Here is a 72,089-nt window from a genome sequence, read left to right as displayed (position 1 = left end):
TGCTGGGAACTTAATTCAGCAGGGAGGAGGCAGTCCAGAAGATTCCTGGAGCGAATGGAGGACTGCTTCCTGACACAGCTGTTAAGCGAGCCTACCAGGGGACAGGCTCTGCTTGACCTGCTGTTCTGCAATAGGGAAGGGCTGGTGGGAGATGTGATCGTGGGAGGCTGCCTAGGGTGCAGTGACCACGAGATAGTGAAGTTTTCAATATGCAGGGAGATTGGGAGGAGCACCAACAGAACCTCCACCTTGGACTTCCGAAGGGCGAACTTCAGCCTATTTAAAAAACTTGTCTGCAAAGTCCCCTGGGTACCAGCCCTCATGAACCGAGGGGTTCAGGAGGGTTGGACCTACTTCAAACAGGAGCTCTTGAAGGCACAGGAATTGGCGGTTCCCACGTGCCGGAAGGCAAGCCGGCGGGGAAGGCGACCGGCCTGGATGAGCAAGCAGCTCCTGGAGGATTTAAGGGGGAAGAGGAGGCTGTATCACCTTTGGAAGGAGGGGAAGGCTTCTCGAGGTATGTTCAAGGAAGCTGTTAGATTATGTAGGAATAAAATTAGGGAGGCTAAGGCCCAGCTGGAACTGAAGCTGGCCACCTCAGTCAAAGATAATAAAAAGCATTTTTATAAATATATTAACAATAAGAAGAAGGGCAGGAAGAACCTGAACTCCCTGGTGGACCTGGAGGGGAACACAGTTACTGAGGATGAGGATAAAGCTGAGGTCCTGAACACCTTCTTTGCCTCAGTGTTTAACAGCAAGGCAGGAGTTCAGGACGAGTGGTCTCCGGAGCTGGGCGTTGGGGTCGGGGAGCAGAGTAATACCCTGGAAATCCATGAGGAGTTAGTTCGGGACCTGCTGAGCCACTTGGATATCCACAAGTCCATGGGACCAGATGGGATCCATCCTAGGGTGCTGAGAGAGCTGGCGGATGTGCTAGCTAGGCCACTCTCCATCATTTTCCTCCAGTCCTGGCTCACCGGTGAGGTCCCAGATGACTGGAAACTGGCCAACGTGGTCCCCATCCACAAGAAGGGTCGGATGGAGGAACCTGGAAACTACAGGCCGGTCAGCCTGACCTCAGTGCCAGGGAAAGTGATGGAGCAGATTATCCTGGCAGCAATAACTGCGCACCTGAAGGATGGCCAAGGGCTCAGGTCCAGCCAACATGGATTCAGGAAGGGCAGATCCTGCCTCTCCAACCTGATCTCTTTCTATGATCAGGTGACCCGCCTGGTGGATGTGGGGAGGCCTGTGGATGTGGTCTACCTAGACTTCAGCAAGGCCTTTGACACCGTCCCCCACAGCAAACTGCTGACTAAGCTGTCAGCCTGTGGATTGGACCACTACACTCTGTGCTGGGTTAGGAACTGGCTGGAGGGCCGGGCCCAGAGAGTGGTCGTGAACGGTGCCGCATCCAGCTGGAGACCAGTCACCAGTGGTGTCCCCCAGGGATCAGTGCTGGGCCCTGTCCTCTTCAACATATTCGTTGATGATCTGGATGAAGGGGTAGAGTCAGTCATCAGCAAGTTTGCAGATGACACAAAGTTAGGGGCAGATGTTAGTCAATTAGAGGGTAGAAAGGCTCTGCAGAGGGACCTCGACCGACTGGACAGATGGCCAGAGTCCAATGGGATGGCTTTCAACAAGTCCAAGTGCCGAGTGCTGCACTTTGGCTATGGCAATCCCATGCAGAGCTATAGGCTGGGGTCGGAGTGGCTGGAGAGCTCCCAGGCAGAGAGGGACCTGGGTGTGCTGATCGACAGCCACCTGAATATGAGCCAGCAGTGTGCTCAGGTGGCCAGGAGGGCCAATAGCATTCTGGCCTGCATTAGGAATAGTGTGGCCAGCAGGAGCAGGGAAGTCATAGTGCCCCTGTACTCTGCTCTGGTTAGGCCGCACCTTGAGTACTGTGTCCAGTTCTGGGCTCCTCAGTTTAAGAAGGACATTGAGACACTTGAGCGTGTCCAGAGAAGGGCAACAAGGCTGGTGAGAGGCCTTGAACACAAGCCCTATGAGGAGAGGCTGAGGGAGCTGGGATTGTTTAGCCTGGAGAAGAGGAGGCTCAGGGGTGACCTTATTGCCCTCTACAACTACCTGAAGGGTGGTTGTAGCCAGGAGGGAGTTGGCCTCTTCTCCCAAACAACCAGCACCAGAACAAGGGGACACAGTCTCAAGCTGCGCCAGGGGAGGTTCAGACTCGAGGTGAGGAGGAAGTTCTTCACCGAGCGAGTCATTCGGCATTGGAATGGGTTGCCCAGGGAGGTGGTTGAGTCATCGACCCTGGAGGCGTTCAAGGGGAGATTGGACGTGGCACTTGGTGCCATGGTCTAGTCATGGGGTCTGCGGTGTCAGGTTGGACTCGATGATCCTCGAGGTCCTTTCCAACCTAAGTGATACTGTGATACTGTGATACTGCTTCTGGGTTCTTGGGTATTGGTCTTTTCCACAAGGATGGTGGTAGGACAAGGAGGGATGGGGGAGTAGTTTTCTGGATTGGGCTTTTGACTTGCTTGCTTCTGCTTGCTGCTGCTTTGAGCTGTGTTTTTTCTGCAAATAGGCTAGGGTAACTGCAATTTTTGCTATGTTTATCTAATTGTGCTAAATAAATCTATTCTTACCTCACTTTTTTTTCTTTGTCTCAATCTAGAGTTTTTGTGTGCTACTTTTCCCTGACTTCTGTGTTGGGAAGATAGAAAGAGACAGGTTAACCTACAGGTTCAGTTTGACATGTTGTCAAGGTCCGGAGACATTAAATGCCTCGGTCCGGAGACACAGTTCTTTTAAATATTCCCGTGTTGTGAAATTAAAGGCACAAACGAGGCCAAAGTATCAACAGCTAGACTATTTATTAGATAAATAAAGTGGACATAAGAAGGGAGAGGGAGAGAAGAGAGAGAGAGGGACGAGAGATAGAAGAGGAAAGGAATTATACAGTGGACATAAGAAGGGAGAGGGAGAAAAGAGAGAGGGAGAGAGGGACGAGAGATAGAAGAGGAAAGGAATTATATTACCACACCCCTCATCCCCCCCAAGACAGTTAAAGTCTGTGGAGGAAAGGTGCTGCCGGAGATGTTGGGTTTGTAGAGAAACCGTGGTGAGGCTTTTGCTGGAGAACAGCTGTGGTCCTCTGGGGAGATGTTGGGTTGATACAGAAACAGTGCTGAGGCTCCTCTGGGCAGCCTGGGTCTGTAGAGAAGGGGTGCTGAGGATTTGGCTGGAGCTGTGGTCCTCTGGGCAGCTTCTTTTCTCCGGAGCAGCATCGTCCCGGCTTCTCAGCGGCCTGGCCCGTCTCCTGTGTTTTCCTTCATCTCCGTTTTTCTCCCCGTTTTTCTCCTCTGTTTCTCTCCTCTGTTTCTCTCTACAAACCAGTAGTTGCTCAAGTCTTTTATACAGTTTTTTAGTCCTCAGGCAGGTGTTGGTATGTCAGGTATTCCAGAGGCAAGGAAATAATCCAGGTATCTGTTCCCCCGGAAATCTGTGTATTGCTGTGTATGTGGGCAAGATTTTTGGATGGAGGCGAGGGGGGGGAATCTCCGTCTACCCCATCTCCATCCAGACAAGTCCTCCCACATTCCTTTACACAGGTGGTGGAAACCATCGTATCACCCTGCCCAAGGTACTTGATGGGCTGAAACCACCCTGCCCAGAAAGCGTGATGGCTGGGTCCTTGGGTCCATTGTTGTAGTCCCGTGTTATCACGATTCAATCACAAGCTGATTTGCATCCAGGATTGGTGGACAGGATTCTTTCCACCTTCTTTCCAGTGGCTCTGCTATCACTTTATCTTTGTTGACTCACACAGAGAGAGGCAAACTTATTAGACTCTCACACATGTTTTGTCCTGATTTAAACCATTACAGTCCCTTGGAAACATTGCAGATTGGTTGTGGCTACAAGAGGACTGGACACTGAACAGCTCTGATCTAGCATTTTATTAAATCAAAGATGAGTTACAGTCACTCTTATACACATAAGGATGGCTTGAGGTTAACACATTCTTCCTTTGTGCTTTGCATGAAAGAAACAAAGCTTTATGAGAAAATGTTTCAGAAATTAAATTGCCAGAAAAAAAATCCCTCAATATAGTAAGATATTTTATTGAAAAACACTTAAAAGTAAACAAGATATGCCTACAAGCTCAGAATCATAAGCTTCATTCCTTTTGAAGAAAAATTATGCTTATGTGTAAATTAATATTGTGGGGACACTATCGCTGGCCTCTGCGAAATCGTTTGGATATAGACTCTTTTGCTTTCTGGCTAATCAAGATAACAGTTTTGATTACAGAGTTGGGATTTATGCATCTAAACACAATCAGCTAACATCATAGTACTCAAATGTCTGCCCAAACCTGGCAGATATCACACAGGTCTTATGGCAGGGACATACTCTGCTGACACAGATGCTAAAAATGTGAATTAATTCACTGATTACATCTAAACCAGATAGACATCATCTGCCATAGACAGCTATGACTGGAGGCTGATCAAATGCATATGTTCTTATGTTCTTCAGGTTACAGTGGGCAGGAAGTTCTGCTTTTCAGTGTCTTAGAGGTGCATAATACAGAAATAAAATCCTGCTATTATTATATGCAAGACCCAGAAATACAATACAAGAATAAGTTTACCACATCCTCATCACTCAAAAGCTTGGGAGCTTTGATCTAATTATTCTAAGCGTTACTACTTATTTAGACAATAATTACCAGACTTTGTTATATATATTGAAAAAACAAAAATAGACAATTATGCTGTCTGTAGGATGGAGTGCAATTTTATATTTATGAAACAAAATCTACTTTGTTTCTCTGGTCATGTACGCTACAATTTTTCTAAAGATTTATGGTTTTTTTTTCCTGTTCACATCTTGTAAATTCATGTGTCATGGCTTGTAGGCACTCTTGTATTTGCTGATGTGCATGAGGGTGTGTATATCTATTTTAAATTTCATGAGAAAAGAAGTATAAATATGAGTCTATATTTGTTTGGACAACTTAACAGTCCTGCAAGGATGTATACCTCAAGTCCAGAAACAAAGAATACACAAGGATAACGACTGAATATGGCTGAAAATGTGTGTGTACTCATGTAACAGGCAATTGCATATCAGTATTAACTCTGTGTGCTATGGACAGAAAGTAGTTCTCAACTTTCAAAATGATTAAAATCCTAGTTCCATATGGCCTGCCTACAGCTGGGATTGGTGCCAGATTCTACTAGCCTCAGACAAAGAACAGAACTGTTTGTAGTTTATTTGTAGTGTGTATTGTAGTGTGTACCATGTGTCCACTAGAATCTGAATCACATTTACAGTATGTTGGTTTTAAGTATAGTATGACAAATAGCAGCTTTTGTATAGGTATAAGTAACTGCATTGAAGCAGATAGGTAGTACTGTGACTTCCTCTTACCTGTGCTTCATTCATTGTTGTCAAAACAAAATTTGATTTCATAATAGCTCTGCAATTATTTCAAACTTTACTGATACCTACTTGATTTTCTAATTCAGGAAGTGTAAGGCTTATGTATGTAGAATAGTACCATACTGTGACTTGAGGGTTTGCATAACGCTGAACAGAAAGGATTTTTTTAATGGAGTATCCCCACAATGCACATCATTTAGATGAATACAAGCTATGAAATTTACACCACTGCCATTTGCCAGACACCTACTTGACCTTTAGGGTACACGTGCATATGCTACATTCAAAAGTATGAATTTTTCTAAGCATGTACCAGAGGCAAGAGTAATAGGCAATGCTTTGCTGGGCTTATTCATGGGCACTGGAGAAATTTTCTGGCTCAGTTCCATGATTTCTACATTAACAAATGTAGATCTCACCATACATATTTGCCCAAGAAGTGAAAGGGCCCATCTTCCTCCTCTGTTTATGGATGAGGAACCTAACAGCATAAGGTAGGTTCAATGTGCACCATCTGATGGAACTGACTGAGCATGCAGTCTTACTACAGGCAGGCTTTAGAAGTGATACGAGTATGATTTGGAAATAAAACTGCCTTAAAGCAATGATTTTGTCTCCCTAGTAACACCTGTCTCTGAAAATTAAGGGATAAATAGCTACAGATAATGAAATCTTAAATCTAATTTTTCTGCATCCAATTTATTGTGACACAAATGTTTCAGGTATTGCATCCTATATTTTAATATAAACTAAATTATGCCTATTGATTTGTCAAGGTTAATTTTTAATTATAAGTCTCCTTCTTAAGAATAAGTGCATGGTAAGGAATCAGAATTTTTCTCTTTGCTTAATTTATTAAAGACACATAAAGTTGAATGCCTTGTACATTAGTTTTTGTTTTTTTTTTTTCTGGGTAATAATTCACTAAATCAAATATTCAGTCCTACTGAATCATGTGATCTATTCTCCAAGTTCTTCCTTTTAGCCTGTATTCATACAATAACAGTTAGAAATCACACTACCTACTTGCCTCTTCAGACCATGCTATCTAAATAGAGAATATAATACCTGCAAAAGTGAGGATAATTATTTCTGAAACAGTTATGCATATACTCCAGTAGTGTTGTAGCAAAACTTTAAGCTAGCTTTTCCAAGTGGTTAATAAAAGCAGATAGGTAATCTGCAGATTCTTTCAGGTAAAGAGCTGTAACAGTAACCAAGAAAATTCAACTGTTGAGAAAGCGGGAGGAGCGAATAGTAAAAAGAAGAACTAAGTAAGTTAAAGCAGAAATGAATGGCATGATAAATAATAAATGGAAGAAAAAATATTTCTGCTGTTAGCATTTTATAATTAAAATACAGAGTTCTGTGTGACTTGATAGTTCTCATTTTACTGTAAGGCCAAAGGCAGCTGAAGTCTGCTTTGGAAAATTCCATATAAGGCCAGGAGGTTGAAGCCAAAACATTTGATTTGGAAAATGCATCTACATGAAAAAGGACAAATAGAGATGCATAGCTTATTTTTTTGAGCTAGTGCTTGCTGTAGTCTCTTTGGCACCTTCTGTAAAATTTTAGTTGTGAATAAAATTAATCCAAGAGTGGGTTTGGTTGCCTAAGAATAGGTTTTGAAGACATTTTAAATGCTCTGGAGAGTCCACATGGCATCCAGATGTGTCTCCAGATAAACATAATAGGAAGGTTCATAGTCACCACATGGGAACATTAAAATGAAAACTGCCTGTTTTCAAGCTTATATAACATTATATAATGCTTTAAAAAGAAAGCAAACACCAGGAGTTTCTCAAATACATACAGACATCTACCATGCTTAAATGGTGGAACATGTACTTTCTACACATTTTACTTGGATTTACATAAAATATTAGAATCTTCATGCCAAAATTAAAGATTTGCCCAATAACTTGAAGCCATCTCCTGTTCAGGATTGTCATAGTCATCATAGCTGTAGTGACAGTAGAGACATCTTTTTGAAACACAGTATAAAACAATTCCTTGAATTTTAGCTTCTTAGTTGTGACAATTGAATTAGCTGGTAGTGTAAATATGGCCATGCTTCCCTTGTGGCAGAACAGGAGATATTACAAAAACTAGCTGTATGTGATGGTTCCTGCAAAGTTAAATTTATTTTTTGTAGTATCATTATGTTGTTTTTTACATTATTCATAGAATCATAACATTGTAAAATCATAGAATCATAGAATAGTTTAGGTTGGAAGGAATCCTAAAGATCACCTATTTCCAACCCCCCCACAATGGGCAGGAACACCTTCCACTGGACCAGGTTGCTCAAGACCCTATCCAACCTGACCTTTAACACTTCCAGGGAGGGAACATCCACAACCTTCCTAGGCAACTTGCTCTAGTGTCTAACTACCCTCACTGTAAACAATTTCTTGCTAATATTCTGTGCAAATCTACCCTTAAAGCCATTCCCCCTTGTCCTATCACTACAAGCCCTTATAAAAAGGTCCCTCCCCAGCTTTCTTCTAGGCTCCCTTCAGGTACTGGATATATTTACATATATCTTGAGAACACTTTAAAAGAGCCAGAAAAACACATGCAAATACTCTTCCTTACAGCCAATAGGGAAAGACAGTTCTGGAGCTTCAGAATACAAATTTATTATAAAACATCTGATCTCCTTCTTTAATCAAAGGAGGAGCCTGGAGAACTAACTGCTTCAGATTAGCCCTAGACCCTTTAGTAATGCCTGTAATTACACATAAATAAGAAGGAGAAATCTCAAGCAGGGATTTCCCATATTGACTGCCTGTCAGAATTCTTGACCTAGTCCTGGCCCTTCAGGTCAGTATGCTTTTGGGCAATGCTTAGTCACAGTGAAAGGAAACGTCTTTGAAGAAGTTAGTACCTATGGGCAATTTTGGTCAAAACACGCATCTGTCACCCTTGCCAGTCTCCCAACATGGTTATAGCAGGCCCAGCATATCTCACAACACATCCTGCATATATATACCCTCAATTTCATGCCCTGAAAAATCTCACTGTGGTGAGCTACATGACAGTCTGAGAAACAAAAATACACTCAAAAGATAATTGTTGTTTTTCAGAGTCAGTGGAGGTTCAAGGCTAGATTCTATGAAGGGAGAACATGGTAAGTCTGTTTTCCCTCTGACCTCAAGGCCAGAAAAAACTTCATGAACCTTTTTTATTAGCAGTGTGTTTAATTGCTATTCACTCTCTTCTTTAGATCAATTCTATTCTTGACAAAGCAGCACCAGTTACATCGCACTTATGTCTATTCTGTTTATGCTGCAAATTAAAATATTGCACTGATTTCAGACCTTGTGAAGGTGTTTGTAGGGACATGTCCAAAAATATTTCTGTAAGATTTTTCTGAATAATTCAGTTGAAGCTACGTTCTTTTGATTGTTTGATCTGGTTGCCAAACTATTTCTGATATGAATATGTATTGTCGAGGGTTGAAGGGGAAGGCCGCAAAGCCTTCTTCCCCCCCCGTAGGTAAAGGGAAGAAAATTGAAAGGAAAAAAAAATGCAGCCGGATTAGCAAAGGGATTGTGTGCTATATTTACTAAACAGTTTAGGGAATGCAGGTTTATATACAGAATTTACAGTGTTTACAATATATACAGAAATATACAACAAAGTAACACAGAAATAAGATTCCCTCCTCTGCTGAGGAGGGTTCCCCACCCCTGTACCACCCCTTCTCTCCCCTTTTCCCCAGAGAGGGTTAGAAAGAGAGAAAAAGGAAAAATTGTTAATTAAAAGCAGTTAGTCAGGCCTTGCGGTTATCAGTTCCAAGGTCAGTCTGGCTGAAAGCCCAGAAGCTGCGAGCTGCAAAGGGGAAGAAAGAAGTGTAGGACTGCCCACAAGTTTCATAGTTTCATTCAGGGTTGGAAGGGACCACAAGGATCATCTAGTTCCAACTCCCTGCCATGGGCAGGGACACCCCACACTAGATCAGGCTGGACAGAGCCTCATCCAGCCTGCTCTTAAACACCTCCAGGGACGGGGCCTCGACCACCTCCCCGGACAACCCATTCCAGGGCTTCACCACTCTCATGGTGAAGAACCTCCTCCTCACATCTAGCCTGAATCTCCCCACCTCCAGCTTCATTCCATTCCCCCTAGTCCTATCACTACCTGAGAGCCTGAGAAGTCCTTCCCCAGCCTTCCTGTAGGCCCCCTTCAGATACTGGAAGGCCACAATTAGGTCACCTCGGAGCCTTCTCTTCTGCAGACTGAACAGCCCCAACTCCTTCAGTCTGTCCTCATAGGAGAGGTGCTCCAGCCCTCTGATCATCCTTGTGGCCCTTCTCTGGACACGCTCCAGCACCTCCACATCCCTCTTGTAATAGGGGCTCCAGAACTGGACACAGTACTCCAGGTGGGGTCTCACCAGGGCTGAGTAGAGGGGGAGGATCACCTCCCTCGACCTGCTAGCCACACTTCTCCTGATGCAGCCCAGGATCTGATTGGCTTTGCGGGCTGCAAGTGCACACTGAGAGCTCATGTTGAGCTTTTTGTCCACCAGCACCCCCAAGTCTCTCTCCTCAGGGCTACCTTCCAGCCAGTCACTGCCCAGCCTGGATTTGTGCCTGGGATTGCCTCGACCCAGATGCAGGACCCTGCACTTGCTCTTATTGAACTTCATGAGGTTGGCTTGTGCCCACCTCTCCAGCCTGTCAAGGTCCCTCTGGATGGCCTCCCTTCCCTCCAGCGTGTCTGCTGCACCACACAGCTTGGTGTCATCAGCAAACTTGCTGAGGGTGCACTCAATGCCACTGTCCATGTCACCCACAAAGATGTTGAATAAGACAGGTCCCAGGACTGATCCCTGAGGGACTCCGCTTGTCACTGGCCTCCACTGGGACATGGACCCATTGACAGCCACTCTTTGGGTGCGGCCATCAAGCCAGTTCCTTATCCATCTAGTGGTCCACCCATCAAACCCATGTGTCACCAATTTGGAGACCAGGATGTGGTGCGGGACAGTGTCGAAAGCTTTGCTCACGTCCAGGTAAACGACATCAGTTGCTCGCCCCTCATCTATTAATTTTGTCACCTGCTCATAGAAGGCCACCAGGTTGGTCAGGCAGGATTTGCCCTTGGCAAAGCCATGCTGACTGTTCCCAATCACCTCTTCACTATTCTTTTGAGCCAGCAGTGACTCCAGGAGGATCTGCTCCATGATCTTTCCAGGCACAGAGGTGAGACTGACTGGCCTGTAGTTCCCTGGTTCCTCCTTCTTGCCCTTTTTGAAGATGGGGGCAATGTTTCCCCTTTTCCAGTCTGTGGGGACTTCACCAGATTGCCATGACTTTTGAAATATAATAGAGAGGGGTTTAGCAACCTCATCTGCCAGTTCTCTCAGTACCCGTGGGTGTAACCCGTCGGGTCCCATGGACTTGAACACTTTCAGGTTCTTCAGGTGATCACGAACCTGATCTGCACTTACAATGGGCAGTTCTTCGTCCCTGTCCCTGGCTTTGACTTCCATAACATCAGGAGTGTGGCTAGAGGCCCTTGCAGTGAAGACTGAGGTAAAGAAGTTATTAAGTACCTCAGCCTTTTCCTCGTCACATGTGACCATGTCACCATTTTCCTTTCTGAGGGGGCCCACACCTTCCCTAGTCTTCTTCTTCCCATTAATATACCTGTAAAAGTTCTTAGTATTCCCTTTAATCTCCCTGGCTAGATTCAACTCAAACTCTGATTTGGCTTTCCTAACCAGGACTCTTGCTGCTCGGGCAGCTTCCTTGTATTCCCCCTGTTCTACCTGTCCTTCCCTCCACTTCCTGTAGAGTTTCCTTTTAAATAATAGTGTGTCCAGTAGCTCCTTGCCCATCCAGGCAGGCCTCCTAGCATTCTTACCTGCTTTTCTCTTTGTTGGTATACAGAGCTCCTGGACACAGAGGAGGTGGTCCTTGAATACTGACCAGCTGTCCTGGGTCCCTCTTCCCTCCAGGGCTTTGTCCCACGACACTTTGGCTAGCAGATCCCTGAAGTGATCAAAATCCGCACGCCTAAAGTCTAGGGTCGTGAGCTTGGAATACTTCCTCCTGATTGCCCTGAGGATGTTAAATTCAACTGCTTCATGGTCACTGCATCCAAGGCCGTCTATGAGCCTCACATTGCTTACCAGCCCTTCCCTGTTGGTGAGAACAAGGTCCGGCATAGCACCATTTCTTGTTGGTTCCTCTACCATTTGGAGGAGGAAGTTGTCTTCTATGCAGACCAGGAACATCCTGGATTGCTGGTGCCTTGCTGTGTTGTCCCTCCAGCAGATGTCCAGCTCAGGAGGCCTGTTGTCCTGAAGACAACCTATCTTGCTATTAAAATTTGAGGCAAAGAAGGTTTTGAGTATCTCTGCCTTTTCCTCATCTTTTGTCACTATGTTCCCCTCTATGTCCACCAATGGTTGGAGGTTGTGCTTGCCCCTCCTCGTGCTATTAATATATTTGTAAAAGGATTTTTTTATGGTCTTTCACAGCAGCAGCCAGTCTAAGCTCTAAATGGGCTTTTGCCTCTCTAAGTTTTTTCCTGCACGACCTAGCAACATCCTTAAACATTTAATCTCCTTCCTTCCAAAGATGATACACCCTCTTTTTTCCCCTTAATTCCTTTAGTAGTTCATTGTCCATCCAGGCTGGCCATCTACCCTGGCAGCTCCTCTTCCAGCACATTGGCACAGCCTGTTCCTGAGCCTTTAAGATTTCTTTCTTGAAGTAGGTTCAGCTGTCCTGGACCCCTTTGTTTTTAAGGGATGTTTCCCAAGGAACCTTCTGAGTTAGTTCCTTGAATAACCTGGAGTCTGCCCTCCAGAAGTCCAGGGTGGGGGTTTTGTTGATGTTCCTCTTAGCTTGACTGCATATTGAAAACTCAATTATGTCATGGTCACTGGACCCCAGACAGCCTCCAGGCACCACATCTCCCACCAGCCCTTCTGTATTGGTAAAAAGAATGTCCAGCAAAGCCTTACCCCTGGTAGGCTCACACAACAACTGGGATAAGAAGCTATCCTCCATACACTCTAAAAACCTTCTAGGCAGCCTCCTTTCTGATATGTTAAGTTCCCAGCACATATCAGATAGGTTAAAATTGCCCATAACAAGAAGGTCTGGTGATCTTGAGACAGCCTCTAGCTGCCTATAGAATAATTCATCAAACTCCTCATCCTGGTTGGGTGATCTATAACAGACTCCAAACAGGATGTCTGCCTTGTTGAACTTCCCTCTAATTTTCACCCACAGGCACTCAACCTGGTCATCCTTGATCTCGAGTTCCATGGCACCTAGTGATCCCCTGATGTACAGGGCCACCCCTCCACCCCTTCTCCCTTTCCTGTCTCTACTGAAAAGCCTGTAGCCATGAATTACAGTGCTCCAGTCATGTGAGTCGTCCCACCACGTCTCTGTGATGGCAACTACATCATAACTTTCCAGGTGTAACAAGGTTTCCACCTTCTCTTGTTTGTAACCCATGCCGCATGCATTAGAATAGAATAGAATAGAATAAACCAGGTTGGAAGAGACCTTCAAGATCATCATGTCCAACCTATCATCCAACACCACCTAATCAACTAACCCATGTAACCAAGCACCCTGTCAAGTCTCCTCCTGAACACCTCCCGTGACGGCGACTCCACCACCTCCCCGGGCAGTCCATTCCAATGGGCAATCACTCTCTCTGTGTAAAACTTCCTCCTGACCTCCAGCATTAGTGTACATGCAGTTCAGCTGGGCTGCTGGTTTCACCCCTGACTCCAGCTTACCACCCCCAGTCTCCTGTCTGGGGGGACTGGTTTCAGCCCCTTCCCCCTTCAAATCTAGTTTAAAGCCCTGTCAATTAGACCTGCCAACTCCCTTCCTAGAACCATTTTCCCTTTGTGGGCTAGGCCATTCTCATACACTAAGTTCTTTCTTCTCCTCTGGGATGGATGTATTCCATCTGTTGCTAGATGACCTGGTGCCATAGAAAATTCACCAAGATCAAAAACCCCAAAATTCTTTTGGTAGCACCAGCCTCTAAGCCACTTGTTGACCACAGCTGCTGACCTGTTCCTTTTGGTATTCTTTCCTGCAACTGAGTGTATTGATGAAAGAAATTACCTGTACCCCTGACCCCTTATCCACTTCTCTCAGAGCCTTGAAGTCCTTTTTGATTACCTTGGGACCTCTGGTTGCAACCTCATAGCTCCTTAACTCCATAACTATTAAGGGATAGTAATCAGAGGACTGTACCAGACTAGGCAGCCTTCTGGTAACATCTCTGACCTTGGCCCCAGGGAGGCAGCAGACTTCCGTGTGTGAAGGATCCGGACAACATATGGGGCCGTCTGTTCCCCTCAGTTCCCCTCAGGAGGGGATCACCAATAACAATTACCCTCATCATTTTTTTTAAGGGAACAAGTCCTGATGCGGGGGGCAGGCTGTTTTGCCTTAGGCAACACCTCAGATGGTGTCTTCTGCTATTAGAATAACCTCACCCTCAATTTCCAGTGTCCAATATTGGTTTTGCAAGGACAGCAGGGAAGGTGACAGGAGGCATGAAGGTTTTACTGTACATTTCCTATTTAGAATAAATCAAAACAGGTTGGAGGAGACCTTCAAGATCATCGTGTCCAACCCATCAACCAATCCAACCCACCTAAACAACTAACCCATAGCACCAAGCACCCCATCAAGTCTCCTCCTGAACACCTCCAATGATGGTGACTCCACCACCTCCTTGGGCAGCCCATTCCAGTGGGCAATCACTCTTTCTGTATAGAACTTCTTCCTAACATCCAACCTGAACCTCCCCTGAAACAGCCTGAGACTGTGTAGTCATGTTCTGGTACTGGCTGCCTGGGAGAAGAGACCATCATCCACCTGTCTACAACCTCCCTTCAGGTAGTTGTAGAGAGTGATAAGGTCACCCCTGAGTCTCCTCTTCTCCAGGCTGAGCAACCCCAGCTCCCTCAGTCTTTCCTCATAGGGCTTGTGTTCCAAACCCCTCACCAACTTCGTTGCCCTTCTCTGGACTCGTTCCAGCAAGTCAACGTCCTTCCTAAACTGAAGGGCCCAGAACTGGACACAGTGCTCGAGGTGCGGCCTAACCAGTGCAGTGTACAGGGGCAGAATGACCTCCCTGTTCCTGCTGGCCACACTGTTCTTGATGCATGCCAGGATGCCATTGGCCCTCTTGGCTGCCTGGGCACACTCCTGGCTCATGGTCAGCCTACCATCAACCAGCACCCCCAGGTCCCTCTCTACCTGGCCACTCTCCAGCCACTCTGACCCCAGCCTGTATCTCTTCATGGGGTTGTTGTGGCCAATGTGCAGAACCCGACACTTGGATGTGTTAAATCTCATGCCGTTGGATTCTGCCCATCTGTCCAGCCTGTTGAGGTCCCTCTGCAGAGCCTCTCTACCCTCCAGCAGATCAACTCCTGCCCCCAGCTTGGTGTCGTCCGCAAATTTACTGATGATGGACTCAATGCCCTCATCCAGATCATCAATAAAGATGATCTATGAGATAAAGATGATATGAGATAAAGATGATCTATGAGGGACCTGTATCCATTCCCCACTGCTTTCTGGATTACCTGCCTCTGCTATGGGAGTCTGCAGAGCCTGGTACTCAAGTTTTTACATTCCCTTACAGTCCTAAGTCTAGTAAGTTCCTCCTTCAATTCAGCCACTAGGTTAAGCAGATAGTCGATCTGCTCACACCTAATGCAGGTGTTGTCTCCACTACCCTCCATTTCAGATGCCAGGCTCCAGCAGTCTCTGCAGCCAGTTGCCTGGACACCTACCTGCTTATGTTCAACCTCAGTCTGGGTTGACACTGATCTTTTGAAAACAGCTTTGCTGGGAGTCGCAACCATCCCTATCCCTGGCCACGTGACCTACTGGAAGAAAATAAAATAAAATAAGTGCAGCGGCACGTGCCGCAGCCTGCAGTCGAGTGAGCAGACAGCAGCTTCGTAGCGCAACGCTAGACCACGCCAGCCTTGGGTGTGTTTTAAATTTCATGTGGCTGACGTCACGATCTGTAGCAGGCATGTGAGAAGACATCTATGCCAGACCTCGCTCTCTGCCTCAGTGACTGCCGGGGTCCTCCTGCCCCGAAAAGCCTGAAAAGGAATGTATGATGAAGTGCCTTTTGTCTCAAGCACATTGGTCCCGAGTGTTGGTCCTGAGTCAGCTTTCTAGTGAAATGCTATTGTCTGGGCAAGCAGTACAGGTGATTTTATCTTTGTTAAGTCACATCAAGAGAGACAAGATTTAGTCTCTCACAGTTATCCATTAAAAATCAGGGACAGAAATAGTACAGTTTATTAAGATAAAATTTAAAAGCCAATAGACATCTTCTCCTCACCTTCATATTATATTTTTCTTGTCTGTTAGCATATTTATTTCTGTAAAACGTGGAACTTTTTTGAAGTTTCACATATTTACTGTCACAATGGATCTATCAGGAGATGCCATTTTCATCTTTCTTTATTAGATCTGTATGAAAGATTAAATATATTACACTGGAAAGACATGAGATACACATTGCACTATGTAATTCTACCAACACCCTCATGATTCCCTTGATTTCCTCTGAAATCTCATCACAGCTTGAGCATATAATTATTTTTAATTCTGTTAAAGTCAGTATACTTTGTGTATGACAATCTCTACAGTGTCCCACTTCGATCTGGGATTTCTTAATCTAGATTTACCTGGAACTCAATTTAATTTTTTTATCTTTAAAGCATGTTTCATCTTTAATGGTCTTGACATACGAGAAAAATTACTTTTCTCCTTATTTTTCTCTTTTGTTCAAATAAACTTTGAACAACAACAAATTTAAAGTGGAATGCATTGTCTTTACTTACTTTCAAAAAGAGAATTGTAAGTGCTTTATGCATATACAGGTAGATTTGACTGGCAAAGTCTTATTTGCAACAAGCTCCTCACAGAGTGAAATTACGCTTATCCTTATTGGAGCTGAAAGTGAAAATGGGATGAAGAGAAATGCTAGACACTTTTATTTGTTGATCAAAATCTAGATGACATATATAATTTCTTCTTTGGAATTTACATGCATTTTGAAGAGTTGGAGTTGTTGCTATGTTTCTTTATTGTCATAATGGTGCGGTTTTACAAAACTTTACAGTTAGCATATATCCATCTGCTCATTTGTTTTGCAAGCCTTTCTGATAAGAAAATAGTTCTGCAGGAAAAGCAACAGAAGGAATTGTATTTTCACTATTTGTGAAGTACCATTGCCTTGCCAGGACAGAATGAACTTCAAAGCTTGTTGAAAAACACCATACATAGTTTATTTGTTTGGAAGATACAAAAATAAAAGCCAGAGCTGGGGCTGCTACAGTGGTATTTCAAATAAACTATTGTGACAGCCAAGCATTTGTCAAGGGCTGAATAAGCTTTTCATCAGTCAAACTATTTCTCTGTTCCTGAAGTTAGCAATTGATCTCTAACTTATCTGCTTCATTGCTGCTCAAACTGACATAATGTATCCAGAGCACAGAAAAAAAGAAATAATTCATATTTATGGATCTATTCCATATTTTTATTTTCTCTAATAAGCAGTGCTTTTAATGGTTGCCTAATCATAAATTCTAGTCAGACTGTTTTAATTGGTTTTTGACCTACATACTATTATGGGCCTGATTAACAATTCCCTAATCAAAGTTGCAAAACATTCTGCCTTGTGTTCAATAATTTAGAGATCCATATGGGAGATGTATTGTTGCTCCTAGTCTCAATGTGAATTTAGTTCATTCTTTGCTTATAGTCTCGAGATTCACTTGAGCAAAAATAATTTCAAATAAAAATACCCCACAACATAATACAGCCAAGAATATGAGTCTGTAAACTGTATTTTTTATTCATAAATATATGCAAAAATTCAGCTGCCAAGGATTTTGATAATTAGCAAAATGACATATTTGTTCTACCAGAGGCTCCTAGGGCCAAGTTTTAGCATGATTACTTTGTACCACATGGTGATAATGCTTTTAGCCTCTAGAGTTGTAGCAGGCAGGTTCAGGAAGAGCATTCCAAATCACGAATGAAGTACACAAGCTGACATGTAACTGCCTTTACTATCCTCTTTTCCTAGTGCCAGGAAAACAGGAACAGGATGTGGAAATTTATCCTAGCTACAAAATACCAAAGCATTTTGATTAAAGGTTTTTAAGGCTAAAGGTCTGCCTGAGCCCCATTGGCCTGTAAATCACGTTTCTGTATCCTCTAGAAAGCAAGAGAGTGATGTGCACAGCTTAAAGGCCACTCAGCCTTTTCCCAGAGGAGCAAGTGCCCTTTTAGAGAGAGTATAGCTTAGAGTACAGGTAAGAAGCAAGCCTGGAAAGCAATTAATTGGTGTTATGGGCCTCAGTGACTTCTGCCCAGCTGTGTATTTTTTTGTCATCTTAAAGCCCTTCCTAAATCAAGGATCCTACTATGGCAAGAACTTTCTGCTTTCCCTCCAGCCTTTTTCCTTTCCCTTAATCTACACAGAAATTTTCTGGACTGGCTTCACAAGTGTTTTAAATTTAGATAATTCTTTCAAATTACACCTTATTTGTGTTGTGGTTTATGCCCTGCTCAGTATAAACAGAGAAGTAGTACATATTTGATGCCTCTACTCATACATGCTTTCACATAGAATGGAGTAGAGTAGAGTAGAGTAGAGTAGAATAGAATAGAATAGAATTAACCAGGTTGGAAATGACCTTCAAGATCATCGAGTCCAACCCATCACCCAACGCCATCTAATCAACTAAACCATGGAACCAAGTGCCTCATCCAGTGTCCTCTTACATACCTCCCCTGGCACAGCCTGAGACTGTGTCCACTTGTTATGGTGCTGGTTGCCTGGGAGAAGAGACCAAGCCCCACTTGGCTACAACCTCCCTTCAGGTAGTTGTAGACAGCAATAAGGTCTTCTGAGCCTCCTCTTCTCCAGGCTAAGCAACCCCCACTCCTTCAGCCTCTCTTTGCAGGGCTTGTGCTCCAAACCCCTCCCCATCTTTGTTGCCCTTCTCTGGACATGTTCCAGCAACTCAACATCTTTCTTGAATTGGGGGGCCCAGAACTGGACAGATTATTCAAGGTGTGGCTTAACCAGAGCTGAGTACAGGGGCACAATCACTTCCCTGTTCCTGCTGGCCACACTATTCATGATACAGGCCAGGATGACACTGGCCTTCTTGGCCACCTGGGCACACAGCTGGCTCATCTTCAGCCTCCTATCAAGCAGTATCCCCAGGTCCCTTTCTGCCTGGCTGCTCTCCAGCCACCCTGTCCCCAGCCTGTAACACTGCATGGGGTTGTTGTGGCCAGTGTTGCTTCCAGTGATTCATTCAAACAATTGGACAAGGACTTTCTCAACTTACTGGAAAATAACACTTCAATATTGTAGCTCAAAATGCCTCTAAGTGCATTGGCAAATAGAATATTTGGAGGAAAACATAGTACTGTGGACAAAGGTTTCCTCAAAAGATGTATACACAAGTCTAAAGCCAAGGTATTTTTAGCTTTTTGGTGAATTAAAATAGTTTTCAAAACTTCAAATTAGTTAATGAGCACCCTAATACTGAAGATGAGGGAACAAGAAAAATTGTTGGTAAACATGTGATATATTCTGCACTGCCAGGGCATTTTATGTATCAGAACAGTCTTTTTTAAGGAATAGAAAATATACCTTGCACGTATACTCAGCCTGATGCTTTGCAAGGCAGTTCTTCCTTAAGGAACTATGTTGAAATCCATTATAAATATTTAGTTTATGAAATGTATGCAGATAAATTCATAAAATCCAGTTATTAATCACTTTTTGCAAGAATAAGATAGATTATTTTCACCAGAAATACACAAAAGTATTTTTAAAATATATGGCTCCTGAATAAGCACATAAGCAGCAACACAGTATAATTGAATATCTTTTAAATAGTTACTAGTCCAGGACATAAAATCTGAAGTAGTTTAGTTTCCTACATTGTTTTATAGTCTTAATTTTCTTCCAAGTCTAAAAGTGCAATGATTTTTTTTATGAGATATATACATCTACTATCATGAAAATGCATTTGATCATTACTGTTATTTCCCTACACTGTGACGAAAGTAAACTTTGTCACTTACTTAACAAAAACATAACTCAAATCTTGCATGGCTGTAGGGATTTTAATGTCATTTATAGAATCAACAGGGATGCAAAATTTAGATCAATCTTAACCTCTACAGAAAGATTATACTAATAAAATTTAGATCCTATCAGATAGAACTTATCCACACAAAGGGTATCAGGATTCTATTTGAATGCCTATATTAAAACCTGCAAATGATAGAAACTGTTAGAGAACTCAAGTGAAAAACCCATCAGAAAATACACATTTATGTTGTCAAGGTTATGAAATCTACCCATCTATGTACAATATTCATTATGTATTTGCAATAAATTATATGCCATATAATTTAATCTAAATCACACTTTATATATTTCTGAATATAATGGAAGATATGGAAAAAAAGCTTCAGACAGCACAAACAAAAATTGCCAAGGAATCACCAGGGGTCTTAAACTACAGAAGAAAGTGAACTGTAATTGCTTACAATCTTTATTTAAATGTTTAGTTAAGATAAATAATGAAGGCTTCCAGTTCAAAGGACATTTCTGCCTATTGGGTTTAAAAGCAGTTTTAGGTGGGAATGGTGCAGACCATGATCACTTTGGAACAGTAACTATTCAAGTATATAGCGAGGAAAAAACTCCAATTCAGTTAATGTTTTGTTCACAAGTGTTACTGAACTCTTCACAGTATAGACTGTTATGGAAGAAATTTTCAAAATTTGCAAACAGTATACAGATAAAAAGGAACTGGAAAATATTTATCAAAGAGAAAGGTAAGCATCCTTGGCACTATCCATAATCATATAAAGGGCAAGATGGTCATTAGGAGTAGTCAATATGGCTTTACCAAAGGGAAGTCATGTTTGACCAACACGATAGCCTTTTATGAGGATATAATCAGGTGGATAGATGATGGTACCACTGTGGATGTGGTCTATCTTGAATTCAGTAAGGCATTTGACACTGTCTCCCACAGCATCCTTGCATTTAAACTGAAGCAGTGTGGTCTCGATGATCAGGTAGTGAGGTGGATTGGGAACTGGTTGAAGGAAAGAAGTCAAAGAATTGTGGTCAATGGGAAGGAGTCTAGTTGGAGGCCTGTGTCTAGTGGAGTCCCTCAGGGGTCAGTAGTGAGACCAGTACTGTTCAATATATTCATCAATGACCTGGATGAGGGCACAGAGTGCACTGTCAGCAAATTTGCTGACAAAACCCACAAAGCTGGGTGGAGTGGCTGACACACCAAAAGGGTGTGCTGTCGTTCAGTGAGACCTGGACAGGCTGGAGAGCTGGGCAGGGAGAAATTTGATGAAGTTCAACTAGGGCAAGTGTAGAGTCTTGCCCCTGGGAAGGAACAATCCCATGTACCGGTACAGTTGGGGACAGACATACTGGAGAGAAGTGAAGGGGAAAGGGACATGGGGGTCCTGGTGGATGGAAGGATGACCACGACCCAGCAATGTGCTCTTGTGGCCAGGAAGGCCAATGTCATTCTAGGGTGGATTAGAAAGGGTGTGACCAGTAGGTTAAGAGGGGTTCTCCTCCCCCTCTACTCTGTGCTGGTGAGGCTGCACCTGGAGTATTGTGTCCAGTCCTGGGCTCCTCAATTCAAGAAAGACAGTGAGCTACTTGAAAGAGTCCAGAGCAGAGCCACAAGGATGAATAAGGGAGTGGAACATCTTCTGTGCAAGGATAGACTGAGGGGAGCTGGGGATCTTTAGCTTGGAGAAGAGGAGACTGAGAGGTGACCTCATCAGTGTTTATAAATATGTAAAGGGTGAGTCCTGAGAGGCCAGGCTCTTTTCAGTGGTGCCCAATGACAGGATAAGGGGCAATGGGTGGAAGCTGAGGCATAGAAAGTTTCACTTAAATATGAGGAAAAAAATTTTCACTGTGAGGGTGACAGAGCACTGGAACAGGCTGCCCAGGGGGGTTGTGGAGTCTCCCTCTCTGGAGATATTCAAAACTCACCTGGATGTGTTCCTATGTACTTTGGTGTAGGTGATACTGCTGCTGGCAGGGGAGTTGCACTAGATGATCTTTTGAGGTCCCTTCTGGCCCCTGAAATTCCGTGATTCTGTTATTAAAATCATGGAATACAACTTTATGAGATAAATGTTGATTATTTTAGGAAAACCAACCAAACTCCATGATAAAGACAACAAAAAATATACTTATTTTCTTGTGTTTGTGCTAATATAATCAGCTGCTCCCATTTACTTATGTATTCTTTCATGTGCACCTCGATAACAAAACATTCAGAATTTTGAAAGAGGAGTAGCTGCTGTATAGGATGAATAAGCTAAGTAGAGAATATCTATCTTTATCCTTGTCACAGTACATTCATTACTCTTCCCCAGTACTCTAAATTTCCTGTGAATATGGTAACAAAGTGATGGTAAAGTCGTACAGATGCATTAGGCTGTCTTCTATTCCTAACCCTAGTTTTGAAGTATATTGCTCTCTTTACAGATGGAGGGATGAGGGAAAAAAAAAAAGAAAAGGGAAAAAAAAAAAGAAAAGGGAAAGAAAAAAAAAGAAAAGAAAAGTTATGTACATAGCACAGGTCATCCTATATTCAGGCACAATGGCCCTTTTCAGGTATGACTGCATTACCTTTGTGAAGACAGATGGTAACAATATTGATCAGTGTTGAAATTATAGAGGTATTTCAGTGGGTTCTGCAAGAGTTCAATATCTAATATTATTCCTCTGTTTTCCCCTGAGAAATGGTGAACTTTGTAGGTAATAGTATCCTTGGCCATATATACATCAGAAATGGTTCAACCTCATTTGAAGCTCAGAGACAGTTCCAATCCTGACCAGTTGGAGACATCAGCACTAGAGCTTCTGAAAAATGACAGCTGAAAATTCACCTCTGGTAACATAGCCAGCGCTACTTAACAATTCTTTTTGAGTCTGTACAATGACATTCTAAATTGTCATGCTCCATCTGTCTTCAGAGACTGTTAAGGTGGAAGCCTGCTAAGATCGTAGATCATAGAAAGGTTTGAGTGGGAAGGGACTTTAAATATCATCTACTTCCAATGCCCTTGCTGTGGACAGAACACCATTCACTAGACTGGGTTGATCCAAGCCCCATCAAACTTGGTCTTTATTTATTTTTTAGAATAAACCAAACCAGGTTGGAAGAGACCTTCAAGATCATCACGTCCAACCCATCAACCAATCCAACCCACCTAAACAAATAACCCATGGCACCAAGCACCCCATCAAGTCTCCTCCTGAACACCTCCAATGATGGTGACTCCACCACCTCCCCAGGCAGCCCATTCCAATGGGCAATGACTCTTTCTGTATAGAACTTCTTCCTAACATCCAACCTAAACCTCCCCTGGCGCAGCCTGAGACTGTGTCCTGTTGTTCTGGTACTGGCTGCCTGGGAGAAGAGACCATCATCCGCCTGTCTACAACCTCCCTTACATCCTTTCCCTCCAGCATGTCCACTGCACCACACAGCTTGATATCAGCAGACGTGCTGAGGGTGCACTTGAACCTATTGTCCATGGCTTTAACAAAGTTTAAATAATACTGGCCTGAGTATGGACCCCTGAGGAACACCACTCATTACTGCCTTCCTTCACATGATACAATATACATTGTAGAATTTGTGGATTTGCATCAAGACATTTTCTTCTCAAAAGAAAAATAATGATTCATAACTGCTGGGATTTATATTAAGTATAATGCCTATTACTGCAATAAAACTTTGTTTTGTTTTGTCTTGTTTTTGAAAAAGGAAACAATCCTCTGCTTAGCCTGGAGAAGAGGAGACTCAGAGGTGACCTTATTGCTCTCCACAACTACCTGAAGGGGGGGTGTAGACAGGCAGAGGTTGGTCTCTTCTCCCAGGCAACCAGTACCAGAACAGCAGGACACAGTCTCAGGCTGTGCCAGGGTAGGTTTAGGCTGGAGGTTAGGAGGAAGTTCTATACAGAGAGAGTGATTGCCCATTGGAATGGGCTGCCCAAGGAGGTGGTGGAGTCACCATCACTGGAGGTGTTCAGGAGGAGACTTGATAGGGTGCTTGGTTGCATGGTTTAGTTGATTAGGTGGTGTTGGATGATAGGTTGGACGCGATGATCTTGAAGGTCTCTTCCAACCTGGTTTATTCTATTCTGTTCTCTCTATTCATCTTCAGGCATTCAAAGTCTTCTCAGAAGATTTCCTCTTTTCAAAATAAGTAAATGAGGGATTTTGTAAATGAGATAAATTTAGGTTTAAGAATGCTGGGTATAAAAGTTCATTTAATATTTATCTTTAAGCTTGGATGACTGGTCTCTGGAACTAGTGTTTGAATAGAAATAACATTGAAATGTGTTAGAACTATTGTTTGGAGAAGTGTGGATTTTTAAATGTCTTGCTGTTTAGTTTTAGAATCAATAACTGGACTTTCATCTCACAAAAACTGAATGAAACAAAATATTTACTGCTCAGTCCAGCTATACTACTTTTGTCCTGGTACTATAATTCCCATTGATTTAGCAAGTAATGCTGTCCAATTTCACATAAATTTAGAAATGAAGAATAGAAAATCTTCTAGCTTTTGAGAAGATTAAGTCATAACTCTGCTTGGACTGTTCTTTAGTTCCAGCTATTTCACACTGATGACTCCATTTTATTAACTCCCAATAGTCCACATGAGATACCTCATGCAATTGGGATAAAATTGAACATGGAGTCTATTTGCAGAAATGTTTTTGGCTTAGGTACTATATTTTTTTCAGAAATCATACACAGGCCACACTAGTTATTTTTCTGAACTTCAGTTATTTTTCCATGCAGTTTTACATATCAGGAGCAAAAAATATAACAGATCATGAACCATGTACTTAAGTGAGGAGAAAATATAAAGGAGCTAACATCTAGACTAACAGTAAAAGAGTTTGATAAAAAGCATATTGCGTTTAGTATAATGGTAAAATGAGAACATTTCAACTGAACCATCAGAGCTTAGATTGTAAAAGTTATCATAGAGTACAAATGGGACAAAAAAGATATTTACCTAACAAATCTAATTAATGTTAAACATACTTTTACATGATGATCTTGAAGGTCTCTTCCAACCTGTTCTGTTCTGTTCTGTTCTATTCTATTCTATTCTATTCTATGCTATTCTATTCTATTCTATTCTATTCTATTCTATTCTATTCTATTCCTCTCCAGTACCACATCAGACCCTGTGGCCGAGTCCTGGAAATGCATGTCATGTGCCTGGGTCTGATATAGTAATCTGCCTGTTCTCTCCTGACTGCAGTGTCTCTCTCATGGACAAGGGTCATAGTGCAATTCATAAAATTGCATATATATTTGATTAAAGGATTTTGGGATCCAAATTTCTGTAGCATGCACACTCTGATATGGTCTTAAACTAGAAGAATCATATTTCTGTTGTATTCAACATTTTTTAACAGTAGAAAGAAAATCAGAAGGGAGTTTTTATAAGTAATTGTTCAAAATGTTTGATCCTCTTCTACATTAGCAAACAAACCCATTAAGATCTAGAGAGCTTCTGCTTTTATGACATGCTTTAGAGGATGAAGAAGAGAGATTGAGCAGGATCACAGTATGCAAAACTACATACTCACTAGAACACTCTTCCGGTGCTGTTCCACCTCATCTATACTACAAGTAGCTGTCAATATATGAGTTTAACCATGCAGAACTCATCTTTTCATCCTTCTTAGGATTAGGTATTTGTAGTCCAGCAATTTTCCTGGATCTCTTGGTGGCTCAGGATGTAATAATTATTTTGTGTACTACTTCAAGTGCTGTGTTAATCCAGGACAATGTTCGGAAACCTGATAAGCTGTGTTTTACAGCATCACATAGAGGATGTGAATGATATAGTAGAAATATGAAATTAATATATGCCATGCATTTCAAAGGCCTAGAGGTATTTTTTTGCAACCAGACATCAGTCAGTCTTTTTTCTTTCATACAGACTGTAAAAATTACTCAGGAACAAAATATCCTCAAACAGCTTTGGTGATTTGAATGAGAGAGAAAATTAGCAGCTCTACTTCAAATATCATTCTGGGGACCTAGTTAGCTGACACATCCAATTTTGCCTGTACAGCATAGAACTGAGCAGTTATAATGGCATTTTACACATGATCATAAATCCTGGGGATTGTGCCTCTGCAGGCATGGCACATCATTTCACTCTGCTTAAAACTCAGAGTCAGTCTTACTCACAGGGAATCATGTTCTATCCACATTTAACACTATTAAAATCTGGTTTGCCTGGTACCCTTAGACTGTGATATCTTCTAGCAGTCCTACACAGCTACTAGGTTAAATAATTCTCTTTCAATATGAGAGCAGTTTTAGGCATTCAAGGCTATAACAAAACTGTCACTAGCTATACTGATTTGTACTGTATAGGTTATAACTCTCTTCCTCAAGTAAAAGAGAGCTAAGTCATATCCTACCTCATGGAAAATTCTTGTTTGCTTTAACGATTAAAAGAAAATTCCCCTAAAAGTTATGGCAGATATGTCCATAACAAGAAACACCTGATTCTTCCATATTTGTTTAATTCTGCAGCATACTAATTTCATTCTCTCTCTTGGAAAAAAGTAATAATAAAAAAATTCTACAGCTGGTACAGGTCAGGTCTGATTGCATCTAACCAATTTGTCTGGATTTTAAATCTAATCATATGAATGGAATCAATTTACAGAATTACTCAGATAGCTATTTAAAACTGGTAATATATTTATTAAAAGCTAGTAAAGAAAATCTGAAGAGGCAAATCATGTTTATGATATTCTCAGAATCTGTATTAGCAGTTTGGCTATTTTGAAAAAAATATTATTCAGTGAACAAAAGTGTCACAAAAATCCAAATGCATTGGAAATGCAAATGTTAAGCTCACAAGAAAATTCTCTAACAGATGTGACATTTTAAATAATTAATTTATTTATGTATCCACTGCAAAGGTAATTTGAATATGTAATTTTTTTCCTGTTGCACTTAGTAGCACACTGAAGAGGATGAAGTTATGAGAACTATCTATAATCAGGTTTCTAGAGAAGAAAATTCCCAGACTGATTATAAGATAAACACACTTAGAGTTTTGGAATTATATTCCATAGATGTGTTTATATATTTTGCATCTATTCATGATCACATCATTGTCAAGCAGAAAAAGAAAACATGCATATATATGTTAGCTGTAACTTCACTCATGTGCATAGCACTATTTCAAGGAATTTGGACTGACACAAAAAATATCAAGGCTGCAATGCAATTATTTGGGGTCTGGACACCTACTTGTCTGGGTACTTGCAGTTCTACTAACAAAAGCCTTCAGCCTGGTTGTAACCATGGCTAGGTCTCTATCACTATCTGATTTCACAGGCTGCTGGGAGACACCAAAATATCTCCCCCTCCTCTGGAGAGATACCAAATCTGCCTGGACACAATCACATGCCTGCTCTTGGTGAATCTGCTTTAGCCCAGGGATTGGACTAGATAACTTCCATAGATCCTTTCCAGCCTCTACCATTCTGTGTTTCTGTGACTTGATAATTCCTTGAAAGATGAAAGCACAAACTAAACACGTTTTTGATACATCAGTTTCTCTTTCTTAATTATTAATTAAGGTACAGTACATGTGGAATAGGAAATACTCAGCCTGAAGAAATCACTTGCACCAAGAGCAGAGGTAATGTTCTTTCAACCAGAAATATTTTGACCTGATTAGACAAATTGATGCTGCATCTGCTTAAATTTTGCAGATATGTATGCACTCACTGATATTGAAGGTGACTTCGTATTTTTTCCTCCCTACCCTACATACTCAACAAAAAAGAAATGCTAGTATAGACAACAGGAACACTACACTGTGGCCTAGTAAAAATGCAAATAAAAGCTTATGCCAACTGTGCAAAGGCTGTGCTCTGACCTTTCAAGCTTCTTATCAACTTGATATGAGAACTTGCTGTGTGAACTGCATCTTGGTCCCAGGTGTCTCATGTTATGACGTAGAATTTAAGCACGTGGTAGTTTCAAGTGCCTTGGAAAATACAGTTGAAAGCAGAGGACCTAGACCTATAAACAACTCACAGATGGTCAGTTAATTATTGGTCATTGAGGAAGTATAGTCTTATCTTGGGGGAAAATACTGCTTTCAGCATAGTATAGAAAAGAAGCAGATAAGCAAGAAAAAAACAGCTGAGCAACAGGACAGGGCACCTGACTGGAAACATAACATCCTCATTTTTGGATGTATAGTCTGGGGTGCAGAGGCTGAAGACTAAAATTGCCTAGAAGTACAAATATTATATAAAATAACAGGAATTGGAGTTGGGGGGTGGGAGGTGTGGGGATGAGGGTGGTGAAGAAGAAGAAGAAATAGTTATCACAAGAACTGTTTCTGCAGAGCTGATGTGAGATCACTGGAGTACTGAGGGAGCTACCTCCTTTCCCTGCCTGCTCCAAGAATGGCAGCTCTCTCTTTCTCTTCCTGCTCCAGAAACCCTTCAGTAATTTCATGACTTGCTCAGTCAGTTTTTCAGCATTGTGCATGGAGGGGTGCATGTGGGTGTGCAAATGCTATGTATTTCTTCTTTTGTACTTTGTTCTTGCTACTAAAGCCTTATTACTCACAAACCCAAATACAATTTTCTTCATTTCTCTGTTGCTCTTTTTCTTAAGTCTGTTCTCTCCATATATCCTTGTATTACAGAGACTGGCAATGACTAGGCTATTTCCCAGAACATGTACTTTCTTGAATTGTAATACAAGTCAAATTATCCTAAGCACTATATGCCTGGGAGATGGTAGGAATGGGTGACATACGTACTTCTGTTTGGTATCTTCAAACCAGGAGACTACTAATGGGTGTAACTACTACCTAATATTTGTCCATAACTTATAAATTTTAAAAGAGACTATCTTAATAAACCCTCCTTTGCAAGCCACAGGACAGTCAGGGCCAGAATGTGTTCTGATGCTTATGGAAGTTTGTTCCCTTCTGGGGAATAAGAAGATAATGTTTTATTAGGATCTTGATGCACTTAACAAGTCTCCTAATTTATCTTAAATGCACTTTCTCTGTTTTTAATAAATCAGTCTTAAAGAAATTTGATGGCTATGTGGATATTTCATCAGTTCATTTTCAAAGGCAAAGCAATCTTGCAACTACAAAGAAGAAATGTTAAATGAGAGCTAAATGACACCATTAAAGGGAACAGGTAGGATTTGCCTTTACCTCAGGAAAATGTGATGAAAAATGCAACAGTAGATTTCACACTCCAGGAAATTAAAATAGCACCATTGAAGGAATGAGCTTTTAAAAGGAATAACCTCCCTGGTTTGTAGTGAACTCTTTTGCTAGCTTCTAGCCAATAGACATTTTTGCTTTTGTTGTTTTTCCTGTTTTCTGTTTCTGAGAAGGTAAAATACCTTGTCACAATTGAATAGGGTAATGATTCCCGATAGTGAAATCTATTACATGGTGACATAGTCTCCAAAGGGAAGTAGTAGGAACTTTATTGCTAAGTACATTTAAATCTATATGAGACAAAGCACTAGAAAATATTCTTTTGGGAACAATCAAGTGACTACATGAAATAAAAGACCAAACAGGTATTTTCAGCTCTAATTTCTACCATTAGCATCTATGTTGTGGTATGAATTGAAGGTCATTTAGAGATTAATGTAACAGAGATTCTAGATAGGACATTAATTATGTAAAAAATTCTGTATTTCACAACATTTTGCTCATTATTATAGCCTAAAAGCACCACAATGGGTTAGTAATTTATCCATACTTAAACAGAAGTATGCATTAATAAGGACTGAGCATCAACCAAAAATATCCATCTGATTCTAAGGGACTGCTTTTCACATAGCAACTAGAAAATCCCATTACTAATCTGGCCTTTCCTCAGAATCATAAATGTTGCCTAGGAATAGCAATCAACTAGCATGTCAATACATCTACTGATGTTCTAATAGGCTGGAAATAGACAACAGAAACAGAAAGAAGGAAAACCAGAAAATTTTTGGCTGATGAATAGCTGCCTTACAAAGGGTATTTTTTAAGGCTTCTGTAGCTGAAATACTTATAGTCTGTAATTTGGCAATATAAAAAAGGTGATATGTACAGATTTTCTTCTTTGGATTTCTTTTCACACATGCAGTCAGTTCAGAGAGAATTGAGTACTCCTTACACAGCTGAAGGAATTTCCCAAATAACCTGTACAATAAACCAGAATCCTATCTCCCTAGAAGAGAATGGAATGAAATAGACAAAAGTCTCACATTTCAGTTTCAGATCCAGAAACTAATTTCCTCACCGTCTGGAAGACAATTTATTTTGTTTCTTTATTTGTAGTTAAGAGGGATGGGCAGTTGGGATCTGCTTTTTAGTCTGTTTTGGCATTAAGATTTCCTTTTGATCCTTCTGCAAATAACAGCTGCAACCTTATATATGAAAAGTGGCAACCAAGAAAATCACTCTTGCCTTTTTGGTGATATGTAGTCTGAATTATTATGGCTTCAGGTAAGTAGTAATTCTTGAGCATGTTACAGGAAGAGACAAATGGGTAAAAATCAGTGCAATGCAGTACCATTATACTGAGTCTGGCAGTGAAGGGAGAGTGTGAAACCATAGTAACAGCCTTTTTAACATGGGAGAAGATCTATACATGTAAATCCTCCTCTAAATCACGTAGGAATGCTTTAATGTTTAATGCAGAACACTGCTGGCAGAATGTCAGAAACAGGACCAGGAAAGATGTGGCCACATTCTAGCTACTGTAACAACATGAAAAGTAATGAAGTAATACAGTGTGGAGCAGGTGAAGAGGGGGGAAACAAGGAAAGGACGAGGTTAATGTTTCCTGCAGTTTGCTGTCTTCTTGATGTCTGAATTGAGGTCAACACTGCAGAAAGAATGGGATATTCTTACAGAACAGAGAAGGTAGACATGCTCTGCCCATGGTCCCATGTGTTAGCCTTGCTGCTGATCATTTGTTGGGCTAGCTAACTTTTAGCTTTTACCCATACCTCCTTCCCCTTCACATCCTGCTGCCACTGGCATACACATATGAAAGGGAAAAAAACCAACAACAAAATCCAAAACCAATGAACACAAAAAAATACAGGTTACAGTGTAGCTTACCAAGCTATTTAATTCATGTTAGTTGAAACAGCCAGTGAAAGAGGAAGAAAATTTCATTAAACTAGTGATCAATTTTTTTAAACTAGAATGAAATGTTATGTTTCACTTAAAATTGTTTTTTTTTTTATATAGTACAAGTTTTATTAATTTTTAAATGTTTGATTTGTGAACTTTAACTTCAAAGAAAGTACAAAAGTAGTATTCTGCACCTTTTGTAGAAAACTACCTCAGTTGTTCTGAAGTTTCTACGTATTCTCATTTATAAAACTCTGCCAATTTACAGACAGTTTATGACTCCCTGCGTCAGTCCAGAGAGGGAAAGAGACTTAGTTCTTCTGAATATTCCCATGTTATGAAATTAGAGGCATAAACTAGGCCAAGATATCAACAGCAAGACTATTTATTAACAGAATAAAGTGGATGGAACAGAAGAAGGAAGAGAGAGAGGGAAAAAACAGAGTGAGACAGGGAGAAGAGGGAGAGAGAAGTGGAAAGGAATAATAATACCACACCCCTCACCCCCAAGACAGTTTGGGTCTGTGGAGGAAGGATGTTGCTGCATTGGCATGGAGGAGATGTTGGGTCTGTGGAGGGAGGAAGGCTGCTGCAGCTTTGGCATGGAGAGGTCATCCTTGTTGGCTGTGCTGTCCTCCGCTGGCAGAGGGGAGGGAGAGACTCCAAACTCCAAGTCCTCTGATCAGCCTCTTCAGCTCCATGAGTTGCAGCAGACAGAATTTAGGACACAGAGAGAGGGTTCCTCCTGGTCTGCTGCCTCCAGGCTACATGGTGATGTCTTTTTCTCCTGTGTCTGTCCTTTTCTCTCTGGGTATTTTCTTCGTTTTTCTTCAGAGCAGCATTGCTCCAGTCTTTTCCTTCTACTGAGCCAGAAGTTGCTCAGGTCTTTTATACATTTTTTTAGGAATGTGTCCAGGTGGTGAATCCATTGTCCTTTGGGCCATCCTTTCTTTCTGGGGTATCACATGGGTAGAGAAGATCTTGTCTATGCACATTCCAGAGAATCTTTATCCAGTGGTGTCTGCCCAATACACATCAGCTATTGTCTGGGCAAGCAGCACAGGTGATTTTATCTTTGTTGAGTCACATCAAGAGAGACAAGATTTAGTCTCTTACACTGCAACAGGGAGCAAACAAAAATCTTTCTATTTAAATAAGGTTCTTACTGAAGGCTGAATCTATAAGTCCCCTAATAAAAAAAAAAAAGAATCTCTTATCAATCTCTGTGTCCCTAGATGGCTTCTGCTTTCAAACAAAACATGTTGATTTATCAACCTAATCTTTAACCTGTGGAAGTATAATGCTAGTCTGTATTAACTGCTGGAATGGTAGTGGAAGAACATGGAAAAAGAACTGTCAAAAAATGTGTAGATCTCATCCAGAGGGAAAAATGTTTATAATTGCTAAACAATCCCAGCTCCCTCAGCCTCTCCTTGTAGGGCTTGTGCTCAAGGCCTCTCACCAGCCTCGTTGGCCTTCTCTGGACATGTTCAAGTGTCTCGATGTCCTTCTTAAATTGAGGGCCCCCAAACTGGACACAGTACTCGAGGTGTGGCCTAACCAGTGCAGAGTATAGGGGTACAATGACTTCCCTGCTCCTGCTGGCCACACTACTCTTGATACAGGCCAGGATGCCATTGGCCTTCTTGGCCACCAGCGCACACTGCTGGCACATGTTCAGGCAGCTGTCAATCAGCATGCCCAGGTCCCTTTCTAGCTGTGTTTGAGACTGGGGTTAAAGTTACTATAGTGATTCACCTGTGCTTGTAAATAATGAGACTATGTTTCACATAATAAATGGAAAAGTGGGGGAACATGGTAGGAGAATTTTGTTAGCTTTAGTGTCCTGATATATAGAAACATGCCAGATGCTCACCCAGATGCTCACTTAGTCCTCCTCCTTAACGGAACAGGAGAAGGAAATAAGATAAAAAAGCTTGTAGATTGAAGTAAAGAATGAGAAATCATTTACCAATTACTGTTATGAGCAAAACGGACTTCACCTGAGGAAAGGTGCATGAAAATGGTCAGAGGGCTGGAAACCTCCTTTTCTGAAGAAAGAGTGGGGGAGCTGGGGTTGCTCATCCTAGAGAAGAGAAGGCTTCAGGGAGACCATATACCAGCTTCTCGATACTTAAAGGGGATTCATAAAAAAGATGAAGAGTGATTTGTTGCCAAGGCCGATAGTGATTGGACAAGGGACAACACTTAAACTGAAAAAAGGATTTATTTAGAATAAACCTTTATTTAGAATAAACCAAACCAGGTTGGAAGAGACCTTCAAGATCATCGTGTCCAACCCATCAACCAATCCAACCCACCTAAACAACTAAACCATGGCACCAAGTACCCCATCAAGTCTCCTCCTGAACACCTCCAAAGACAGCGACACCACCACCTCCCTGGGCAGCCCATTCCAATGGGCAATCACTCTTTCTGTATAGAACTTCTTTCTAATATCCAACCTGAACGTCCCCTGGTGCAGCCTGAGACTGTGTCCTCTTGTTCTGGTACTGGCTGCCTGGGAGAAGAGACCATCATCCACCTGTCTACAACCCCCCTTGAGGTAGTTGTAGAGAGTGATAAGGTCTCCCCTGAGTCTCCTCTTCTCCAGGCTAAGCAACCCCAGCTCCCTCAGTCTCTCCTCATAGGGCTTGTGTTCCAAGACCCTCACCAACTTTGTTGCTCTTCTCTGGACTCGTTCCAGCAAGTCAACATCCTTCCTAAACTGAGGGGCCCAGAACTGGACACAGTACTCGAGGTGTGGCCTAACCAGTGCAGTATACAGGGGCAGAATGACCTCCCTGCTCCTGCTGGCCACACTGTTCCTGATGCAGGCCAGGATGCTATTGGCCCTCTTGGCTGCCTGGGCACACTGCAGGCTCATGTTCAGCCTACCATCGACCAGTACTCCCATGTCCTTCTCTGCCTGGCTGCTCTCCAGCCACTCTGACCCCAGCCTGTAGCACTGCATGGGGTTGTTGTGGCCAATGTGCAGAACCCAGCACTTGGATGTGTTAAATCTCATGCCGTTGGACTCTGCCCATCTGTCCAGCCTGTCGAGGTCCCTCTGCAGAGCCTCTCTACACTCCAGCAGATCAACTCTTGCCCCCAGCTTGGTGTCATCAGCAAATTTACTGATGATGGACTCAATGCCCTCATCCAGATCATCAATAAAGATGTTAAAGAGCACAGGGCCCAGCACTGATCCTTGGGGCACACCACTAGTGACTGGCTGCCAGCTGGATGTGGCACCATTCACCACCACTCTCTGGGCTTGGCCATCCATCCAGTTCCTAACCCATCGCAGTGTGCTCCCATCCAAGCCATGGTCTGACAGCTTGGCCAGGAGTTTGCTATGGGGGACGGTGTCAAAGGCCTTGCTGAGGTCCAGGTAAACTACATCCACAGGCCTCCCCACATCCACCAGGTGGGTCACCTGAGCATAGAAGGAGATCAGGTTGGTCAGGCAGGACCTGACCTTCCTAAATCCCTGCTGGCTAGGCCTGATCCTTTGGCCATCCTGTAAGTGCTGTGTGATTGCAGTCAGGATGACCTGTTCCATAATCTTGCCTGGCACTGAGGTTAGGCTGACAGTCCTATAATTCCCTGGCTCATCCAACTGGCCCTTCTTATGGATGGGCACAATGTTGGCCAGCTTCCAGTCCTCTGGGACCTCTCCAGTGAGCGAGGACTGCTGGAAAATGATGGATAGAATGATGGATAGATTGCACATAAGGAAGACATTTTTCGTGATGAGGGGTGGTGGGACATGGGAACAGGTGGATATCCTATCATGGTTGGATGAGATTTTGAGTAACCAGCTCTAGTGATAATGGCAGGCGGTTAGGATTACATGACCCTTCTAAACAAAATCATTACATTTTATGAAAACTGATGGAATTTATCGGCCTGTCTCAATCAGGAAATTTGGGTCATGATCAGTACATAGCATGTCCTCTTAGCTGATCTTTTCTCCCCACACTTTTCCTCTGTTCCTAAGTGGATTCAACATGGGCTGAAGTCTTTTAGGAGAAATACATGTATTCTGGAGAGAGGACATCCACTGGCCACCGTGTGGATATCTGCTCCAGTCTGGCTCTCCAGGGGTTGCAGATGGACAACCTCTTTTAGTGTGTTCTCCTACAGGAGCTACAGGACAGTATTTGCTCCTACTCTGACTATAGTATTTGCATTGATGCTTTTCCCTTTTTTTACCACTCACTTTGCTCTCCCTTCACAATTTTTTCTGTTTCTTTAATATGTTTTCATAGAGGCAGCACACACTCAGCTGATGACCTCAGGTGTGTCCTGCAGGGCATCTATTTTGGAGCCAGCTGGAATCAGCTGTGTCTGGCACATGGAAGCCCTTGGTCCCACAGAGACCACTCTGCAATTCACTTGCTAACAAAACTGTGCCTCACACACTCAGTATAAAGCTAAATTAAGCGGGGTAACAGTCTGTCCATCTGGACAAGTATACATTTTAAAGATCTATCGAAACCATTTTATTTCCTTTTAGATCACAGAGGAAATTACCTTGTGAATTCCATCCCTTGGAAAGGATACTACAGTATTTCAAGTTCTGCTTCTGGGCTACATCAAAAGGAATGTAACCCGTGGATAAAAGGAGGTGATTCTGCTGCTCTGCTCCACTCTGCTGAGATCTCACTTTGAGTACCATGGAGTACTCTGGAGTTCTCCAGAAAAGAAGGCTATGAATGTGTTATAGCAACCAGAGAAGAGACAGAAAAAATATCAGAGAGCTGAACACCTCTCCTAGAAGGGCAGGATGGAGAAGAGAAGTCTCCAGGGAGTCCTTTTTGTAGACTTTCAGTATTTAAATGGGGCTTATAAGAACGACGAGGATAGCCTTTTTAGCAAGGCCTGATGAGACAGAAAAGAGGATAATAGTTCTAAACTAAAAGGAGGTAGATCTAGGATAGATAAAGAAGAAATTTTTTACAATGAGGTTGGTTAAACCCTGGAAAAGGTTGCCCAGAGAGGTGGTAGATGTCCCATCTCTGGAAACATTCAAGGTTATGCTGGTAGGGTTCTGAGCAATTTGATATAGTTAAAGAAGTCTCTGCTTACTGCAGGGGAGTTGGACTAGATGATTTTTAAAGACCCCTTCCAACCCAAACCATTCTATTATTCTTATTGGCTTCCCTGTGCTATGCTTCTCGTAATACACATTCCAGATCTTGCCCTACATATGGTTAGGCAGTCTCTGTAATGAAGAGGTTATTAATGTTTGAGTAACAAAAATATTAAATGTAAAAATTAATTTTTATTCATATTAAAATTATTAATAACCATTTATCATTATTTATATGCATATTTTAGTGCATGATTGTGGATATATCCCATAAACTTGTACAGTATAACAATTTGAACCCAGTTAAAAAAATTATAAAATGGTTAATCGAGAACAAAGGTGCAATTCTGCTGCTTGTCCATCAGATGGCCACCCGAAAATTCACTGGTGGCTGCTAGCTAGCTAGAAGAGACAGTGTGTCAGGGCACATACACAATCAAATGCACCTTTCAGAGACTTAAATCAAATGTGATCACAAATCATAGCTTTGGGTGCTGCCAGGGAAGCTGCTTATGAGTCATAGGTTACAATGCCACCTGAGCTAAAGGCTCAGGGATTTGAACTGAACCACATCTGGTGCAGAACTGATGAAACTGAAAAGATACAGTGTTCCATTTGTAGCTACACTGGTTGCCTGGGCTACTGCTGTGCAGGCTGGCTGCTGATACTGAGTGGCTCCGGGAAAAGGGGACCTGGCTGGGCTGCTGTGGTTAGTCACTGCTGAGGCTCTGCTGAGAGGACTGCTTTGCTATTTCTAAGGTTATGAGACAGTACTTTGTAAAGATATTTGGGACGCTCACAGGTAGTTCCAGCTTTGGATCACCCTGGGTCAGCTTGACTTAGAGGGCTGTGGAGCAGCACAGGTGGCTCATCTCCCATGACCAAGGGGTTTGGGCAGTATGTGGCCAAGTGCAATACCTGCTTTGTGAGCTAGTACACAATGGTCTGCAGCTCATGGCTGTAGTAGATGTTGTTGGGACTTTCTGAGGTTCAGGCTAGTCCTCGCCATGACTGGGCTAACCCGCTATTTGGGTTCAGTCCCTGTTAAGATATGGTGGCTCTTTCTCTACCAGTGAGACTAGAAGATTATGATGCTAGGCTGTGGTGAAGAATAGAATAGAATAGAATAGAATAGAATAGAATAGAATAGAATAGAATAGAATAGAATAGAATAGAATAGACCAGTTTGGAAGAGACCTTCAAATCATCGCGTCCAACCTATCACCCAACACCACCTAATCAACTAAACCATGCAACCAAGCATCTTATCAAGTCTCTTCCTAAACACCTCCAATGATGGTGACTCCACCACCTCCCTTGGCAGCCCATTCCAATGGGCAACCACTCTTTCTGTTTTAGAATTTCTTCCAAACATCCAGTCTGAACCTCCCTTGGTGCATCTTGAGACTGTGTCCTCTTGTTCTGGTGCTGGTTGCCTGGGAGAAGAAACCAGCCCCTGCCTGTCTACAACCTCCCTTCAGGTAGTTGTAGAGAGCAATAAGGTTTGCCTTGAGCCTCCTCTTCTCCAGGGTAAGCAACCCCAGCTCCCTCAGCCTCTCCTCATAGGGCATGTGTTCCGAACCCCTAAGCAAAACAAAGGACTCCTTGCAGGCTTCTGGGTAAACTGAAGCATGGTGGTACCTCCTGGGTTGAAGGCTTCTCTCCAGACTGCAGAGGCTGATAGCATGTGTGCAAGTGAACAGAGTTTGGTAGAAGCAGTAGCTTAACAACAAAAGCAGAGACCAAAGAGCTCAGGCAAAGGGCAGAGTAACTGGTTTACTATTTGGGGTATACTTATATATTACTCAAGCCCTGAATTGGACCAAGTCAAGTTGGTGGGACTTTTCCAGACTATGACCAAGTGTGTGGCTAGAATTACACCCAAACTTGGAAGGAGCATTGGCTAAGCTTGAGCATCCCATAGGGTGGGTGCATGGTGTTGTTTACGCCAAACAAGGCCTTTGTCTTCTCAGCTCTGGGCTAAGCACCCTCTCCAAAAAGGAGGGGTTTAGTTCACAAGTTCTGGCAATATCTGAGGCATAATTTTGTATATAGGATGCTTTCATGACAGCTCCAAGAGGGCAACTACATCTGTGGTTCTCCATCAGTGTTTCTTTAAACATCAGTCGTGAATGTGTGTGTGACTTTTTCTAAAATGGAAGGCTTAGACTACTGAGAGAAGTCAACACATAGATTTGTACCTGTGGCCGGTTGACGTTGCCCCCTTAAGAAAGGGAACATGGTGGATGGAAGTTGGTAAACGGAAGGAATAGTCTAAACTAATTTCATTGGACGAGTGGGAGGAAGCACTTTTCGGAACTGGGAGTGAACTGGACATTTCCAGCACTTCTCAGTCAGTCTTGCTTCCGCCTTTCTACGGTGCGGCTGCTCTCTGTCCCTGTGCTGGGCTTTCTGCCAAGGCTCCGGCCTTGAGAGAAAAACAGATAACAGGCCTGTATTAACTCCTTTCCAATTAACACAAACTGCTTCTAACATTTTTTTTTCTTTCCTCTCTTTTCTCTCTCTTCCTATCCCACTCTGGGGAAAGGGGGGAGAGAGGGGAGAGCGGAGGTGGGGAACCCCCTCTGTCCAGAGGGGGGTCACTCTCATTTCTGTGTTACTCTGTTGTATATCTTTGTATATATTGTAGATATTGTAAATTTGTAAATATCTCCCTGCAAAACCCTACATCGCTTTGTAAATATAGCTCCACTGCTTTGCTAATTCAGCTTGCGAGTTTTTTTTTCCTTTCCCTTCAATTTTTTTTCCCTTTTACTTTACAAAGGGGGAAGGGAGGAGGCTTCTTGGCCTTGCCCTTCCACCCACCACATTTTTTTTTATTGGCGTACCCAACGTGCGGCAGATAATTAGTTTAATTTATTATTTGATTGATTTAGTGTTTTCTAGCTGAATTAGCAAACATGAAGGTATTGTGGTTTGTGGAGCGATTATTCTTTTCAATTTTTGGGGCTCTGGTTTACAGGTATTGTTTGGGTTTGATTTTGGATTACCTGGGTAAATATTTGGTGCGGACAATTTATATGTGGGTTATGTATAAAGTTAAATTATGGTATGGAAAATGTATTAATATCTTATGGCCAGTAAGATACAGGAATGTTACCTCCACCACTCTCCCAATTGAGATAAAGGGTTTTAAGATTCCACCTGAGGAGACAGTAACTTTAGGTGATGCCTGGGATCCAAAGGTGATTTATTTCATGTCTATAATTCTGCTGCTGGTGATAATTATCGTGTATCTCCTGATTTCTCTGCGGCGAGAGAGAAAGGTGTCCAGAGCTTGTTTTGTTATTAAAACTAGATCAAAAAGAAAACGCCGTGGCTCTCGATCAGTCCCAGAGTCATCTAGTGACGAGGACTGTGGAGAACCCGTGTCAGTCGAAAAGAAGGCTAAAAAGTTAATTGGTAAAGCAGCTCTAAATGACTTTGCTGATTCTAGCAAGCAGCCAAGGGCATCGGCTGGTATCAACATGGCACCTACTCCTTCTCCCACTCCTTCTCCTTCTTCTTCTTCTCCGTCGGCCATTAACGGAGCAACGTCACTTCCACCCACTCCCTCGGTGGGACCGGAAGTCACTGCCCCAGCAGCTGATTTATCTCAGGACCTGTCAGCTTCCATTAAGGTGGCTGTAAATTCAAACACAGCTCCAGTTAAGGTGGCTCCTTTAAAGACTAGAGCTGGAAAGGGCAAAGATGGAGAAGAAGAGGAGGAGACTGATCCTGGTGAGGGGCCCTCTACTCTAAAAGATCCTGCTCAGGAGGAAGAGAAGGTTTGTTTTAAAGATCTAGCTAACCTAGTGAGATCAAAGCAGGATAGAGATGAAGCTAGGAAAGCAGCTGGCAAAGGTGGTTCTCAGCTTAAAGAGATCCTTAGGAGAATGACAGCAGGATTTTATGGGCAAAGAATTCAGGGAGATGAAGAGGAAGATGATATTACGGACTGTTCGTCACCACGGGAGGAATTGCGAAATGTCCGTAAAGATTTCACCAGGGCAGATAAGGAGCCAGTTCTAGCTTGGCTTAGTAGGTGTTATGATACAGGTGCTTCAGCTCTAACAGTTGGAGACAAGTCAGCAGCTCAGTTAGGAACTCTCTCAAGGGACAATGGAATAGATAGACATCTAGGTGAAGCTCTCGGTAAGGTTAATCTGTGGATACGCCTTTTAATAGCGGTTGCCCTGAGATACCCTTCCCGAGATGATCTTCCATGGAATCCTAAACCCTGGACTACCATAGATGAGGGAATTAAGCGCTTGAGAGAATTTGCTGTTAGAGAGCTACTCTATGGTGAACATGAAACTCTGAATCCTGATGACGTTCCTGTGGGTATTGGTCTTGCTAAAAAGATCATCAAACTTGCTCCTTCTAATTATGCAAACATTCTGGCAAGCAGAATTGTGTCAAGAAGTTATGGTGGAGCTTCTCCTACGGTTGGCCAATTCAGTGATCAAATGAGACAATTGGAGGATAGCATGACACGTGGTTCTTTGGTTTCGGCCATTAAAACTATGTCTGGTGATATTCAAAATTGCATAAGAGAGTTAAAAGATGAATTTAGAAATTCCATATACCAATTGGCACAAAGGGATAATTTCAATTCTTCCTCCAGGTGGATACAAGTTTCATCTGTGAGGAATACACGTCCTCCAAGGAGGTCATTCCAAAACAGGACATTCCAAAACAGGTCATTCCAAAACACACCACCAAGGCAATCACGTAGAACTATTTGGATAACTCTGCGTGATCAGTTTGGTGAGAACATGAACCGCTGGGATGGCCAACCAACTTCTAATCTTTTCAGAAGACTGAGGGAATTGCAAAGTGGCAGAACCCGAGGTAGCAATACCAGAAGGGTAGCTGTTACTTCTACAGTTCCCCAGAACGACTCTTATGGCACCAACAGTGGCTCCAGTTATAACATGCAAAGTTATAACCCTGCACACTGTGCGCAATGCACATGTGGGCATGTTCCCCATAACTAGGGGTGCCCTGCCTCCCGCCAGGGGGAGGAGAGGGATAACAGAGATAATAGAATCTATTGGGATGTGTACATCCAGTGGCCTGGCACTTCACAATTTCGGAAGTACAGGGCCTTGGTTGACACAGGAGCTCAGTGCACCATAATACCATCAAATTATCAGGGATCAGAGTCTATAACTATTCTGGGAGTCACTGGTGGATCTCAAGAGTTAAGTAAGGTAGAGGTTAATATAAGTCTAACTGGTAAACAATGGAGGAAGCATACAGTTGTGACCGGACCTGATGCACCTTGTATTTTGGGAATTGATTTTCTGAGAGAAGGGCATTTCAAAGACCCTAGAGGTTACAAATGGGCTTTTGGAGTAGCTTCAATAGAAATTGATGGACAAAAATTGAAGCTATCTGCTAGACCTGAGCTTTCTGATGAATCTGCAGTTGTGGGACAACATAAGATACAGGACATTAAATTGCCGGTTGCTTCTCAGACTGTGCATCACAGACAATACAGAACCAACCGTGACTCTTTGTTGCCCATTCAGAATCTGATTCGTCAGTTGGAGAGTCAGAAAGTCGTCAGCAAAACTCATTCACCTTTCAACAGTCCGGTGTGGCCTGTGAGGAAGCAGAATGGAGACTGGCGTCTGACAGTAGACTACCGAGCCCTAAATGAAGTAACACCACCTATGAGTGCAGCAGTGCCAGACATGATGGAGCTACAGTATGAGCTGGAATCCAAAGAGGCCAAATGGTATGCTACCATAGACATTGCTAATGCATTTTTCTCTATTCCCATAGCAGAGGAATGCAGGCCTCAGTTTGCTTTCACCTGGAGAGGAATCCAGTACACTTTCAACAGGTGCCAATGGGCTGGATCCACAGCTCAAGCATCTGTCATGCAGTGATCCACGATGCTCTGGAGAAAGGAGGTGCTCCAGAACACATCCAGTTCATCGATGATATCATCGTCTGGGGTAAAACTGCTGAGGAAGTCTTCGAGAAAGGTAACAAAATCATTGACATTCTTCTGAATGCAGGTTTTGCCATCAAGCGAGACAAGGTGAAAGGGCCTACCACAGAAATTCAGTTTCTGGGAGTGAAGTGGCAGGATGGACGCCGACACATTCCAGTGGATGTGGTAAATAGAGTCTCTACCATGGCAAGTCCCACAAACAAGCAAGAGACCCTACGTTTCTTGGGGATAGTGGGATTTTGGAGACTGCACATTCCTGGATACAGTCAGATTGTGAAACCTCTGTATGATGTGACTCGAAAGAGAAACCATTTCCACTGGGGACCTGAACAACAAGCAGCCTTTGACCAGATAAAGCAAGAGGTGATTCAAGCAATGGGTCTGGGACCAGTCCGAGATGGTCCAGACATTAAGAACATTTTGTACACGGCTGCAAGTGACAATGGTCCAACCTGGTGCTTGTGGCAAAAAGCTCCAGGTGAGACACGTGGACGACCTCTTGGTTTCTGGAGTCGAGGTTACAGAGGTTCAGAGGCTAACTATACTCCAACAGAGAAAGAAATTCTAGCTGCCTATGAAGGAGTAAAAGCATCTTCTGAAGTGATTGGAACTGAATCACAACTTCTCTTAGCTCCCAGATTACCAGTTTTGAATTGGATGTTCAAAGGCAAAGGATCCACACCACATCATGCCACAGACTCAACCTGGTCTAAGTGGATGGCTCTGATAACACAGAGAGCTCGAATGGGAAATCTTGAAAGACCTGGTCTAGTGGAGGTGATCTCAAGTTGGCCTGAAGGCATCAACTGTGCTAAACCTCCAGAGGAGAAAGTAACTCGTGCTGAGGAAGCTCCTCCTTACAATGACCTTTCTGATGATGAAAAGAAATACGCTTTTTTCACAGACGGTTCCTGTCGTCTTGTTGGGAACAAGCGAAGGTGGAAGTCTGCAGTGTGGAGTCCAACACGCCAAGTTGCAGAGGCAAAAGATGGAGAAGGAGAATCCAGTCAATTCGCAGAGGTAAAAGCTGTCCAGCTAGCTCTCGACGTAGCTGAACGTGAGAGATGGCCAAAGCTTTATCTCTACACCGACTCATGGATGGTAGCCAATGCTCTATGGGGTTGGCTAAAGAACTGGAAAAAGAGTGGTTGGCAGAGAAAAGGAAAACCCATTTGGGCAGCCAACCTATGGCAGGACATTGCTGATCGAATCGAGAGAATTCCAGTGAAAGTGAGACACATCGATGCTCACATTCCTAAGAGCAAAGCTACTGAGGAACAGCAACACAACCATCAGGCAGATCTAGCTGCAAGAGTTTCTCAAGTAGACATGGACTCTAATCTTGATCTCGACTGGAAACACCGAGGTGAGATATTCTTAGCTCGATGGGCTCACGATTCATCAGGACATCAAGGCAGAGATGCAACATACCAATGGGCTCGTGACAGATCCATAGACATTTCCATGGATGCTATCACACAAGTCATCCATGACTGTGACATTTGTGCTGCTATTAAGCAGGCAAAACGACTTAAGCCCTTGTGGTATGGTGACAGATGGTCCAAGTACAAGTATGGTGAAGCTTGGCAGATTGACTACATCACTCTACCACGTTCTCGTTCTGGTAAGCAATACGTGCTTACTATGGTAGAGGCAAACACTGGATGGTTGGAAACTTATCCAGTTCCACATGCAACTGCACGCAACACCATTCTCGGTCTGGAGAGACAGATCCTGTGGAGACACGGAACTCCAGAGAGGATTGAGTCAGACAACGGAACTCATTTCAAGAACAACCTTGTAAAGAACTGGGCAAAAGAGCACGGTATTGAGTGGATATTCCACATTCCCTACTATGCACCAGCTTCAGGGAAGATTGAACGCTACAACGGTTTGTTGAAGACCACTCTCAAAGCCATGGGGGGTGGATCTTTGAAAAACTGGGAGAAACATTTAGCACAAGCAACCTGGCTGGTAAATAGTAGAGGTTCAGTGAACCGAGCTGGACCTGCACATTCAGATTTGCTACGGAAAGTAGAAGGTGACAGAGTTCCTGTTGTTAGAGAAAAGAATCTGTTAGGTAAAACTGTTTGGGTATTTTCACCCTCAGGGGAGGCTAAACCTGTCCGAGGGGTGGTTTCAGCTGAAGGTCCGGGTCACACTTATTGGGTAATGCAAGAGAATGGTGAAATTCAGTGTATTCCACAAAGAAATTTAACTTTAGCTGAAAGAGGTTAATTTTGAACTGTTGTACAGCTACATCGCGCCCAAAGGAAGAATCAACGAGGCGTCTACGATGCACGAACCCTGAGATCCCTGAGAGCCCTGAGTCAACTAAGAGACCCTGAGATTTCCCTGTTTCCCTTTTCTTTGCTTCGTCGGCGAAGAAATGAACTGTTTTCCATTTTTCTCATTTTCTGATTTTCTTAGACTTTTGAATCATCTACATCTGAGCATAGCTGAAATGGACTATGAACTTTACTCACAAACTGTAAATATCGTTTTGGATTAGATGGACAGTATGAACAGCCAATGAAATTGTTTAGAAGGGGTGGACTGTGGCCGGTTGACGTTGCCCCCTTAAGAAAGGGAACATGGTGGACGGAAGTTGGTAAACGGAAGGAATAGTCTAAACTAATTTCATTGGACGAGTGGGAGGAAGCACTTTTCGGAACTGGGAGTGAACTGGACATTTCCAGCACTTCTCAGTCAGTCTTGCTTCCGCCTTTCTACGGTGCGGCTGCTCTCTGTCCCTGTGCTGGGCTTTCTGCCAAGGCTCCGGCCTTGAGAGAAAAACAGATAACAGGCCTGTATTAACTCCTTTCCAATTAACACAAACTGCTTCTAACATTTTTTTTTCTTTCCTCTCTTTTCTCTCTCTTCCTATCCCACTCTGGGGAAAGGGGGGAGAGAGGGGAGAGCGGAGGTGGGGAACCCCCTCTGTCCAGAGGGGGGTCACTCTCATTTCTGTGTTACTCTGTTGTATATCTTTGTATATATTGTAGATATTGTAAATTTGTAAATATCTCCCTGCAAAACCCTACATCGCTTTGTAAATATAGCTCCACTGCTTTGCTAATTCAGCTTGCGAGTTTTTTTTTCCTTTCCCTTCAATTTTTTTTCCCTTTTACTTTACAAAGGGGGAAGGGAGGAGGCTTCTTGGCCTTGCCCTTCCACCCACCACAGTACCCTATATTTCTCAGTTACATAATGCACTAGGACCCAAAAACCTTCATGAACTCAATATCTGCAATTTGAGATATCAGGAATCTCTCTATCCAATTCTGCTAGTAAGGATTTTATATTTTGCAGAATATAGCTATGAAGCAGAACAAATATAATTTGGGCAGAAGCTTGTAATATTCCTCAACAAGAAGTGAGTGGTAAAGAAAAAGGTATTTTAAATTTTATGTCTGTTTCCTAACAAATTATTTTTTTTAATTCAGATATCTAAAGCTATTTTAAATGTAGAAAATAACTCAAAATATGTTATTATTTTGCTGTCTAGCAAAATAACTTCATATAAAAAATGCTGGTATTTAGCTCTCAAGGAGAATACAGTAACAGAAATAAGAGTCATTGTCCAAAAGTTTAAGTGTTCATATGTGAATAAACTGCAATGCCATGCCCATTCTTGTCTTCTGTATTATTTTGCTTCACCATTTCTAGAATGCCACTGTATTTGTTTTTTTTTCTCCTTGAATTATTATTATTAAGATAAACATTAATCTTTTTGGCATAATGAAAGGTATTATGAAGAGCTGTTTAATGTAAAAAGTTTCTGGAAATAAATGTTGCTTGGGAACATGGAGCTGTTTTAAAGTAATTTGAAAATTTAAAGTCAAGTGCCTTTTTTTCCTTGCTGAGACTGATGCTGAAACTGATCTTTCTAGAAGATAATGAAAGAATGGGCTAAAACAATGTGATATTGTTTTAGAAGGAAAAATATTATCTCTGAATCAGTTTAGCAATATAGCTGTAAAACTAAATACTCAATTAGACTGCTTTTTCTGTTATCAGCTTAATAAAGCTATATTGGCATCCACCCTCATTTGCCCTCAGAATTTTCATCTTTACTTCCATATATCTCAGGTGCATTCATAGATTCATAAATTCATAGAATGCTTTGGGTTGGAAGGGATCTTAAAGATCATCTACCCCTTGGCACTGTCAAGGACACCTTCCTCTAGACCAGGTTGCTCAAGGCCTCATCCAGGGAGGGGACATCCATCACCTCCCTAAGCATCCTGTTCCAGCATCTCACCACCCTTACTGTAAACAATTTCTTCCTAGTAGTTAGTCCAAATCTGCCCCCTCAAGCTTCAATACATTCTATCTTTTCCTATCACTACAAACCCTTGCAGAAACTCCCTTCCCAGCTGTCTTGTAGGCCCCCTTCAGGTACTGGAAGGCCACTATAAGGTCTCCCTGGAGCCTCCTCATCTCCAGGCTGAATGGCCCCAGCTCTCTTAGTGTGTCCCCATAAGAGAGGTGGTCCAACCCTTTGATCATCTTTGTAGCCCTCTTTTGGACCCATTCCAACAATTCAATGTCCTTCTTATTGCTAGGGACACCAGAACTGGATGAAGTAGTCCAGGTGGGGTCTCACCAGAGTAGAGGGGGAGGATCACTTCTCTCATTCTGCTGGTAACACTTCTTTTGATGCATCCCAGGATATCTTCAAAGATATGTGACCTGCCTCCTGGGACCTTTTATTGATTATCAGTTTCCTAATTTCCAGTTCCTGTGTTTCTTTGTCAGGTAGCTTTTTTTATTTTTGGATGTGCTGGAAAGTGTTCAGAGAAGGGCCACAAGGATGATCACAGGGCTGGAGCACCTCTCCTATGACGATAGACTGAGGGAGTTGGGTCTATTCAGTCTGGAAAAGAGAAGGCTTTGAGGAGACCTAATTATGGCCTTCCAGTATCTGAAAGGGGCCTACAAGAAAGCTGATGAGGGACTTTTTAGGGTGTCAGGTAATGATATGACTGGGGGGAATGGAACAAAAATAGAAATGGGTAGATTCAGATTGGATGTTAGGAAGAAGTTCTTTACCATGAGGGTGGTAAGACACTGGAACAGGTTGCCCACACAGGTGGTGGAAGCCCCATTCCTGGAAGTTTTTAAGGCCAGGCTGGATGTGGCTGTAAGCAGCCTGCTCTAGTGTGAGGAGTCCCTGCCCATGGCAGGGGGGTTGGAACTAGATGATCCTTAAGGTCACTTCCAACCCTAACAACTCTATGATTCCATGATTATTTTCTTCAAGGATAGCTTAATGATGTCCTCAGATATTTTAAAATATGCCTGCTATATTCTCAATCTTGAGCCAGACTGGTAGTAAATATTATCCTGCAGCTCATTCGTTTAGAAGCTGTGTCAGAATTGTCTCAACAAAAAGAATAGAACAAAGCAATTTTGGCTTTTTATGGTAGGTTTTAGGGTCATACTTCAATTTCTAAAACTAACTGCATTTTATATACTCAATTGCTCATCATTTTATGTTGTGAAATAGAGTCAATGTAGCAGAGCAATATGCTATTATTCCCTTGTTACAAAAGTTAAAGTACTGAAGAGAAGTATACAGGCGAAAAAGCCAATATTAAATATTAAAATAGAAATTTAAGTTTGATGGTGTGCAATATTTTGGGAATTTCTTTAGAAGAATGTTTGAAACATTCTAGTATGATAGCTACAAGAAGCTTTCTTCAAGAGACTTTTCAAGCAAAATGTGTCTCAATTCCCTGATAAATGTAGGTGCAGACTATTAGAAAATTATCTTTTCTGTCCTCCATAGTTCTGCACAGAGTGACAGTTTTTTGTTTGGTTGGGTGGATGTTTTTCCCTAAAGAAAAATACAATAAAGACAGAATTTTGGTTCTGCACATTAGTAACTCCATGACCTACTCACATAACTCCCTATAACAATGCAGCACTATCCATTCTCTATTCCTTTCCTCTTTATGGTTTCTTATTTGTTCAGTTGCAGGTCACTATTTTTCAAACAACATTTCTTTCAAGTTTATTTCTGACTTTTTCTAGACTGCCAATAACCTTTTGTCCTTCTGACTGTGAAAAGTATTGGGTACATTATAATATAATTCCACCACTTGAAAAGAAATATTTATTTCCTGTGTTTTATATCAAAACATGAGGAAATAATAGTTACTTGAGGAATTTGCTAAATAAAAGGCCTGATCCTGCTTTTCCCATTTCCATTGAAAGGTCCTTTATCTGCCAGGAATGCCTAGTAGCATTGTTGACATTCCCCATGGCTACAGACCATAATGCCTACTCCAATGAACTGCCTGAGAGTCTGAAAAAGATCACAGAAAGGGAGGATTACTCTGCACAAACTTTTTGATTTCCCTTTCTTCGTAGATATCTTTATGAACAATAAGGGATTTGTTTCCTGTGACAAAGATTTTAATGTCTTCCAATATATTGACATACTCAGTGTATCAGGGGATTCTTAGCAATATGAATTTGCTTAATACTGAATTTCTCTAGAAATCCTAACAAAGTACTTAAAACTGCCAAACGAACCTATCACACATAGTGTTATCAAAAGATGCACTAAACTAATTTATAGTGTTTGGACACTCATTCTCTGCAGATGTTGAGCCCGTTATATGATATTTCAGCTGAATCAAAGCAAGCTCACATCTAGAATATTCATTTAACGTATAAAGGCATCATCTACCAATTTCAGTTATCACCTATAGAGAAGTACACAAATTTAAACTTAGAGAATGTATATGGCAAACTACATCCATATTTCTCAATGAAGAAACTAATTGCAGAATTGATTTTTTTGTAAGGCACTGTCAATTGTAAGCAAAAAGATGAGTTAGAAATGTCATTCTGGTACTTTTCTTAAATGGAGTGTGCTTGAGAAATTAAGTATTTATAATTAAACTACTTCTATTGTTTATAGGTGTAGCTACAAGAAGAGCAGCTGGAGTCGTGTGGATTAAGCAACCCAGCCTTTCCAGTAATGTTTCAAAGTTGGAAATATTTAATCTACTTTTGGTCCATAGGAAAATAAAGCTAGATTCAATATATAAGTTGAATGTTTGAGACTAGTTAATAGAAAATTATCTTTAAAGTTACATTTCTCTATTTATCTTCTACTATAAAATAGGAGCCAGATGAGAGAGAATCTCTCTTTGGGCAGAACAAAGAATTATAAACATTTCAGTCCTGTCTTTGCTGAGTTTATTAAACATCCACTATATACTTTCAATTTACAATGCTGTTTTGATGCCAAATGAATTCCAGACTTATGAGTGTTTTTATCATGGAAACTTCTACTTGTCTTTCAGTATAACATAATTTCAGAAAACTCTGTTTTCTTCTAAATTATCTAATAGTATAGATAGCCTAATAGAAATATGCCACTAACATTTAAATGAGTAATACAAGTTCCAAACACCAGGCATTTCTTGATAAGAAAGACTTCAAAGAGTTCTCCAAGTTGTTTGTGACACAAAATGCCTTTGTTATTGAACAAAGAGGGAATCCATTTCACTTGAATTGACTGACACTGCTCAAAGAGCAGATATTGACTTTTATTAGCCTCTTCTTGCTTTTAGCTCTTTTTTGCACTCTGAAAGTCTTCAAATAAATTGTTTCAATTATCACACAAAAAGAAATAAAACTTCTTTCCCTTAAAATAGTGACTTTGCTAAAAACAACATTTGCTGCAATCATAATTTGGAAACTCCAACAGAAAAAAAAAACACATATGAAGTATTAATTTGACAGTGCCCAGAAAAATGATAAAATACAAGTTACAAATATAGAAAGAAACAGAGTAAAAAATGCAGTGGTCAAATAGAGCCCTTACTAGAAGAATACAAAGCTTTTAATGCCATTTCCATTTTCCTCCTAACATAGACCCAATTTTTTTTTAATTTTTTTTTTTTTTATTTTACAGCAGGTAGTCTAGTAGAGGTGTTTATAAACATTAAAGAACTAAAGAAGTGATTTTAATTTAGCTGTTTTCTTTCTTAAACTGCTCTTAACTCATTTTTAACGACACTTTTATGCTGCAATGTGCACTTTATTGGCAATGACAGCATCCCATATGCTTTCTGACCATTTAGAATCACTTCACTAAAAATTAGAAAACTACCAAAAAAAGTTAAAGTATACTTATTTTTGTTCTTCTAATTAAGTATACCAAGTAGTTTAAAAACAAATGCCAGATGGGTATGGATGAGAATTTTTATACTCTTACTGATAGTGAAAACCATCTTTACTTCAGCAGATATTCTGCTGACAGTCTTTACCAAGGGTGATACGCCCCAATATGAGAAAAAATGTTAAGCATTTCTCAAATGAGTCAAATATTTTCTTTCTAAACTGTACAGAATTATGTGAGATATTTGAATAATGTTTGTTGGGTTTTGGTTTTTTTTTTTTTTTTTGTTGTTTCAAACATTTTTGGTTTTCCTACATGTGTTAAACTGGAGCCTATGGTTTAGTAGGAATGAACATAACAATAGGAGACAGAAAGCAAGGATGCTTCTCTTCTATTAATTACAGCAATCTAGAAAGGTCAGAACATGACAGAAAGAAGCCTTGGGAGATATGTAACAGGAACAAGAAACTGATGTACTTCTTGCTGGTTTTACCATCAGGTTGAATGCTCTTCCTGTCACTATGAATCCAAGTTGAAACTTAGAATATGAATGACTAAAGAAGTGGTGACTTAGTACTTTGATGAGTAAATAGCTTTCATTCATTTCTAGTTACCTTGTTTCCCATAATCTCTTGGATTGAGAAGATTCCAAAAGGAAGCCTGAGGAGAGAAAACAACATTTCAAAACACAACAATATTTTTAGTGTGAAGTATGGTTGTTGATTTTGTTGTTGCTTTGGTTTTTGTTTGTTTGTTTTTTAGATGGAGAAATAGATGTCTTAATGCTGAGAATTGATGAAGAGTGTAGGGTCTACCCCAGAAGAAACAATATATGGTAGTTACTATGTTGTCCTTTAAAATATGTCATTTTTAAGAAGAAGGATATTTTAGAATGATATTTTTCTTTCTATATTAAAGAATATTATTATTTCTAAAAGTTAAACACAGGCATAAGACCAAAATGATGAAGTTTTTATATTCTTTTATAAAATAGGTGTTGTCAATTTTAACAGGCTTAATATCTATAGAAATCCTGTTTGAATCTTACTGTATTTTCCTGTGATGATGCTTTCTATACTATAACTTGAGACTGAGGTATGTATTATAAAAAAATTTAAAAATTCTGATGAAAGTGTTCCTTCTTCTATCAAAATATTGCATGAAATTGCCACAGGTCTGTTCAAACTCAAAGAAAAAATGCCAAACTCTACCTTCTTTCCTTTTAAGTTCCTTTTCTCTATTTCTTTTCATTTAAAATTTTCCTTTTTTCTTAAGACTTTAACTTCTTTTTATTACCAATGTACTTATAGAATTTCAAACTACACATCAGGACTTAATGTGTTTGCCAGATGCTGGCACAACTGATAAATTATAGTTATTTCTACTTTCTAAATATTTGTTTTCTGCATTGCAAAGAGATGCAGCTTCTATTTCATTGGATGTTGAAGCTGCCTTCACGGTATTTTCATCCTATCATCATGATCAGAGCACCATAAATCTCCAAAAATATTGTATAACCTCCTTCATAATATAATAAAGACCTTGTCATTGTGAAGGAGATAGGAATGTGCATATTAGAGTAGGAGACTGATATCACTCAGAGTGATCAGAGAAGCTAGGAAAGTAGATACAACACCAGTATCAACGCAGGTACAAATTACAATAGCTAAGCAGGTAATAGCAGGCCTAAGGAATCAGTGCAAGCAGTATCTCTGTGACTGCTTTAAGAACATCTCTATGGATAGGTTAAAGTTTACCTAAAACAAAGAAAACGGCTCCCACCAGGAGTTAGTTTGACTATGTATTTTTGTAAAACCTCACCTTATTTCACCTCTTTGCAGCTTTTCGGCTGTCCTAGACTCACCACTATCTCTTTGATATAACTCTTACTCTGAATTGTCAAAGGTCAGGACTGGGTTCACTCACTGTACTAGTGCAATTTTTTCTTTATCCCTGACTCTCCCCATGATATTTACAGAATCACAGAATACAGCTGGCTGAAAGAGTTCAACTTGAAACCCAGTACTGAAAGGTCAACACTAGACCCTGTCCCTGAGTGCCAGGTCCACACACCTCTTGAACTCCTCCAAGGATGGTGACTCCATTACTGCCCTGGGCAGACCATTCCAATGTCTAATAACTCTTTCAGTAAAGTAGTATTTTTTAATATCCATCCTACACCTCCCTTGGCACAGCTTGTGACCATTTCCTCTAGTCCTGTTGCTTGTTATCAAGGAGAAGAGGTTGGCCCACTCCTCACTCCAACCTCCTTTTAGGTAGTTGTAGAGAGTGACAAGGTCTCCCCTCAGCCTTCTCCCCTCTAGACTGAACAACCTCAGCTCCCTCAGACACTCCTTGTAGATCATGTGCTCCAGGCCCTTCACATCCCTCATCGCCTTTCTCTGGACACACTCCAGTACCTCAATATCCTTATAGTGAGGGGCCCAGAACCGAACACTATACTCAAGGTGTGGCCTCACCAGTGCTGAGTACAGCCTGATGATCACTTCCCTGTTCCTGCTGGCCACAGCGTTTCTAACACAAGCCAGCATGCCATTGGTCATCTTGGTCATCTTTCTTGGTCATCTGATTACACTACTGACTTATATTCAGTCTACTATAAACCAGCACCCCCCCCTCCAAGCTGCAGTTTTCCAAGCACACATGGCAGAATCTGTAGCCTACCATGGGATTGTTATGATCCAAGTACAGGACCTGGCACTTGGCCTTGTTGAACTTCATGAATTTAGCCTTGGCCCATCAGCCTAACCCATCTATATTCCACTGTAAGGATTCCCCACCCTCTAGTAGGGTAGGGAATCTAATTCAAGCCAAAACTCAGTCTCACCAATTATTCACACCAGTTTTTATTATTACCAGCAGATGCATGAGTTTTTGAAATGAGATCTCAGATTTAGTTCGGGTACAAAAAAGGAGAAATAAAATTCAAAGTAAAGAGGACTATTTTATGTTCTTCTTGTACGACAAAGAAAATTTTTGAATCAAGTTTTAATGTAAGAAATAACCAATTCAAAAACCTTATCAATGTCAGTGATAATGCCCGATGTTTTGGCCAAAATTCTTTGTCCTTCTGACAAGGAAGGCACACATATTATTTTTGAATTAACATAGTTGTTTGGTGATAGATGCAAAACTACAACGAAACTAAGGTTTCTCATTCAAATATCACTTTTATTCTTTTCAGTATTAATTTGAGACCAATCTTATTTAAAGCTGTATAATAAACTCCCAAACAAGTAGTATCAAAATAAGGAGGTCATATTATTAGAAAAAAATATGCTTAGTTTTACACTTTATAAAGCTGCGTCTGTTCAACAGATAATAGAGTTTCTTGTGGATGTATAGAGCAGTTGACACAACTGACCTCTTCCGGAGCTGTCACAGCTTGCAATGTAAATATGCATGAGATCCACATTTTTAAGCTGATAAAAGGCAAATTCAACATATTTGAAAAGTAAGGCTCAGAGGTAAGTGCTGAATCAATGAAAAGGCAAAGATCATCACAAAGCACAATGTGAACAGAAGATGCCTGGAATTTGTTCAAGGACAAACTTTTAGATAAAATGAGGGACTTTATAGTAGCATTGGTTAATTATAAAAAGCAATAAAGAGCACATGTTCCCATCTAATTTTATACATTCATAAAAAATTCTTTTAGTTACTTAAAATAATCTTAACAGAGAGGCTGAACACATGAACAAGAAATAATCCTAAGACTGGTAGCACCAGAGTAAAGGTATCATAATCACAGAAAAAAAACTTAATTGACCTCATTATTACTAGTTCCTGCTGAATTCTATATGTCATGATAATGCTTTTTTCAACTGTCTTCTGAGTGGAATTTCAGTGACATACAAGATGGAAAGGCAGTAGGAAATGCTGGGGGTTTATTAGGGCATTTTTACCAATACTGAAACTGCAATTGGGAAAGTAAAACTTCAGGCATGTTATTATAAATGTTAACAGCATTAGCAAACTGTGGTGAAGGCACATTATGCCCAAATATCAAATCTTGTCCCAGCATGTGGACAAGTTCCCCGTCCTTCAGGAGGAAGACAAAAGCCAAGGCACTAGGCAGGCCAGCATGCACCCAGCTCATGCAGTGCTCAGGCTGAAGCCAGTTGTTTATGAGACTGCCCATTGGTCAAGCCCAGCCTCGAGGAATCTATAAGTATCACAAAGTTTCACTTTGTCTCTGTACTTGCTCGACAGAACAACTCTCAAGCCATAGCCTCTGCCATTGAGCTCATTGTTGTTAGCTTCTATCATACATGCACGCATACTGAAAGCCTCTGCATCGTGAGAAGCAATCATGAGGATCATCTCCAGAGGGAGGACCTTCATTGAGCCCGAGAAGCCCAGCATCGCCACAGCCAGTTGTACTGACCAGGAGAGCCTACCGTGCCACCAGAGGACTAGATCAACCCCCGAGGGTAAGATCCGCCCAGTTGTTGGGGAGAAGAGACTTGATTGAGTCTGAGTCCACATATGCCTAGCCCCGCTGTACAGGGAGAGGAGCCACCACGTGTGCCGCTCTGAGCCCTGTGAATCTCAGGGCAGACCAAAGCACTGTTTGTGCCTATACTGCACCAAACCTGGGACCACTCCGAGTGTCCCACTATTCCTTTAAGCTCAGTAAATGAGAATCCACCACTTAATGCAGCCGCATTCTCTCCCCAAGGCTGTTTACATCAGCCCTGAGAATCACCGTAGCTGAGCCGACCCCGTAGTTTTGCCTGCTGCCGTGTCCTCTGAGCCCGCCTACCAGCAACTGTCGCCCCACCCTGTTGTGCGAGCCAACTCCGAGGGCCGACCCCATGGGCCGACCCTGACCAGGACCAATCCCTGTTGTCTGGAGGGAATCGACCAAGTTCTGAAGGGAACCTGCTTCTGAGCTAAGCCCAGGTTCCATTATTCCCTCTCCACTGCTGAGGAGAGAAGAGGTAATAACCCAAGGCTGCCGTCCAACTCAACTAGGAATCAGTCCAGCGACAGTAGTCTGCTGGACCTCCACCTTGCTAAAAACAACAGCTATAGAGTATCTTCCACGTGCTTTCCATCCACTATCACTCAGTTCAAAGTATCCACATCTAGCAGAGTAATCGCTGACGCATAGAAAGATTATAATATTGCTGTGTCCGTGTCCTGCCGAGTTGCCATCTAATGGCCAAGAGGCGGAACTGCACCCTTCATTATAAAAAGTCTGCAGATAGTTCAATTAAGCTCTAATCATAACACTAAGCCACTTATGGAATGTATTTCACCAACGTGCACTAGAATATGTATATAAGTTAGTGATTAATCTGTTATTAATAATTTCATAATTAATAAACAGTATTTTCATAATTCATAAATCATATTAATCAATTTAATAACCTCTTCACAACACAAACCAAGCACAGTCACTGTCCTAAAAGCATATGACAAGTACATACAGATGAAGAATAAGGACAGTAATAATATTACATAAACACAGCAGCCCACATGAAAAGTGGAAACAGTTTGCTATATTCTTGGAGGAGACATAATGGGAAAAGGGAAACCAGAATATGTTTTGTGACAATTCTGCATGAGAAACTACATAATTATTTTGGCTTGAGTTCCATAGTAGAGATTTAACATTGTAGAAATCTGCATTTTAATATTAAAAAATTAACAACAAACAAACAAAAAAAACCCAACAACAACAAAACCACACCACACAAACAAACCAAAACCAAAACAAAACAAAAAAGCACCTGCAAAGAAACATTTTAAAGGTAGCACATTCCTGATATTTTCAGATCTCAGATGTGGTGCTCTTTTGGGAAAAGTCAGGAAAAAAGCTACAAGGATGACAGAGTTCTACCTCCTGTGACTTAGTGAAAGATTTTTACAAAGCAGAGTTGTTATAGCCTGAGGAGAAAACTGAAGAAAACAGTAGCAGTCTTATTGTATGTAAAAACCTTCTGGCCTCACTGTCTGTAATGGAGAAGACAAAAAGAATCAGACTTCAAATAAAGTAAGAAAAATTTAGGCTGGACTTCAAGATTTTCTATCACAAGGCCTCATAAGAACTAAATGGGTTACTGAGTTAAATTGTAGAGAGTCAAGATTGGCAGCTGGTAAGAACAGATTTAACAAAATCTGTCAGGAATGACCTTCCTAGAGTTGAGACATATTAACTCAATGAAGTGGAAGGATACGCCAGTGAAACTCGTTATTTCACCTGGGAGTAGATTGCACATGCCTATTGAAACAACAGAGGAAAAAGGTGCATAGTGTAGCTTAAAAGACATAAGTGCCTAAAACCTGCAGACATTCAGCTTTCACAAAAGAGAATCAATGAATTTGCATGGGGATAACATTTTTATCTCATTTCCATGAAAAATCTCAGTCTCTGAAAAGAAATTACTACTTATAAACAGTCTGACCCTCTATCAAAATTTATGGAATGAAAACTAATTGTTTTATAACAAGAAAATTCAAGTTACATTTGTGGAATGGCAAGGTTTCAGGGCTGTGTCTGTGTACATATCCAGAACACTCAGTCGTCAATTCTGTGCATGGTTCAGAAAATTGACATGACTCAAGAAGAGATGAGATAAGGGACTGATGTGAAACAAGGTAGTTGACAGAGTTTCTACCTGGTTTCTCAATAATGTATTTGACTCATTACCACAGAAGATTTTCAGGTGAGAGTTTCAGACAGCTGTGGCATCATCATTGTCATATCCAGTACACTCCTGCTGGACCTGGACCAATTGATAGGCAACATTTGTATAAATAGATGTACTGGTAAACATCTTGGGTACAGGGTCTGGCAGCTACAAGTAGTCTCCCAGACAACTCCATCTGCATGTAGATAAGATATTTCTAAACGTCAGTAGAATTTTTTTTCCTTGCAGATAGGAAATGTTCATTTAGGACAGATGAGATAGCTAGTCTAGTTGTCTAGTTACAGGAACCCAGCAGAGATAGCTGTCACATCCAGAGAGCAGCTGAATGTCCCGTTCCAAAGACTAGATGAGCATTACCCTTTGTAAAAGATCCAAATAAATTCATTTTCTTTCTACAAATATTCTGTCAATGAGTGTCTGAGCATCTAACTAGTTAAACTAAGATTTGCAGATAAAATTGTGGGGTGTGCTAACATTTAGTTAAACCCTTCCATCAATATTGTGATATAATGGGCAATGAAGGAGCCAAGATTCCTTTTCCAAAGAATTTTAGTGTGTGACCTATTTCTAAAACTATGAATAAATTTTTGTCTATCAATTCTCTAGAGACATTTTAAGTTGCTATTAAACATAACATTAATTAAAAGGAAAAAAAATACAAGATCACTGTTACTTTCACACCATATAGCCTGTGGGATTTTATTTAAATAAAAGCTTTCATCTTAAATCTTCATATTGTTGTCTCAATTATTTATATTCTTGTTCTCTCAATGACTCATTCTTGAAAGTTTTCACACACTCAAATAAAGGTGAATGTAGTTTGTCAATAACACCTTTTGATACTTCAGTTGCAAAAAGGAGAGGGGCAATATTAGGATGCCACCAAATGATGTCACACAATCATGCCAATAGAAATTGTGAGTTTGACAAAAAGCCTGGAAAGTCATAGTTTTAATACCAAAATGAGTAAGTAAATTTGTTTAGTTTGCAAAGCAAGCGCAGAAACATGCATACAAAATAATCAGCTCTGCTGACTTTGTACTAATAGTAACAAAGAGAAATGTATGCATGTGAAATAACACAGGAACAAATGTGAATCCAACAGACACCAACTATGAAATTACCCTTTGACAATCCCTAGCAATATGCTAGATTAGTTCATCCTCATAAAAATTGAACAGTTTAACTATGGAAATCAAACTTCACTCTTAGGTACACTCGTCAAAGGAACAAATGAAGTAATAACATGAGGGAACGGAAGAGATGGAGGCTAGGGATGATCGGGTTGAATGCTTGTGGATAAGAATTAGAGGGAAGACCAGCAGGGCAGACACCCTGGTTGGAGTCTGTTATAGACCACCCAACCAGGAGGAAGATGCTGACGAAGCATTCTATAGGCAGCTTAGGGCTGTCTCAAGATCTCCGGACCTTGTTCTCGTGGGTGACTTCAACCTGCCTGACATCTGCTGGGAACTCAACACGGCAGAGAGGAGACAGTCTAGAAGGTTTTTAGAATGCATGGAGGACAGCTTCTTATCCCAGGTGCTGCGAGAGCCTACCAGGGGCAAGGCTATGCTTGACCTCCTCTTCACCAACAGGGAAGGACTGGTGGGTGATGTGGTGGTTGGAGGGTGTTTGGGGTCCAGTGACCACGAGATAATTGAATTCTCGGTTTTTGGTCAAGCCAAGAGGGGCGGCAAGAAGACCTCCACTCTGGACTTCCGGAGGGCAGACTTTGGGTTACTCAAGGAACTAATTCAGAGGGTTCCTTGGGATAAAGTCCTTAAAAACAAAGGGGTCCAGGAGAGCTGGACCTACTTCAATGAAGAATTGTTGAAGGCTCAGGGACAGGCTGTGCCAATGTGCCAGAAGATGAGCCGCCGGGGCAGACGGCCAGCCTGGATGGTTCATGAACTTTTAATGGAACTGAGGGAAAAAAAGAGGGTGTATCACCTTTGGAAGCGAGGGGAGGCAACCCACAGAATGTTTAAGGATGTTGCTAGGTCTTGTAGGAAGAGAATTAGGGAGGCAAAAGCACACTTGGAACTTAAACTGGCCTCTACTGTGAAGGACAACAAAAAGTCCTTCTATAAATACATTAATAGTAAGAGGAAGGGGAAGGAAAACCTCCACTCCTTGGTGGATACGGAGGGGAACATTGTAACCAAGGATAAGGAAAAGGCAGAGATACTTAACACCTTCTTTGCCTCAATTTTTACTAGAAGGGCAGAACGTCTTCCTGACAGCTGGTCTGCAGAGCTAGCAGAAGGAGCCAGGGAGCTGCACAGTTTCCCTATGTTCCATGAGGCGGTGGTTGGAACTCTCCTTAGCAGCTTGGATCCCCACAAGTCCATGGGACCAGATGGGATTCATCCTAGGGTGCTGAGAGAGCTGGCAGATGAGCTGGCCAAGCCACTCTCCATAATTTTCCAGCAGTCCTGGCTCACTGGCGAGGTCCCAGAGGACTGGAAGCTGGCCAACGTGGTGCCCATCCATAAGAAGGGCCGGTTGGATGAGCCAGGGAATTACAGGCCTGTCAGCCTGACCTCAGTGCCAGGCAAGATCATGGAACAGGTCATCCTGAGTTCAATAACACAACACTTACAGGATGGCCAAGGGATCAGGCCTAGCCAGCATGGATTTAGGAAGGGCAGGTCCTGCCTGACCAACCTGATCTCCTTCTATGATCAGGTGACCCGCCTGGTGGATGTGGGGAGGCCTGTTGATGTAGTCTACCTGGACCTCAGCAAGGCCTTTGACACCGTCCCCCATAGCAAACTGCTGGCCAAGCTGTCAGCCCATGGCTTGGACGGGAGCACACTGCGATGGGTTAGGAACTGGCTGGAGGGCCGAGCCCAGAGAGTGGTGGTGAATGGTGCCACATCCAGCTGGCAACCAGTCACTAGTGGTGTGCCCCAAGGATCAGTGCTGGGCCCTGTGCTCTTTAACATCTTTATTGATGATCTGGATGAGGGCATTGAGTCCATCATCAGTAAATTTGCTGACGACACCAAGCTGGGGGCAAGAGTTGATCTGCTGGAGGGTAGAGAGGCTCTGCAGAGAGACCTCGACAGGCTGGACAGATGGGCAGAGTCCAACGGCATGAGATTTAACACATCCAAGTGCCGGGTTCTGCACATTGGCCACAACAACCCCATGCAGTGCTACAGGCTGGGGTCAGAGTGGCTAGAGAGCAGCCAGGCAGAGAGGGATCTGGGGGTGCTGGTTGATGGTAGGCTGAACATGAGCCAGGAGTGTGCCCAGGCAGCCAAGAGGGCCAATGGCATCCTGGCCTGCATCAAGAACAGTGTGGCCAGCAGGAGCAGGGAGGTCATTCTGCCCCTGTACACTGCACTGGTTAGGCCACACCTCGAGTACTGTGTCCAGTTCTGGGCCCCTCAGTTTAGGAAGGATGTTGACTTGCTGGAACGAGTCCAGAGAAGAGCAACAAAGTTGGTGAGGGGTTTGGAACACAAGCCCTATGAGGAGAGGCTGAGGGAGCTGGGGCTGCTTAGCCTGGAGAAGAGGAGACTCAGGGGTGACCTTATCACTCTCTACAACTACCTGAAGGGAGGTTGTAGACAGGCTGATGATGGTCTCTTCTCCCAGGCACCCAGTACCAGAACAAGAGGACACAGTCTCAAGCTGCGCCAGGGGAGGTTCAGGTTGGATGTTAGGAAGAAGTTCTATACAGAAAGAGTGATTGCGCTATGGAATGGGTTGCCCGGGGAGGTGGTGGAGTCGCCGTCATTGGAGGTGTTCAGAAGGAGACTTGACGGGGTGCTTGGTGCCATGGGTTAGCTGTTTGGGTGGGTTGGATTGGTTGATGGGTTGGACACGATGATCTTGAAGGTCTCTTCCAACCTGGTTTGGTTTATTCTAATAAAGGTTATTCTAATAAAGTAACATGCTGTTAGTTACCTGCCACTAGCCATGCACTATTCCTCTTACTCTATTCTGTGAACTACAAGCCCTTGGCAGTGTCGCATTCTTTATTACATATCTGCTGAAATGTGATGACAAGTAGAAGGACATGAATGAACCCTCCAGAGGCAGTCATTTCTTTCCCTTATTCCTCTCTGATTCTGGGAAGCTCCAGATTTGCTATCCCTGACAGGCTTCAACTGGGACCTCTAGACCAGGTCCACATGTACTGTTTTTATTCTGATGGGTCCCACCCCTGGCCCATGGGTTGTCTGTGTCCAGTCTGCCCCCTGTGCTAACTGTGCCTAGGCCTCTTGTTGAGGCCCTCATATCATAGACTTATAGAATACTTTAGTTTGGAAGATACCTTTAAAGGCAATCTAGTCCAATCCCCCCTGCAGTGAGCTGGAACATTTTTAACTACATCAGGTTGCGCAGAGTCCCATCCAACCTGACCTGGAATGTTTTCAAGCATAAAGCATTTACCACCTCTCTGGGTAACCTATTCCAGTGTTTCACCAACTCCATTATAAAATATGTCTTCTTTCTATACAGTGTAAATCTACCCAGTTTTAGCTTAAAAAACCACTGCCCCTTGTCCTGTTGCAACAGGCACTGCTAAAGGTACTGCCCCATCTTCCTTACAGGTCCTCTCTAAGTATTGAAATGCTGTAGTAAGATCTCCCCACAGCCTTTCTCCAAGGCAAAGAACCCCAACTGTCAAGCAGGAGTAAAAAATAACGAATTATTCAGAACCTTGAATCAGGTCTTGTATTTTCAGAAAAGATAATAAGATATCAATTGTACTGAAATGCTTGACCCTACTTGCCCAGAATTAATTGATTCTTCCAGGAGTTTAGTCCTGAAAGAAACACTGTCCTACATGGTTCATAATTCTAAAAGGGGCTGTATATTCTCAATATGAGATTGCAAGGTACAGGAGGGATCTCTGGAGTAAGAAGACATGTTGTAAGGAAGTACATTAAGGTATAAAAAATAAACTGTACATTAATTTATGTATATTTATTGCTTATGGAAATTTCTACTCAAGCATTACTGTGGAATTAGGACAATCAGTTCTAAGAGTAACTACATGCAATCTCTAACCCACTAGCTAAATCTTACATAGATTGACACAAGCAGAACAACAAAACTGGCAGAATGTGCAGGCTGCAGAGTTGACAGAGGAGACAACTGCAGAGACTGATGCACCTTTCACTATATATGCACCTTTCACTATATATGCACCTTTCACTATATATGCACTATATGTGAAAGGTGCAAAAAGGACCACAGAACTGAGAAATTCTAGAAGGACCATGTAGGCAGAGTCCTTACCACATCTGACATTGTAGTATCATGACCCCAGGATCCTGATCCTGCTCTTGTTTAATCTCTTATAAAACAGGACAGTGGTGGAGAAAAATTTCCTTCCGCTCTCTACCTGAACTTGACTACTTTGTGGCTAGCTAGTTACAATCTCAATAATCAATAATCAATAACTTCAAAGACAATAGCAAGGAATATGCTTGACATTTAATATCTATCCAATGTCATTAAACCACACAGTGATAATGTATCTGTGGAAATAATTCACAATTTCCTTAAAACCTTGACTTGTGAATTTAAATCAGTGTGAAATAGCATTATCTGCTTTCATTTAATATATAATAACAACAACAGTAATAACCCTAATAAAAACCTGAAACACCAAGGGAATTTGAATGTAGTACAAAATTAGACAATTTCTGATAATCCTCTGAAAACATCTCTCAATTCAAAGAGCTTTTTGTCATTAGATAAAGAACTACAGGCAAGGCGCTGCATTATCTCTGGATGGGGAAACTGCAGCTATAGTTTCACAACTGGTTCCCATTCTATTACTGCACTTGAGAGGTCACCTCAGTGTAGTAGGCATTACTGCTTATGATAACATGCTGTACAGTGAATGACTATCAGGTAACTGAAGTGTTTAGGTTAAAATTGTATCTGGAGGGGGAAAAGGGTTAAATTCACTCATCATGTGTACAGCAGAATCGCCCCACATTTATACTGATTCAAAAGAAGATGGGAAAATGTATATAGGAAAGGTAAAGGAAGCAAAACAGAGCTGCTGAGGAAAACAAACAAACAAACAAAACCCTAAAAAACCCCAAGTGGAATAAATGCATGACCTTGAAGTTACTCTGCTGAAAAAAAAAATCATAAACTGTAGTGGATATTATAGCTTCAGGAATACTGAATTAATTACTGAATTAGATTCCTTTATCTCCCGATTATTTAAAAGCAACATACAAGAAATAGATCTGTACTACTACTACTACTACTACTACTACTAATAATAATAATAATAATAATGATAATAATAATAAACCAAGTTGGAAGAGACCTTCAAGATCATCGCATCCAACCCATCAACCAATCCAACCCACCTAAACAACTAAACCATGGCACCAAGCACCCCATCAAGTCTCCTCCTGAACACCTCCAATGATGGTGAGCCCACCACCTCCTTGGGCAGCCCATTCTAATGGGCAATCACTCTTTCTGTATAGAACTTCTTCCTAACATCCAACCTAAACCTCCCCTGAAACAGCCTGAGACTGTGTCCTCTTGTTCTGGTACTGGGTGCCTGGGAGAAGAGACCAACCTCTGCCTGTTTACAACCCCCCTTCAGGTAGTTGTAGAGAGCAATAAGGTCACCCCTGAGTCTCCTCTTCTCCAGGGTAAGCAGCCCCAGCTCCCTCAGTCTTTCCTCATAGGGCTTGTGTTCCCCTCACCAAATTGTTGTCCTTCTCTGGACTCGTTCCAGCAAGTCAACCTCCTTCCTAAACTGAGGGGCCCAGAACTGGACACAGTATTCAAGGTGCGGCCTAACCAGTGCAGTGTACAGGGGCAGAATGACCTCCCTGCTCCTGCTGGCCACACTGTTCTTGATGCAGGCCAGGATGCCATTGGCCCTCTTGGCTGCCTGGGCACACTCCTGGCTCATGTTCAGCCTACCATCGACCAGTACTCCCAGGTCCCTCTCTACCTGGCCACTCTCCAGCCACTCTGACCCCAGCCTGCAGCACTGCATGGGGTTGTTGTGGCCAATGTGCAGAACCCGGCACTTGGATGTGTTAAATCTCATGCCGTTGGATTCTGCCCATCTGTCCAGCCTGTTGAGGTCCCTCTGCAGAGCCTCTCCCACCCTCCAGCAGATCAACTCTTGCCCCCAGCTTGGTGTTGTCAGCAAATTTACTGATGATGGACTCAATGCCCTCATCCAGATCATCAATAAAGATGTTAAAGAGCACAGGGCCCAGCACTGATCCTTGGGGCACACCACTAGTGACTGGCTGCCAGCTGGATGTGGCACCATTCACCACCACTCTCTGGGCTTGGCCATCCAGCCAGTTCCTAACCCATCGCAGTGTGCTCCCATCCAAGCCATAGTCTGACAGCTTGGCCAGGAGTTTGCTGTGGGGGATGGTGTCAAAGGCCTTGCTGAGGTCCAGGTAGACTACATCCACAGGCCTCCCACATCCACCAGGCGGGTTACCTGATGGTTTATGATAACCTCTTAAATTTTAGTGTTTGCTTTTCTTATTACTAGCTGTCTGGGAGAAATACCTGACACAGACTTCATTATGAAAATTAAATCAATGACCTCCTTATTCAGTTTTAGAAGGGAAGACAGGTCTACTTTATGATGTATTAATTTCTTTAAATTAGAGGCTGCAGGCAGTTATTCCAACCTGTTGCTTGTCTGTAGTGCTCTCTAGAAAACATTACAAGCAGAAATATAATTAACTTATGTGATCATTATTATTTCCCTACTTTCTGTCTCTTTCAGGAAGGAAGTACAGTGATTTTGATCTCCTTCTATTTTGCAAAATGTAAACTATGCAGGAAATCTGCCAGCATTCAAGGGACTTCTTGTTAGTTGTATGACAGGACATACATTGATGTACAGATCAAGAGTAGAAATTACTACATATTCTATGACTTTCTGTTAGTGTCCTGCTTATCCAATATTTTAAAAACACCATGTCAGCAAACTTGAAACATCAGATCTCAAATATTGCAACTTGCCCTCAGCTGCAGAAATTAGTGTTTCCCTTCAGGGTGCTCTTCATGAATTACATTTGAGACTTTACCGTGTGTTTATGTAAGGAAAATGACAATGGAAAATGACAATAGAAATTGCTCCTCATTTAGTTCTTATATCATATAATTGTGATTTCTATAACTCCTCCACGTAGTCATTATGAAATGTAAGCTTAAGTGTTCTATCTGCAGAGACAGCAGTTCAGAACACGTTAAGAACATGTAATAAAATAATTAATGGAGTATAGACAGGTACTAGTAGTATAATGTTTCGATCGTCTATTTCTTCTAGAAAGTGATTATGAGGTGAAGTGGTTCCAAAAGCCAGTTCACCATCAAAGCCATGTAACTTCCTTATAATGACATCAACACTAAACTGTTCTGCTCATGTACATACAGCAGTGTTCACTTTTCTCTAGAATGGTGGGATATGAATGTAGACATTCAAAAACATTGTCAGTAACAGTGAAGTCAAAATGATTGTCAAGTAGGAATATAAAATTTGAAGTGTTTATTCTTGCACTGCTCTCATTGTGATGTTCAGAAAAGAGTTTTATAATACCATAAATTGCATGTGAATATTAATTTGCCTTTTTTATATGAAGGGACTGTGGTGGGGTTGGAAGGGTAAGGCCAAGAAGCCTCCTCCCTCCCCCCTGTAAAGTAAAGAGAAAGAAAATTGAAGGGAAAGGGATAAAAAACTCACAGCTGAATTAGCAAAGCAGTGGAGCTGTATATTTACAAAGCAATGTAGGATACACAGGGGAATATATACAAATTTACAATATTTACAATATATACAAAGATATACAATAAAGTAACACAGAAATGAGAGTTCCCCCCCCTGCTGAGGGGGTTCCCCACCTCCGCTTTCCCCCTCTCTCCCCCTTTTCCCCAGAGTGGGTTAGAAAGAGAGAGAGAAAGAGAAAAAAGTTTAGAAGCAGTTTTGTGTTAACTGGAAAGCAGTTAATACAGGTCTTTACCAGTTTTCAAGGCCGAAGCCTTGGCAGAAAGCCCAGCACAGAAAGCTGCTGCCCTGCAGAGGAGCAGAAGCAAGACTGAAGATAAAGTGCTGGAATGCCCAGGATACCCTCCTGCACTCCCAATTCAGAAGGTGCATCCTCCCACTTTACCAATGAAATTAGTTTAGATTGTTCTTTTCATTTACCAACTTCCGTCCACCATATTCCCTTTCTTAAGGGCACAGCCTCAAACGGTCACAAGGGACACCTCATTCCAATGAAGAATTCACATTCTTTTCCTTTGGTTGTGTGGAAAATTTCACCACAAGGGAAATGAAATGCAAATTTTAAGAAACAAGAGAAGCTATTTGAACCTGTAAATTTTCTATTCAATTTTTATAAGCATTATTAGTCAAACTAACCTGGTTGTTTTAGATGACTGTACAAGGATGAAATAGTAGCCTGGCCACTCCAAGAGGTGGACTGAATAAGGATGCACCAGACATGATCAAAGACAAGAATGGATCTGTTACAAACATCTGTTAGAAGTCCAGATTATTGTGCCTTGTCTTTCTGCCTTTACTCATCCTATCAGTGAACAGGTGTCCTACCTGCTCTCAGTTAATATTTCCTTGCTAGCTAATTTTACTGCATCTAGACTGCATAGATGCACCTAGAGTTACATGCTTCATTCCATATCTTTTCAAATGATAGATTGCATGACTGTGGAAACTCTTCTTTCAAAGAAAAACTACTGCAAGACTTCTGAAGAACAGTCATGGCCAGGTTAAACACTGCACTTAGGCACTATGAATGATCTTTTAGAATTATCTGATTCTCACACAGATGCTACAAGGGCACTGAACTACACTTGTAGCTGAAACTATTCAAGAGAAAACTCATTATCAAAAGAATCAGTATATTAATGGAAGATATAGCACATTTCTAGTGAAGAAAATCATATCCTCAAAGGTATACATCCATTAAAATTTACAAAATTATCTTTAAATCTTCCCTGTGTTTTGTACTTGTAGAGGATTACAACAAGATCACAGAGTCTACAATGTGCCTCCTTTCTTCAGAATATTTCTGTAATTGTCATACAGTTCCTCAGATAACAATGAAGTCACTAATTCTTTGTATACACTTCTATGATACTGCTGATCTATATAACTTTTTGCTTCTGTTTTGATATTAGATTACTAGCACATCTGCAAAGTTGTATATAAGCATTAAAACCAGTGCTAGAATGTAAGTAGATTCAGACAAAATATGTTATTTCATTTTACTATATTGTTCTTATTGAAAAACTTTTCAAAGTGTTTCAGTGAACAAAGGTGGCTTTCTCCTTCACACAATTTCCAAGATTTTGTAAGAAGGAACAACTTCCCAAGAGCAGTCCTGTGGCTGGAACGCATTTTAGTATGTAGAAGCTATGAAAGTAGACTTTGTCAAGATTTTATCCACAAATAACTAATACATTAACCTACCATTTTTCTTCAGTTCCTTGGCTCTGTTCTACTTCCTCACTATTGTAGCAGCTAAGAGAGTTTAGCTGCCTTCTGGCTTTTTCCTTGGCTTCTATTTGCACACTGCCTTCTGTGTCTTCTAATCTCTTTACTGACCGACAGTACATCTTGGCATTTTGTGGCTTTTGGATAGGATTTGTGAAAATATTTGCAAATATTCCTGAATCAGTGATGCATAAACAGCTGTATGAGGAACTATTTCATCTACAGACAGGAAAAAAAAAAAGGTAACTTTTCCATGTCTTCTGTTCTGTATATTCATTAAAACCATTAATCATTTCTCCTATCTCCCCTCTTCTTTTAAAAGGTCATATTGGGTTTCACATAAAAAAAGGCTATTCCATAAATATATACACATATTTACATAAAATAAAAATTTGCAAAAATTTGTCAGAATCTATAAGGAACATGTTTCATGTCATCAACTCCACTAGCAAAATGTAAGCAGTATTCATTTACCTTTCCACTCTCTCTTGGACCACAACCCTTTTCAGAGTAGTTTCATGCTCTGAATGGTAGGAAAGAATGCCTACAATAACAACTAATAAATGTTTTACATATCAGATGAAAAATTTGGTACACGTGTAGATATAACTTGAAGAATTTTGGCAGCCTGAAACATCTCTGAAATATATGCATTATGCATACATTAGGAAAAAACGTTCCATCGGTATGAATCCAACTGATGCATATTTTTTCATATACTTTCTCTTAGCTATAATGTTTTATACTTTCTTTTTTCAGTCTTCTTAACTGAAGTGTCTAATACCGAATCTTAATTAAAGTTTTTTTTCCCCTATAGCCAGCCACCTCTTCAGGGAATAATTTAGCCCCCCTAAAATCTCTGGAGTGGTTTATCACTTCAATTAACTATTAAGGTAGCTGAAGAAGGAATCTTTTCTAAATTGCATGCATTGTACAAAGAGTAGCATGAATTGCTACTTTCATATTGAAAGGAAAATGCGAAACTGTTTGCTTTGTTTGAAAGAGCTTTTTGGTATGACAACTTTTTTTTTTTTTCTTTTTTCTTAAAACTTTTTCATTTTTTTCATTCTGTGAGGGTTGAAATTACACCTCAACTAATTTGAGAGAATTGCCCCCCAAAACAAAATTGCCAGACTAGCTCAGTTTGGGGTGGAAGCAGATGAAGCTATATTTACAAGCAAACAAATCTACAAATCTAGAAATATGAAATGCAATGGATATGTTCAAAATATTCAATATATGTACCATACATATATATGTGTATATATATATATATATATATTTACAATTTATAAACAACACAGAAAATCCTCAGATGCCCTGGATGGATCTTCCCTCCACTCCCTCCCTTCTTCCCATTACCTCACACAGTAGTCAAAACAGAGATACCCTGGCAAGGCCACAGAAGAGAGAGAGGAAAGTTTCAAGCAGAAGTGACAGAAGAAGAAAAGAGAAAAACTGTTTATGCCTCTACTCTGTATTCCCCTTAGCAATCCAATGAATTATGTAGACCTTATCATTATTCTCTTTTTATAATAATGCACTCCAGTCAGAGTGGCTGGAGAGCAGCCAAGTAGAGAGGGACCTGGGAGTACTGGTCGATGGTAGGCTGAACATGAGCCAGGAGTGTGCCCAGGCAGCCAAGAGGGCCAATGGCATCCTGACCTGCATCAAGAACAGTGTGGCCAGCAGGAGCAGGGAGGTCATTCTGCCTCTGTACACTGCACTGGTTAGGCCACACCTCGAGTACTGTGTCCAGTTCTGGGCCCCTCAGTTTAGGAAGGATGTTGACTTGCTGGAGTGTGTCCAGAGAATGGTAACAAAGTTGGTGAGGGGTTTGGAACACAAGCCCTATGAGGAGAGGCTGAGGGAACTGGGGTTGCTCAGCCTGGAGAAGAGGAGACTCAGGGGTGACCTTATCACTCTCTACAACTACCTGAAGGGAGGTTGTAGACAGGCTGATGATGGTCTCTTCTCCCAGGCACCCAGTACCAGAACAAGAGGACACAGTGTCAGGCTGAGCCAGGTGAGGTTCAGGTTGGATGTTAGGAAGAAGTTCTATACAGAAAGAGTGATTGCGCTATGGAATGGGTTGCCCAGGGAGGTGGTGGAGTTGCCGTCATTGAAGGTGTTCAGAAGGAGACTTGACGGGGTGCTTGGTGCCATGGGTTAGCTGTTTGGGTGGGTTGGATTGGTTGATGGGTTGGACGCGATGATCTTGAAGATCTCTTCCAACCTGGTTTGGTTTATTCTAATATCCAACAGTAATTTATTTTACTTTCAGTCTTTGCAGTCAGAGACTAGGGTAAAGTTCCCCCTTCAAACTGTACTTTCAGAGCTGGAGAAAGGCATGAGAGTTAACACATCTAAATGCCAGGTTCTACACATTGGTCACAACAACCCCATGAAGTGCTATAGGGTGGGGTCAGAGTGGGTGGAGAGCAGCCAGGCAGAAAGGGACCTGGGGGTAATGGTTGATAGTAGGCTGAACATGAGCTAGCAGTGGCCAAGAAGGCCAGTGACATTGTGTCATCAGGAATGGTGTGGCCAGCAGGAGCAGGGAAGTCGTTCTGCCCCTGTACTCAGCAATGGTTAGGCCACACTGTGGTCTGTTCTAGGTCCCCCAGTTCAAGACGTTGAGTTGCTGGAATGTGTCCAGAGAAGGACAACAAAGCTGGTGAGCGGTTTGGAGCACAAGCCTTATGAGAAGAGGTTGAGGGAGCCAGGGTTGCTTAGCCTGAAGAAGAGGAGGCTCGGGGAGCACCTTATTGCTGTCCACAACTCCCTGAAGGGAGGTTGTAGGCAGGTGGGGGTTGGTTTCTTCTCCCAGGCAACCAGCACCAGAACAAGTGGACACAGTGTGAAGCTGCACCAGGGGAGGTTTAGATTAGGTGTTAGGAAGAAGTTCTTCACAGAACGAGTGATTAGCTATTGGAATAGCTGCCCAGGGAGGTGGTGGAGTCACCATCATTGGAGGTGTTTAGCAAGAAACTGGATAGGGCACTCAGTGCCATGGTTTAGTTGATTAGATGGTGTTGGGTGATAGGTTGGACTTGATGATCTCAAAGGTCTTTTCCAACCTGGTCTGGTCTATTCTATTCTATTCTATTCTATTCTATTCTATTCTATTCTATTCTATTCCTGCTACAAAAAATCTTTATCTTTATTCTTACTATAGTAACTGCTAAAACTCTACTCAAGAGTCAGAAAAGCAATTCAGGAGTATTTACACTACACTTCCAAATTACCTTCTGGTGGCATTTCTTGCCTTTCCCTATCATTGGAGTCTACACATCAAAGCTTGTGGCACAATTTAACTTCTGACACTAGTGTAGTGGTTTGAGCCTTAACTGAGAGGTAAAAGCCCAGATGGGGGAAAGGCTGAGAATCTTTCCCGCACTCCCCCCTCCTCCCTCCAAACAGAGAGGGTAAAAAAGGGTAAGGAGCAAATCCAGTAAACAGTAATTTGGAGTCGGCTTGGAAGTAGAGAGGTGAGCAATTTTCTTTAAACAATGTATATATAACAATAACAGGAAAGGTTGACAAGGGCAAGGAACAAGGATGGATGTGATGGGGACAAAAAAGAATAATACAAAACCAGTCTTTCTCTGAGGAGGCGCAGAGGCAGCAGGGAGAAAGATCAGATCCGGCCACGTGGCTGAGGAGCAGGAGGGCAGCTGCAGTAGTTCTCATCCAGCAGAGGCAGGAGCCAAAAGGAGCGCCAACAGCTTTTTATACCCTAGCTGGGCAGAGAGGGGGGAGTGGAACAGACTCAACTTCCCAGGGGAAAATGCCCTGCAGGGAGGGTAAAGTACCCGCAAGTCCTCCACCCTGCTTTTGTTTTCAGAAAAGGGCCACCATCACACACTAGGCTTATATGCTTTCCATGTATTCTGTGAATTTTCTGCGTTGTTCTTTGGGCAGAGAACTGCCAGATTTCTAGAGGTCCAGAGTATGTTCAGGATGTCCAGATGTCTAGATTTCCATGGGAAACAAGGCAGGCAGGCTTTCAATAACCTCAAGTGAATGGACATGATGAATGCACAACTGGAAAATGTACCTCTTGTGTTTCAGGGACACTAACATGCAACAACACTGCAAATATGATATGCAGTCCAGCTACAGGGTGTCCTAAGTTTATTGCACTTTTGCAGATGCTAAGTCTGATAGCAAAAGATGCAGGAACTCTTTTGTGCTTCCACTTGCCAGTGTTGGCAGGACTGGGGTAGGTTCTAGAAGCTATACTGTTCATATGATTTGGACACCAAGAGATTCTTGTCTGCCTTAGATAGACATATCACTGAAATCTGTTTAACCATTTCTGTGCTTTAGAAACTCTCACAGTGAAAACTCTTCTCTCATTTAACACATTTTTGAACTTAGTTGTGTTGTTGCTGAATACACAGTTATGATTTCAAATGTATGCCCAGGTGTCTCTTTAAAATTATAAATTATATGAGATCCTATAATATATTTAATAAATTGTTCCATGTTCTATGCTGGCCTAAGCAAGATAGGTCATATAAAATAAGAATATGTTTCTATAGTTCCTGTTGGGAAAAAAAATGTAGGATTTATATTTATCAAATAAATACACATTTCATCTCTTTCTCCTATTTTTTTGTTTTAATTTTTTTTCTTAGCTTTGTGTAACAGCTCTTCCCACTTCTAAGCAGAACTGGAAGAAATTTTAGAAGCAGTACAGCTTTCATGAGGGTTTTAGGTCAACTGTGAAATCTCAAATGACTGGATTTTTGAATGTGCTTCGTACTGTCAGCTGGGCAAAATCTGCAGTGTCCTTCATCCCATTGTTTTCTTTGGATGTGATGTGTATTGAAGTCAAAGAAAAGCTTCCAGTTTCAATTAAGGGAAAAAGAAGGGAGGTTCTGACTTTGGAAATACATCTGAAGAAACTAAAAAAAATGCTGTTGTGTTTAAAGTCTGGCCTATGGGGCCTTTTGCAATTTTATGACAA

This window comes from Melanerpes formicivorus, unplaced genomic scaffold (genome assembly GCF_026170545.1).
Source record: "Melanerpes formicivorus ecotype bairdi unplaced genomic scaffold, bMelFor1.0.p_v2 SCAF_110, whole genome shotgun sequence".
Lineage (NCBI taxonomy): Eukaryota > Metazoa > Chordata > Aves > Piciformes > Picidae > Melanerpes > Melanerpes formicivorus.
The sequence above is the reverse complement of the archived record's forward strand: the minus strand, read 5'-3'. Positions refer to the sequence as shown.